The sequence below is a fragment of the Triticum urartu genome, chromosome 2 (assembly GCF_003073215.2).
Source record: "Triticum urartu cultivar G1812 chromosome 2, Tu2.1, whole genome shotgun sequence".
In the NCBI taxonomy this organism is placed as follows: domain Eukaryota; kingdom Viridiplantae; phylum Streptophyta; class Magnoliopsida; order Poales; family Poaceae; genus Triticum; species Triticum urartu.
In genome coordinates this window covers 205290252-205347992 of record NC_053023.1, presented here as the reverse complement: position 1 = coordinate 205347992, position 57741 = coordinate 205290252, and the positions used below count along the sequence as shown (strand labels likewise).

At 46.6% G+C, this 57741-nt stretch overlaps 1 protein-coding gene and 2 pseudogenes across 1 annotated transcript; 1 reads left to right on the top strand and 2 right to left on the bottom strand.

Moving 5' to 3' along the window:
* Positions 1-16663: 16663 nt before the first annotated feature.
* On the bottom strand, positions 16664-18151 carry LOC125541411 (aspartic proteinase nepenthesin-1-like). Its single transcript, XM_048704831.1, has one exon. It carries the CDS (start codon positions 18127-18129, stop codon positions 16822-16824), a length of 1308 nt encoding a protein of 435 aa, XP_048560788.1. The 5' UTR covers positions 18130-18151; the 3' UTR covers positions 16664-16821.
* Positions 18137-18903, bottom strand: LOC125535762 (annotated as a pseudogene).
* A 115-nt stretch (positions 18904-19018) lies between these two features.
* Positions 19019-34957, top strand: LOC125535761 (annotated as a pseudogene).
* The last annotated feature ends 22784 nt before the right edge of the window (positions 34958-57741 follow it).

Below are 57741 nucleotides of genomic sequence, written 5' to 3'. Positions count from 1 at the left end.
AACATGAAGATGTTCACCGATGATGACTAGTCCGTCTCACGTGATGATCGGACACGGCCTAGTTGACTCGGATCATGTAATCACTTAGATGACTAGAGGGATGTCTATCTGAGTGGGAGTTCATAAGATGAACTTAATTATCCTGAACATAGTCAAAAGGTCTTCGCAAATTATGTCGTAGCTCGCGCTTCAGTTCTACTGTTTAGATATGTTCCTAGAGAAAATTTAGTTGAAAGTTGATAGTAGCAATTATGCGGACTAGGTCCGTAAACTGAGGATTGTCCTCATTGCTTCATAGAAGGCTTGTGTCCTTAATGCACCGCTCAGTGTGCTGAACCTCGAACGTCGTCTGTGGATGTTGCGAACATCCGACATACACATTTTGATAACTACGTGATAGTTCAGTTAAACGGTTTAGAATTGAGGCACCGAAGACGTTTTGAAACGTCACGAAACATATGAGATGTTTCGAGAGCTGAAATTGGGATTTCAGGCTCGTGCCCACGTCAAGAGGTATAAGACCTCCGATGATTTTCTTAGCCTGCAAACTAAGGAGAAAAGCTCAATTGTTGAGCTTGTGCTCAGATTGTCTGAGTACAACAATCATTTGAATCGAGTGGGAGTTGATCTTCCAGATGAGATAGTGATGTTTCTCCGAAGTCATTACCACCAAGCTGCTAGAGCTTCGTGATGAACTATAATATATCAGGGACATATATGATGATCCTTGAGATATTCGCGATATTTGACACCACAAAAGTAGAAATCAAGAAGGAGTATCAATTGTTGATGGTTGGTGAAACCACTAGTTTCAAGAAGGACAAGGGCAAGAAGGGATACTTCATGAAATGGCAAATCAGCTGCTGCTCTAGTGAAGAAACCCAAGGTTGAACCCAAACCCGAGACTAAGTGCTTCTGTAATAAGGGGAACAACCACTGGAGCAGAATTACCCTAGATACTTGGTAGATGAGAAGGCTGGCAAGGACGATAGGAGTATATTGGATATACATTGTGTTAATGTGTACTTTACTAGTACTCCTAGTAACACCATGGTATTAGATACCGGTTCGGTTGCTAAGTGTTAGTAACTCGAAATAAAAGCTACGGAATAAACGGAGACTAGCTAAAGGTGAGCTGACGATATGTGTTGGAAGTATTTCCAAGGTTGATCAAATATCGTACGCTCCCTCTACCATCGAGATTGGTATTAAAACCTAAATAATTTTTATTTGGTGTTTGTGTTGAGCATAGACATGATTGGATTACGTCTATCGCAATACGGTTATTCATTTAAGGAGAATAATGGTTACTCTGTTTATTTGAATAATACCTTCAATGGTCTTACACCTAAAATGAATGGTTTATTGAATCTCGATCGTAGTGATACACATGTTCATGCCAAAAGGTATAAGATAGTAATGATAGTACCACCTACTTGTGGCACTGCCACTTAAGTCATATCGGTATAAAACGCATGAAGAGGCTCCATGTTGATGGATCTTTGGGCTCACTCGTTTTGAAAAGTTTGAGACATGCGAACCATGTCTATTGGTGTATATGCATGAAGAAACTCCATGCAAATGGACCGTTTTGACTCACTTGATTTTGAATCACTTGAGACATGCAAATCATACCACATGGGCAAGATGACTGAAAGCCTCATTTTCAGTAAAATGAAACTAGAAAGCAACTTGTTGGAAGTAATACATTTTGATGTGTGCAGTCCAATGAGTGCTGAGGCGTGTAGTGGATATCGTTATGTTCTTACTTCACAGATGATTTGAGTAGATGTTGAGTATATTTACTTGATGAATCACGAGTCTGAATTATTGAAAGGTTCAAGTAATTTCAGGGTGAAGTTGAAAGATCGTCGTGACAAGAGGATAAAAGATCTATGATATGATCATAGAGATGAATATCTCAATTACGAGTTTGGCACAGAATTAAGACATTGTGGAAATTGTTTCACAACTAATACAGCCTGGAACACCATAGTGTGATGGTGTGTCCGAACATCATAACTGCACCCTATTGGATATGATGCATACCATGATGTCTCTTATCGAATTACCACGATAGTTTATGGCTAAGGCATTAAAGACAACCACATTCACTTTAAATGGGGCACCACGTAATTCCGATGAGATGACACCGTATGAACTATGGTTTAGAGAAACCTAAGCTGTCATTTCTTAAAAGTTTGGGGCTGCGACGCTTATGTGAAAAATTTTCAGGCTGATAAGCTCAAACCCAAAGCGGATAAATGCATCTTCATAGGACACCCAAAACAGTTGGGTATACCTCCTGTCTCAGATTCGAAAGCAATGAGGGTTTGTTTCTAGAATCGGGTCCTTTCTCGAGGAAAAGTTTCTCTCGAAAGAATTGAGTGGGAGGATGGTGGAGACTTGATGAGGTTGTTGAACCATCTCTTAAACTAGTGTGTGGCAGAGCACAGGAAGTTGTTCCTGTGGCACCTACAATAAATTGAAGTGGAAGCTTATGACAGTGATCATGAAACATCAGATCAAGTCACTACCAAACCTCGTGGGATGACAAGGATGCGTGCTACTTCAGAGTGGTACGTAATCCTGTCTTGGAAGTCATGTTGCTAGACAACAATGAACCTACGAGCTATGGAGAAGCGATGGTGGGCCTAGATTCCAAAATGGCTCGAGGCCATATAATCCGAGAGAGGATCCATATATGAAAAGAAAGTGTAGACTTTGGGAGAACTACTTGATGGTCGTAAGGCCGTTAGGTACATATGGATTTTAAAAGGAAGACAGACAATGATGGTAAGTGTCACCATTAAGAAAGCTCGACTTGTCATTAAGATGTTTTCCGACAAGTTCAAGGAGTTGACTACGATGAGACTGTCTCACTCGTAGCGATGCTAAGAGTCTATTGGAATTATATTAGCAATTACTGCATTATTTATGAAATCTTGCAGATAGGATGTCAAAACATTGTTTCCTCGACGATTTTGAGGAAAGGTTGTATGTGATACAACCGGAAGGTTTTGTCAATCCTGAAAGATTCTAATAAGTATGCAAAGCTCCAGCAATCCTTCTAAGGACTGGAGTAAGCATCTCGGAGTTGGAATGTATGCTTTGATGATCAAAGATTTTGGGTGTATACAAAGTTTATGAGAAACTTGTGTTTCCAAAGAAGTGAGTGGGAGCACTATAGAATTTCTGATGAATATATGTTGTTGACATATTGTTGATCAGAAATGACGTAGAATTTCTGGAAAGCATATAGGGTTATTTGGAAAGTATTTTTCAATGGAAAGCCTGGATTAAGCTACTTGAACACTGAGCATCAAGATCTATAAGGATAGATCAAAACGCTTAATGGTACTTTGAAATGAGCACATACCTTGACATGATCTTGAAGGTGTTCAAGATGGATCAGTCAAAGAAGGAGTTCTTGCCTAAGTTGTAAGGTATGAAGTTAAGACTTAAAGCTCGACCATGGCAGAATAGAGAGAAAGGACGAAGGTCGTCCCCTATGCTTAAAGACATAGGCTCTACAGTATGCTATGCTGTGTACCGCACCTGAAATGTGCCTTGCCATGAGTCAGTCAAGGGGTACAAGAGTGATCCAAGAATGGATCACAAGACAGCGGTCAAAGTTATCCTTAGTAACTAGTGGACTAAGGAATTTTCTCGATTATGTAGGTGGTAAAAGAGTTCGTCGTAAAGGGTTACGCCGATGCAAACTTTGACACTAATCCAGATTATTCTAAGTAGTAAACTGGATTCGTATAGTAGAACAGTTATTTGGAATAGCTCCAAATGTAGCATAGTAGTTGCATCTACAAGATGCCATAAGAAATTTGCGAAGTACATACGGATCTGAAAGATTCAGACCCGTTGACTATAACATCTCTCACAAGCATAACATGATCAAACCCAGAACTCATCGAGTGTTAATCACATGGTAATGTGAACTAGATTATTGACTCTAGTAAACTCTTTGGGTGTTAGTCACATGGGGATGTGACCTTGAGTGTTAGTCACATAGCGATGTGAACTGGATTATTGACTCTAGTGCAAGTGGTAGACTGTTGGAAATATGCCCTAGAGGCAATAATAAATTGGTTATAATTATATTTCCTTGTTCATGATAATCGATTATTATCCATGCTAGAATTGTATTGATAGGAAACTCAGATACATGTGTGGATACATAGACAACACCATGTCCCTAGTAAGCCTCTAGTTGACTAGCTCGTTGATCAACAGATGGTTACGGTTTCCTGACCATGGACATTGGATGTCATTGATAACGGGATCACATCATTAGGAGAATGATGTGATGGACAAGACCCAATCCTAAGCCTAGCACAAGATCTTGTAGTTCGTACGCTAAAGCTTTTCTAATGTCAAGTATCATTTCCTTAGACCATGAGATTGTGCAACTCCCGGATACCGTAGGAGTGCTTTGGGTGTGCCAAACGTCACAACGTAACTGGGTGACTATAAAGGTGCACTACGGGTATCTCCGAAAGTGTCTGTTGGGTTGGCACGAATCGAGACTGGGATTTGTCACTTCGTGTGACGGAGAGGTATCTCTGGGCCCACTTGGTAGGACATCATCATAATGTGCACAATGTGATCAAGGATTTGATCACGGGATGATGTGTTACGGAACGAGTAAAGAGACTTGCCGGTAACGAGATTGAACAAGGTATCGGGATACCGACGATCGAATCTCGGGCAAGTATCGTACCGCTAGACAAAGGGAATTGTATACGGGATTGATTAAGTCCTTGACATCGTGGTTCATCCGATGAGATCATCGTGGAACATGTGGGAGCTAACATGGGTATCCAGATCCCGGTGTTGGTTATTGACCGGAGAGCGATCTCGGTCATGTCTACATGTCTCCCGAACCCGTAGGGTCTACACACTTAAGGTACGGTGACCCTAGGGTTGTAGGGATATGTATATGCAGTAACCTGAATGTTGTTCGGAGTCCCGGATGAGATCCTGGACGTCACGAGGAGTTCCGGAATGGTCCGGAGGTAAAGAATTATATATAGGAAGTGCTATTTCGGCCATCGGGACAAGTTTCGGGGTCACCGGTATTGTACCGGGACCACCGGAAGGGTCCCGGGGGTCCACCGGGTGGGGCCACCTATCCCGGAGGGCCCCATGGGCTGACGTGGGAAGGGATCCAGCCCAAAGTGGGCTGGGGCGCCACTTCCCCCTAGGGCCCATGCGCCTAAGGGTGGGGGGAACCCTAAGGAAGTGTCCTAAGAGGGGAAGGCACCTCCTAGGTGCCTTGGGGAGGAGGGATTCCTCCCTTGGCCGCCGCCCCCCTAGGAGATTGGATCTCCTAGGGCCGGCGCCCCCCCTAGGCCCCCCTATATATAGTGGGGGAGCTGGAGGACTTCTGACCTTGGCCTTTGGTGCCTCCCTCTCCCTCTCCAACACCTCCTCCTCCATAGAGCTTGGCGAAGCCCTGCCGGAGTACTGCAGCTCCACCACCACCACGCCGTCATGCTGTTGCTGGAGCCATCTTCCTCAACCTCTCCACCCCCCTTGCTGGATCAAGAAGGAGGAGACGTCGCTGCTCCGTACATGTGTTGAATGCGGAGGTGTCGTCCGTTCGGCGCTAGGATCATCGGTGATTTGGATCACGACGAGTACGACTCCATCAACCCCGTTCTCTTGAACGCTTCCGCGTGCGATCTACAAGGGTATGTAGATCCACTCCTCCCTCGTTGCTAGATGACTCCATAGATAGATCTTGGTGACACGTAGGAAAATTTTGAATTTATGCTACGTTCCCCAACATGTTGATCTTCCGAGGCCGGGCATGACCCAGGAAAGTGTGTCCGGACAAAGGGGATCGAGCGTGTTGGGAAATGTGGTGCACCCCTGCAGGGAAGTTCATCTATTCGAATAGCCGTGATCTTCGGTAACAGGACGACTAGGAGTTGTACCTTGACCTTATGACAACTAGAACCGGATACTTAATAAAACACACCCTTCCAAGTGTCGGATACAACCGGTGATCGCTCTCTCACGGGGCGACGAGGGGAGGATCATCGGTTAGGATTATGCTACACGATGCTACTTGGTGAACTTACCTTCTGTTCGCTTCTACATGCTGTAAGATGGAGGTGGCCAGAAGCGTAGTCTTCGATAGGACTAGCTATCCCCCTCGTATTCCGGCATTCTGCAGTTCAGTCCACATATGATACCCTTATTCCATTTGATACCAATGCATACATATGTAGTGTAGCTCCTTGCTTGCGAGTACTTTGGATGAGTACTCAAGGTTGCTTTGCTCCCTCTTTTCCCCCCTTTCTATACCCGATTGCTGCGACCAGACGATGGAGTCCGGGAACCAGACGACACTGTTGATGACGACTACTACTACTCGGGAGGTGCCTACTACTACGTGCAGCCCGTTGGCGACGACCAGGAGTAGTTTAGGAGGATCCCAGGCAGGAGGCCTGCGCCTCTTTCGATCTGTATCCCAGTTTGTGCTAGCCTTCTTAAGGCAAACTTGTTTAACTTATGTCTGTACTCAGATATTGTTGCTTCCGCTGACTCGTCTATGATCGAGCTCTTGTATTCGAGCCCTCGAGGCCCCTGGCTTGTAATATGATGCTTGTATGACTTATTTTATTTGTAGAGTTGTGTTATGATATCTTCCCGTGAGTCCCTGATCTTGATCGTACATGTTTGTGTGTATGATTAGTGTACGGTTGAAACGGGGGCGTCACAACCGTGCAGGGCCATCCCTTGGCAACTTGGGTTACGTCGGCTCCTGTACGCTTAGCTTATCCGGTGTGCCCTGGGAATAAGATATGTGCAGCTCCTATCGGGATTTCTCGGCACAACGGGTGGTCTTGCTGGTCTTGTTTTCCCATTGTCGAGATGTCTTGTAACCGGGATTCCGAGTCTGATCGGGTCTTCCTGGGGGAAGGAATATCCTTCGTTGACCGTGAGAGCTTGTGATGGGCTAAGTTGGGACACCCCTGCAGGGTTTTGAACTTTCGAAAGCCGTGCCCACGGTTATGGGCAGATGGGAATTTGTTAATGTCCGGTTGTAGAGAACTTGACACTTAACTTAATTAAAATGCATCAACCACGTGTGTAGCCGTGATGGTCTCTTTCCGGCGGAGTCCGGGAAGTGAACATGGTTTTGGAGTTATGTTTGTGCGTAAGTAGTTTCAGGATCACTTCTAGTTCACGACCGTGCTTTGCTTCTCTTCTCGCTCTCATTTGCGTAAGTTAGCCACCATATATGCTAGTGCTTGCTGCAGCTCCACCTCACTACCTTTTTCCTACCCATAAGCTTAAATAGTCTTGATCTCACGGGTGTGAGATTGCTGAGTCCCCGTTACTCATAGATTACTTCAAACAGTTGCAGGTGCCGATGATAACTGTGCAGGTGACGCAACCGAGCTCAAGGAGGAGCTCGATGAAGACCGTGTTCGTTGTGTTGTTTCGTTTCCAGTTAATCAGTAGTGGAGCCTAGTCGGGGCGATTGGGGACCTAGCAATAGGGGTTGTCTTTCTTTATTTGGTTCCGTAGTCGGACCTTGATTGTATCTGGATGATGTAATGCTATATTTATGTATTGTGTGAAGTGGCGATTGTAAGCCAACTCTTTATCCCTTTCTTATTCAGTACATGGGATGTGTAAAGATTACCCCTCTTGCGACATGCCTACTATGCGGTTATGCCTCTAAGTCATGCTCCGTCACGTGGGATATATAGCCGCATCATGGGTGTGACAGTCCCTTAGTGGAATCACGGCATCTTGCATTGTGCGAGGGCGTGAGGAGATTACGGTGGCCCTAGTGGCTTCTTGGGGAGCATTGTGCCTCCACACTGCTCCAAACGGAGATTAGCATCCGCAAGGGTGTGAACTTCGGAATACATCGTCGTCTCCGCGTGCCTCGGTTATCTCTTACCCGAGGCCTTTACTTATGCACTTTACTTTGTGATAGCCATATTGTTTCTTGTCATATATCTTGATATCACCTAGTAGTTTATATTGCTTAGCATAAGTTGTTGGTGCACATAGGTGGGCCTAGTTGTTGTAGGTTTGGTGCTTGACAAATTAACCACTAGGTTTATTCCGCATTTGTTCAAGCTTAAACCGTAATTATTTTAAAGCGCCAATTCATCTCCCCTCTAGTCGACATCCACGATCTTTCAGCGCCGACCTCATAAGTCTCCACTAGCCTGCCCCAACCTCACAACTCGTCGCGATGATCTGCGGCAACTTCCTCATCACCCACATGCCGGAAGACTGCGTCATCGACGGCTTCACCTTTGACGACAGCACCGACTAGGTTGACGTCGTGTTGATCTCAGACAACGAGAGCAGCAACTATGAGTTGATATCCCTCATCGATGATGACGAACACGCGGGGCTGCTACTATTCTAGAAGCCACAGACTTGCTCTTGGAGTCATCCGAAGGAACTGGGGACATCCAGCCGAACTCTAGGGAGGCCTCCCAGACTAAGGCCCGCAGGCAGTATCGCAAGAAGTAATAATGACTGAAATAGTGGGCACAACCACGGGCTCGACGGGCCAGGTACCACCCGCAGCGACCTCAACAATAACAAGCACGGGGCTCGTCGCCCCACATCTCCCAGTCTCCGAGCCGCAGGCCGCTAGAACAAATAGATATACGACACTGATAGTCACCACACAGCAACTGGGCTACATGGCTGCGTCAGGATTCACACCTCCAAGAACAATGAAAATAATAAAGTTTTGTAAGAAACAATGAATTAGTGGCATTGATATTACCTTCTAAGAACAAAGAAAATTATATAAAAAAACTTGCACACGATTTCGCTGAAATTCCACTTTTAAAGTATGATGAGGGCACGACCTCGAATGCGCCGCTGATTTGGCCCGATCTTTCACGATGCAACAACCTCGAGCAAATTCCACCGACGAAAGCTCCCAATTACGTGAGCGATACACGCAACCTGAAGCTGTGGTAACAACAACTGACAAGCAATACCTCGGTTGACAAGGCACCTCCCGTCGGAGTAGAAGTAACCGACACGTAATCCGTCATCGCCGACGGACCTCAAGCCAATAGCTAGCAAATCCTCGATCACGAGAATCCTCTCGCCAAAATGTAATCTTCTTAGGGCCCATTCAGAAGCTGTCTCGCTTCCCAAGTGGCCAGCTTCTTGGCCAACCAGCTTCTCACGGGAAGCTATATGCGTTCGGCAGCAGCGGCAGCTTCCCATCCGTCAATGTGGGCCAGAAAGAAGAGGACCCCACAGGGCGAGGACGCTGGTTCGCTCCTCTCATATCGAATCGTTATGCATGCCACTTCAGAAGGGCATTGAGATGTAATAAAGTGCAACTTCTGCTCCTGGTTTTCGCGAAGCTAGGCTGGAGTAGCTCCTGAAAATTGCACTGCGGCCAGAATTGCTCCGCGGAGCAGGCTTCTCAAAGCTGCGGCGTTCGGCCAGCTTCCCGCCCGCTTCCGGAGAAGCGCGGAGACGGAGCGCTTTAGAACGGGCCCTTAATAACCGAAAATTTCACACAGATAAACAAGACGAACGGCCAGAAGGCCGCTTCATAGTCGATACACGACGTTGTCTAAACTCTAGAAAATAGTCTAATCCCTAAAAGTCTCAATAGTAAATAATATATATAGCCTAGGATACAAGCCGACTCTTATTGGTCGGCCAAAAAAAGGCACGCAGGCCATATTACGTAATTAAGTTAACCTCTGTTGCGTGATTTGTTACACCGCAGCTGATCTCCTTGGCGTGTACGTTCTAATCTTCTATTTTTATTTTCCTTTTCCAAACGTACATAGTTGGTTGACTTTTTTTTGAATCAAGAGCTTCATTGATTTAAGTAGCGGGAGTACATTCCTTCATCACACAAGCCGTGAGGAAGGCTGGAACATAATTTATCCAAAGACATCGTATCCTAGAGGAATTACAGAATTTAGCGCAAAGATGTGCTAATTCATTCGCCTCTCTCGGAATAAAAGTTAAGCGAAACTCCTCAAAACTCCGGCAAAGCTCTTGAATTTCTTTCATTGTGGTCGCAATCTCCGAACGATCAATATCTGGAGAATTCCACAACTTCACCAAACTCTGGGCATCAGTTTCAATTATCACCTTTCTGTACCCAAGGTCCAAAGCAAGCTGGGTACCATCTCGAATTGCAAATGATTCCATTGCCATAGCAGAGAGACCATGCTCATACCATATTGCCTGAGCTCGTACTAGTTTTCCTTCATGGTCCCGGATGCATAATCCAGTGCCTCCTTGATGTGTATCAACATCAAATGCTGCGTCAACGTTTATTTTCAGGTAAGACTGGTCTGGTGGCTTCCATTTGTGTTTCTCTTTTGGAATTACTGTCAACTGCTGCTTTCCAGTCTCTGTTAGTTCATAAGCAACATCAGTAGCCCATTTCACTGACTGCATCAGTGATCTTGAGCTCTCTCTGTGCGTACGTGCATTTCTCTCCGTCAATACGGCCCATGCACCGCAAAGAATAACACATGCTTCAGTTTTCTGTACTTTGATTCCCTCCACCAAATCCATAGCCCAGGTTTCACGGTGTAGCTCTGGTACTTTGATGGACATATTGTTCTTTATTTCTAGCCAGAATAGCTTAGCCCATGTGCACTCAAAGAGGGCGTGCCTAATACTCTCTTCTTGCCCACATGCTTGACAGAAACCAATATGTTCAATATGCCTAGAACGTAAGACAGAACGTAAGACAACTCGCCACCAGAAGTTTCTAATGTTCGGTGGAACTTGGAGGCTCCATAATTTCTTCCAGAGTAGCTTGTCCGGTCTGCTTGCACTTGATGCTGCTTCCACATCTCGTCGCCGTTCAATCATCAATTTATAGCAGGATCGTACTGAGAAGTTTCCAAATCTGTCCAGAAACCATGACCAGAAATCTTCCTCTGCTCTGCCCATTGGGATCCTGGCTATCATCGATACATCTGGTTCTACAAAATTAGCTTCTAACTTCTGCATATCCCAGCCACCATTATCTTGATTAACTAGTTCTTCCACCAGGGTCACAGTTGTAGTTGGGAGTTTAACCAATGGGTGTTTATCATGGCTCTCAGGCACCCAAGGGTCCTCCCAGATCCTAATAGTGTTGCCGTCCCCCACTCTTTTGATCAGCCCTTTCTTTAATGCTTCTCGACCATGCAAGGTGGCCCGCCAAGTATGTGAAGCATTTCTTTTATTTCTAGCTTCCATAAAATCACAATCATGAAAATATTTGCCTTTTAGTAACCTTGCACAAAGTGAATCAAGGTTTGTGAGAAGCCTGCACCCCTGCTTAGCGAGCATAGCTTGGTTAAAAATTTGAATGTCTCTAAATCCCATGCCTCCTTCACTCTTCGGGATGGCTATGTCAATCCACTTCTTCCAATGCATTTTCCTCTTCTTTTCATCTCCTCCCCACCAGTACCGAGCTAATATGCTAGTTATCTTCTTGCACATGTTCTTTGATAAAGGGAAACAACTCATCAAGAAAGTCGGGATCGCTTGACCAACAGATTTAACAAGTACCTCTCGACCAGCACTATTAAGCAATTGTGGAGTCCATCCTTTACACAGCTTTTTAAGTGATGAGACAATTCCTTCAAATTGTTCATCCGTGGACCTACCAAGAGCAGTAGGTAATCCAAGGTATTTTTCCATTAATGCTTCAGGAGCAATACCAGATCCTTCATGCATCCTTGCCTTCATATCATCATCACAGTTTGTACTGAAAATTTTTGCAGATTTTGTTCGGTTAACAAGTTGGCCCGACCCTCGTCTATATATCTCAAAAATATCATGAATTCTTCTTGCTCCTGCATGTGATGCCTGTGTGAAGATGAGGCAATCATCTGCAAATAGTAGGTGAGTAATCCATGGGGCGTGGATACCCACCCTTATGCCTCTTCTCAAGTGCCCTGTACCAACAGATTTAAGTAGGCTTTTAGTCCTTCAGAGCAAAGTAAGAATAAATAGGGTGAAATGGGATCCCCTTGGCGAAAGCTCCTTGTACGTTTGAAAATCTGAGAGAATTTCCCATTCACCCGAACTGAGAAGGACACTGATTCCACACAGGCCATTATCCTGTCAATCCACATTTGTGCAAAACCCAATTTATGCATTATAGCCCTCAAGTAGCTCCACTGTACCCTGTCATATGCTTTCGCCATATCTAGCTTGACTGCACAATCTCCAGTCTTACCCTTTTTCCTCCTCAAATAATGTATGCACTCGTAGGCCGTTAGAACATTATCCGAGATGAGCCCAAAAGCGCTCTATTCCTCGGATATTATTTCATCTAAGATTGGACGGAGCCGGAGCGCTAGAACCTTGGAAGCTAACTTGTATAGCACATTACATAACGAAATAGGGCGAAACTGAGTTAAGTTCTGCGAGTTTTTAACCTTTGGAATAAGGACCAGTACAGTGCTGTTAACCACCTCGGGCATAACCCCCGTTTCAAAAAACTGTCGAATAGCATTACAGACCTAGTTCTTCAAAATATGCCAATGTTTTATATAGAACCCAACCGTGAAACCATCAGGACCCGGTGACTTGTTCGGATGCATCATAAACAAAGCTCGCTCCACTTCAGTGTTAGTTATGGGTGTGCACAGTCTCTCATTCATCGCATCACTCACCTTTTGTTCAACATATGCAGTGATCTCCTCCAGATGAGTATCTAACTCGACCGTAAAGAGGGACTGATAAAACTCACTTGCTGCACCCTCCAACTCTGCCTGGGCCATAATTGTTCTGCCATCATTTAACTGAAGTGACTTGATTTTATTAACTCGTGCCCGCTCTCTTGTCTGTGCATGGAAAAAACTTGTATTTCGGTCGCCCTCAGCAAGCCAGGTCACCCTCGAGCGTTGTTTCTCCATCGCCTCTTCTCTTGATAGCAATTCAGAAATTCTCCTAACTAACCTTCTTTCCTCTGTAGTCGGACCTTGCCACAGTGAATTTTCTCTCAGGTATTCTAGCCTTTGGCGCATAGATTTTAGTTTTTTTTCACGGAGCCAAATTCTTCTCTGCTCCAGCTTCTCAGCCTATCTCTCACTCCTCCCAATGCATCTGAGACTTCTTGCAGGCTACCACTCGTCGGTACCCAGGCATCTTCCACTGTTTGGATATAATTTACATGTTTGGTCCATGCATTCTCAAACCTGAACGGCCTATTTCCTCCTTCAGCTTGTGCCCAGTCTGATTTGCTAATAGAAATTATCAACGCACAGTGGTCTGACTCCGTGGTCTGTACATGGGTGATCGAAGAATTATCAAACAACTCCATGAATTGATCATCTCCCAAACCCCGATCCAACCTGACTTTGATGTTCCTGTTGCCATCTTGTCTATTGTCCCAAGTGTATGGAAGGCCTGAAAAGCCCAGGTCAGTAAAGCAACAATAATTAACTGCATCACGAAACCCCTCCATTTTTCATTCTTCCCTTTGTACACCTCCAAACTGTTCATTTTCATCCAGCACCTCGTTGAAGTCTCTGGCACACAACCATGGCTGATCATACTCATTTCTAAGGAACGTTAACAGTTCCCAGCTCCTTTTCCTCCTTGATCTCATCGGATCCCCATAGAATCCTGTGAATCGCCACTCCCTACTTCCCGTGGCATCGTTCTGAACAAAAACATCGATGTGTATCCTACTATAGGATTTTAGGGAGACCGCTGAATCGCTATTCCAAAATAATACCAGGCCTCCGCTCAATCCCTCACTACTGACGCCAAAACCATGCCTGAAACCCAATCGGAATCTCATCTCCTACGCTCTCGTAGCAGACAATTTGGTCTCCGAGAGAAAAAACCAAACCGGGGCGATGCAACTGTACCAAGTTGCAGATTTCTTGAACTGTCTCGGACCGCCCGCAGCCCTGACAGATCAGTCTTAAAATATTCATTGCGCCCGGCGGTCACTCACGAAGAGTGCCGCCGATCTTGCATTATCATTATCCGAGTTTTCACTTCCATTTACTCCATCATCCTCCCCTTTATGTTTCTTTCTGTTTGCATTTTTCTGGGGTGTAGAGGATGGCCCCTTCTCATTGCTGCCATCAAACATCTCAACCATGTTGGAAACCTTAGATTTTGGGTCTACCACAACCATAGATCGTTGGGGGCTTGGCATCCCTCCTGACACAGAATCAGCTGCCAACCTCTTCCTTACACTGTGCTCCTTCTCAACCATATCCACTTCCAGGCCTAATGAAGCAGTGTCCTGCTGCACGGATATCTTATCTGTAGGTTCCCCCTGAACCCCATATGATGCATTCCATCTCCAGCTAGTATGGCCATCATAACTCGTGTTTGCTCCATTTGAGCGCGACCACTCAGGATCATTTCCATCTTTACCTGCAAACCCTCTGCCGAAAGGAGCTCTCCCTCGGCCTCGACCTCTTCCTGCTCCGGCACCGCGGCTAGATCTATGTTGCTTCCATTCATCGGCCATCATAAAGTCTCCCCACTCAAACTTGGACACGTCATGTTCACCCGTCCCACATTCCTCATACCAATGCCCGATCAATCCACAGTAGTTGCAGAAGATCGGCATCTTCTCATAATGGACTTGATACCAATCTTTCTTGCCCCCCTTGGTAATTGAGACAAAACGCTCCAGCCTCTTATGCACATTAAGGTTCGCCTTTATCCTTACAAACTTGCCGACATAACCCGCCGGTAATTGTATCTGCACCTCCAGGATTTCTCCTATCTTTCTGCACATTCCTTTTATCACAGCTTCATGAAGATAGTTGTCCGACAATTTCAAGATTCTTGCCCATACTGCAACCCTGTCCAGACTGATTGATTTGGGATTCGTAAATCTATCGTACTCCTTCAAGATCACTGCTTGATTCCTGAAAAGCCACGGTCCATTAATCATCGCCATGTTCCAATCTCCGAGGCATCCAAACTGTACTGTAAACAAATTATTCTCAATCATCCTCCAACGCACACCTTTTGCCGGATTCCACGCAGACCTCATATCCGCGTAAAGGGCCGACGGACTAAACCCCTTAGTAGTATGAACCCTAGCAATAGCTAGCCACTTTGCTTGGATCTTTGGGACCTCCGGATCATCTTCCCACACGAAGTCATCTCCATCATCTTCATGCAAGTCAAGTCTCGCTAGTAGATCGTCTACATCCTCAACTTCCTTTCCCTTCCCTCTGTCACTTGCTTCCGCTGCCATGTCGTAGATCTGGGACCCTCTGCTCCCCACTGCCCTTGTACGTGAATACTGCTCCTCTTCCTATTTTTCCTTCATGGTTTTCACGTCCCATTATTTCTTCAAAGACATCCATGATATTCTTTTGCATGTTGGTCAGGAAACAAACTACTCTTTCCTACTTTTGTGCATGCATACACGTGCATGGACTCCTTTAAACTAGCAACGCTCTCACATTTAACATGCACTCTTTCTTTTTGTATAATTGGCATAAATCCTGGACCACATAGAATACGCAAGGTTTCATCTTTTTCTTTGCTAAGATGTGTCATCTCCTTCATAATTTGTTCATCCTCGTTTCTATAAACTTTCTTTCCGACATCTGCCTCATCCACATGCATTGTAGCCGCCTCATCCATAATATCCTCTGTTTGCACCCCTTTGTCGACGACTGCCGAAGTCGCGTGCAACCCCTTGTCATTGACCGACGTACTCACCATGACCTCCTAGTGTACTAGTCATATTTGCGGTAGGGCATGCCACAGCAAAGTATCCAAAGAATAATAATATAATAGTACAATTTTTGCATATATTTTAATGTTTTATAGTATATGTGTGTATACATTTACACTCATCCAACATCCAAAAAATACGCACAAAAGGAAAAAAACCGACTAATAAAGTAAAACCAAAAAAAGCTGAAACCGAAAAGAGCAAAGGGGGAGAGGGAGGGTTTGGTCGCACAGGAATTAACTAACCCAAATATGTGGTCATTAAAAAAACTCAGCCCAAAACACATCACATAACAGAACAGAAAAAAGAGCAAACATCTCATAACAGAAATCAACGGAAAAAATCGACTGTCCGAAAATAACTTTTTAGGCCACTGGTAGCTAAAGTGATGCCAAAAATGCGCATGGCAAAAATACCAATGTAAAGAAAGAAAACTCGACTAAATAATATAACGAAAAGCAAAAGCAGAAACACCTACAAATAAAAAAACATGCAATGAGTAACAAGCTTCAAGCCCAATAGAAATGCAAAATAAAAAATTCAGCCTAAGGAAAATAGACTTATCAAAACAGGGGCATGTCAAAATGAATTCTAAGGAAAATTTCACTCACCCGAGCAAGTCAAAATCAGCTTAAAAAGCTGTGAAACAACACAAGAAAACAAAACAACACAAATCTTAACAAAGGAATCAACCGTCAGAGAATAGATTTACCCAAATTTGAAAATCATGTGACTTGCATATAGCTAAAATGGTTGAGAAAACCAGCTATTTCTATGTTTACTGAAACTTTCTAAAGTCCCCATTGACTACTGACTGAGATTAGTATCAGTTGATGAGATTTTAAGAATCTTAGTCGATTTTGAATTAGCAAAACCATTTTTGCGAGTTCTGTTTTGTAAGAGGCATAAAGGTGAGTGGGATTAATATCTGGCTAGGTCGGAGGATACGCTGAAGGTTCTAAATTTAATAAATCTTAAGCATACAGTTTACTTTCTGAACTCAACCGAAAAAAAGAATGAATAAAGAATCGAAACTATACAAAACTATGAAAAACACCTACGAAGTCAGACATGCATGTACACACGTATTTGTACATTTGTCTTCAGAGCGTGCTGCATTTGGCGGGAGCGAACGACAGCGTCTCCTTGTGGATGTCGTAGAGTAGGTGAACGTTCTGCTGCTGGTAGTTGCCGAGCGTGCTCATCGCGCCAACGGTCTGGTTCCGCATTGCCAGGCACCACACCCCGGACCCCAAGATCATGTAGTTGTCCACCGGCAGCACCATGTCCGCGCCGTCGAAGTGCAACGTCATGCTCGGCATGGTCGGCGGCGTCGACGTCTCGGACGTCAGCGCGAAGCACAGGTCCAGCCCCGTGGAGTCCGACCCGTCGGCCACCGGCAGCGTCACTAGGGACTCAATCGCGGCGCGGACCTGCTGGTATGCCGCGTCGACAAGCGACGTGATCGTCGTGCCGGAGTCGATGATGAGCCCGCCGGTGCCGTCGGCCCGCAGGGCGAACGCGTTGGGATGGATGGCCAGCGCCGTCGTGCCGATCGATATGCCCGTCAGGTTCAGGTAGTAGTACGTGCTCATGGGCGCCTTCGATGGGCTGGCCACAAACGGCGTCGTACGGACCCCGGTGGCGTTGAGCGCCGCCGACGGCCCGAGGAGGAGCGTGCTGGTGCTGTTGGCGTCCTGGAATGGCGTGAGGCAGTAGGAGAACATGCCGGCGCCGAGCTGCGAGACGAGCGACATGCTTCCCCTGCCCAGCCCGACGAGGCCGGCTGAGCCGTTCCAGTCGTCGCTGCTGGCGTTGCTGCAGCCGAAGGCGATGCCGGGGACGCGGGTCTGGTCCGCGGGCGTCGAACCGAACGTGAACGTCTCCACGCTCTGGATGCCCGCCGTCCACCCCGTGCCGTACGTCTGGTTGTACATGCAGGAGCAGCCAGGCGGCGGGCTCGGCCCGGCCAGCGCGGCGCACATGCTCACCGAGCTGTCGCAGGGGAGCACGCCGAACGTGGTGGAGCTCGACGGGTTGTACAGCTGCCCGGCCTGCTTGAAGCACTGGCTGCCGCAGGGCGCGCACTGCGTCCAGATGAGGTCGCTGCCCGTGTCGGCGATGGCAGGGTAGGACAGCGGCGGCGTGCCGATGGACAGCGTCATGATGTACTCCCCGCCGTTCGGCAGGTCCTTCCGGGTTGGCGCGGCGACGGTGCGGCCGCCCGACGACGCGAGCTCCCGGGCGAACCGGGCGTGCCGATGCATGTCCCGGCGCAGGGCGCCACGCACGAACTCGGTGGCGGAGACATCGGGGTTGGAGTGGACGCGCGTCAGCCCGACGCGGACGGCGGCGGCATTGGAGGCCCGAGCTGCAGAAAGGATCAGGAGGAGCACAGCGAGCGACGCCATGTGCGCACACGATGTCTCGAGCTAGACGGCTCGGCGGCGCAGCCAGCCTGACCATCACCGGGCCATCGAGGAAGGAGTACGTCTCGTATCGGTAGCTGCACCTGACCCCAAGAGACCTCCCTCCAACGTGGTCGGTGAACCGCCTCGGCATTCCGGCAATGAGTCCGGCGAGGCAGGCACAACACCGTGCCGGCGTCAGGTTCCGGCGTGCACTGCGCCCAGCCATACACCCTGGGGAACTGGCCGCCGAGGTTGGCCTCCCTGGACGCGTACCACCGCGTGGAGTTGTACGCCGCGTAGTCGGCGGTGGCGCTCACGAGCGCGACCACCTGGCGGTTGAACCGGCCGGGGTCGGACGTGACGTTCTGGTTGTTGATGCGGTTCGTCCTCCCGACGTTGTCCATGGAGGAGAGGGAGCTGGCGTTGGCGGAGTAGTAGAGCGCGCAGGGGTCGTAGTAGATGGCGGCGTCCTTGTCGTAGGCGCACTGGTTCTGCACATCCTGGAAGGCCATCGCGACGCAGCCGGAGCAGGCCGTGGCGTTGGCGTCGCCCCGGCAGAGCACGAGCGCCCAGACCTGGTCTGGGGCGGCGCCGACCACGGCGGTGGCGAAGAGGTCCGGGGACGAGGAGATGTTCTTGGGCAGCGCCGCGGCGAGGAGGCCCAGGTTGGCCTGGTACGTGCTGTTGGCTGTGAAGTTGGCCGCCGTGCCGCACACCTGCCACAGATACGCCGCTGCGCACCGCGCCAGCAGCACGACGGTGAGGGATGCCACGGCGAGGTGGCTCATTGTGTTCCGTGTCTGTGTGTATGGCATTGGCAATCTCGGAGGCCAGAGCTGTTGTTGACTGTGCAGCCAACTCGTGCTTTCTGCCACTTCCAGAGACAACCATGCTCGGCGGCTACCTCCTTCTCGTGGCCGTGCTACTGCCGCTGGCCGCACCCTAGGCGACGCAGCGGCAGTCCACGACATGCGCCAGCGGCGCCTACGCGGCCAACAACACCTACCAGACCAACCTGGACCTGCTCGCCGCGGTGCTACCGGCCAACGTCTCGGCCTCGCCGGCCGGCTTCGCCACGGCCACCATGGGCGTGGTGCTGGACCTCATCTCCGCGCTGACGCTCTGTCGTGGCGACACCAACTCGTCGCGGCGGGCTTCTGATGTCTACTACACAACCTTCTTCTTGTAGACATTGTTGGGCCTCCAAGTGCAGAGGTTTGTAGGACAGTAGCAAATTTCCCTCAAGTGGATGACCTAAAGTTTATCAATCCATGGGAGGCGTAGGATGAAGATGGTCTCTCTCAAGCAACCCTGCAACCAAATAACAAAGAGTCTCTTGTGTCCCCAACACACCCAATACAATGGTAAATTGTATAGGTGCACTAGTTCGGCGAAGAGATGGTGATACAAGTGGTGTATGGATAGTAGATAAAGGTATTTGTAATCTGAAATTATAAAAACAGCAAGGTAACTAATGATAAAAGTGAGCGTAAATGGTATTGCAATGCGTTGAAACAAGGCCTAGGGTTCATACTTTCGCTAGTGCAAGTTCCCTCAACAATACTAACATAATTGGATCACATAACTATCCCTCAACATGCAACAAAGAGTCACTCCAAAGTCACTAATAGCGGAGAACGGACGAAGAGATTATGGTAGGGTGCTAAACCACCTCAAAGTTATTCTTTCCAATCAATCCGTTGGGCTATTCCTATAAGTGTCACAAACAGCCCTAGAGTTCGTACTAGAATAACACCTTAAGACACAAATCAACCAAAACCCTAATGTCACCTCAAGTATCCGTGGGTATGATTATACGATATGCATCACACAATCTCAGATTCATCTATTCAACCTACACATAGAACCTCAAAGAGTGCCCCAAAGTTTCTACCGGAGAATCATGACGAAAACGTGTGCCAACCCCTATGCATAGGTTCATGGGCGGAACCCACAAGTTGATCACCAAAACATACATCAAGTGAATCACGTGGTATCCCATTGTCACCACAGATACGCACGGCAAGACATACATCAAGTGTTCTCAAATCTATAAAGACTCAATCCGATAAGATAACTTCAAAGGGAAAACTCAATCCATTACAAGAGAGTAGAGGGGGAGGAGAAACATAAGATCCAACTATAATAGCAAAGCTCGCGATACATCAAGATCGTATCACCTCAAGAACACGAGAGAGAGAGAGAGAGATCAAACACATAGCTACTGGTACATACCCTCTGCCCCGAGGGAGAACTACTCCCTCCTCATCATGGAGAGCACCGGGATGATGAAGATGGCCACCGGAGAAGGATTCCCCGTCCGGCAGGGTGCCGGAGCGGGTCTAGATTGGCTTTCGGTGGCTACGGAGGCTTCTGGCAGCGGAACTCCCGATCTATTGTGCTCCCTGGTGTTTTTAGGGTATATGGAGATATATAGGCGGAAGAAGTACATCAGGGGGGCCACGAGGGGCCCACGAGGGTGGAGGGCGCGCCCCCTACCTCGTGGCCTCCTCGCAGATCCCTCGACATGCACTCCAAGTATTCTGGGCTTCTTTCCTTCCATAAATGAGTTCCGTGAAGTTTTAGGTCAATTGGACTCCGTTTGATTTTCCTTTTCTTCGAAACCCTAAAACAGGGTAAAAACAGAAACTGGCACTGGGCTCTGGGTTAATAGGTTAGTCCCAAAAATGATATAAAATGTATAATAAAGCCCATAAACATTCAAAACAGTAGATAATATAGCATGGAGCAATCAAAAATTATAGATACGTTGGAGATGTATCAGCATCCCCAAGCTTAATTCCTGCTCGTCCTCGAGTAGGTAAATGATAAAAATAGAATTTTTGATGCGGAGTGCTACTTGGTATAATTTCAATGTAATTCTTCTTAATTGTGGCATGAATATTCAGATCCATAAGATTCAAGACAAAAGTTCATATTGAAATAGAAATAATAATACTTCAAGCATACTAACAAAGCAATCATGTCTTCTCAAAATAACATGGCCAAGGAAAGCTATCCATACAAAATCATATAGTCTGGCTATGCTCCATCTTCACCATACAAAATATTTAAATCATGCACAACCCCGATGACAAGCCAAGCAATTGTTTCATACTTTTGATGTTCTCAAACTTTTTCAATCTTCACGCAATACATGAGCATGAGCCATGGATATAGCACTATAGGTGGAATAGAGTGGTGGTTGTGGAGAAGACAAAAAGGAGAAGATAGTCTCACATCAACTAGGCATATCAACGGGCTATGGAGATGCCCATCAATAGATATCAATGTGAGTGAGTAGGGATTGCCATGCAACGGATGCACTAGAGCTATAAATGTATGAAAGCTCAACAAAAGAAACTAGTGGGTGTGCATCCAACTTGCTTGCTCATGAAGACCTAGGGCATTTTGAGGAAGCCCATCATTGGAATATACAAGCCAAGTTCTATAATGAAATATTTCCACTAGTATATGAAAGTGACAACATAGGAGACTCTCTATCATGAAGATCATGGTGCTACTTTGAAGCACAAGTGTGGTAAAAAGGATAGTAGCATTGCCCCTTCTCTCTTTTTCTCTCATTTTTTATTTTTTTATTTGGGCCTTCTCTTTTTTATGGCCTCTTTTCTCTCTTTTTTTATTTGGGCTTCTTTGGCTTCTTTTATTTTTTTATTTTCGTTCGGAGTCTCATCCCGACTTGTGGGGGAATTATAGTCTCCATCATCCTTTCCTCACTGGGACAATGCTCTAATAATGATGATCATCACATTTTTATTTACTTACAACTCAAGAATTACAACTCGATACTTAGAACAAGATATGACTCTATATGAGTGCCTCCGGCGGTGTACCGGGATGTGCAATGACTCATGAGTGACATGTATGAAAGAATTATGAATGATGGCTTTGCCACGAATACGATGTCAACTACATGATCATGCTAAGCAATATGACAATGATGGACTGTATCATAATAAACGGAACGGTGGAAAGTTGCATGGCAATATATCTCGAAATGGCTATAGAAATGCCATAATAGGTAGGTATGGTGGCTGTTTTGAGGAAGGTATATGGTGGGTTTATGGTACCGGCGAAAGTTGCGCGGTACTAGAGAGGCTAGCAATGGTGGAAGGGTGAGAGTGCGTATAATCCATGGACTCAACATTAGTCATAAAGAACTCACATACTTATTGCAAAAATCTATTAATTATCGAAACAAAGTACTACGCGCATGCTCCTAGGGGGGATAGATTGGTAGGAAAAGACCATCGCTCGTCCCCGACCGCCACTCATAAGCAGGACAATCAATAAATAAATCATGCTCCGACTTCATCACATAACGGTTCACTATACGTGCATGCTACGGGAATCACAAACTTCAACACAAGTATTTCTCAAATTCACAACTACTCAACTAGCATGACTCTAATATCACCATCTCCATATCTCAAAACAATCATCAAGCATCAAACTTCTCTTAGTATTCAATACTCTATATGAAAGTTTTTACTATTCTTGGATGCCTAGCATATTAGGATTATTTAAGGAAATTACCATGCTATTTAAATACTCTCAAAATAATATAAGTGAAGCATGAGATTTCATCTATTTCTTCAAAATAAAACCACCACCGTGCTCTAAAAGATATAAGTGAAGCACCAGAGCAACAACAAACTACTCCGAAGGATATAAGTGAAGATCAATGAGTAGTCGAATAATTATGCAACTATGTGAAGACTCTCTAACATTTAACAATTTAAGATCTTGATACTTTATTCAAACAGCAAGCAAAACAAAATAAAATGATATCTAAGAATATAAAACATCATGTGAAGAAGAAAAAACTTAGGATCAACCAAAACTAACCGATAGTTGTTGAAGAAGAAAGGTGGGATGCCAACCGGGGCATCCCCAAGCTTAGATGCTTGAAACTTCTTGAAATATTATCTCGGGATTCCTTCGGCATCCCCAAGCTTGAGCTTTTGTGTCTCCTTAATTCCTCTCATATCACGGTCTCCTTAAATCTCAAAAGCTTCATCCACACAAAACTCAACAAGGACTCGTGAGATAAGTTAGTATAAACCATTGCAAAACCTTATCATACTCTACTGTAGAAAATCACCAAAATTATTATTCAACATTGCATACTAAATGCCTCTGCATATTTAATAGTCCTATCCTCAAATAGAATCATTAAAGAAGCAAACATATGGAAACAATGCAAACATAACAGCAATTTGCCTAAACAGGATAGTCTGTAAAGAATGCTGCAACATCCATACTTACCTAGCTCCAAAAATTATGAAATAAAATTCCCACTGTAGTAAATTTATCAGAGCTTAATATTCAAAAGGTTTCAACATTTTATAACATCCTGACTTTTCTAGGGAATTATTGCAACAGCGGTAAACTTTCTGTTTTCAAACAGCAACATGTATACTTGTAACATAGGCATAGTAAAGGCTATCAATGCCACTTTTATTGAAATAAAAGATGCAAAACATTGTTCTAAATAACAGCAAGCAAATACTAAAAAAATAAATTGACGCTCCAAGCAAAACACATATCATGTGGTAAATAAAAATATAGCTCCAAGTAAAGTTACCGATGGACGAAGACGAAAGAGGGGATGCCTTCCGGGGCATCCCCAAGCTTAGGTTCTTGGCTATCCTTGAATATTACCTTGGGGTTCCTTGGTCATCCCCAAGTTTAGGCTCTTGCCACTCCTTATTCCATATTCCATCGAATCCTTACCCAAAACTTGAAAACTTCACAACACAAAACTTAACAGAAAACTCGTAAGCTCCATTAGTATAAGAAAATAAATCACCACTTCAAGGTACTGTAATGAACTCATTATTTATTTATATTGGTTTTAAACCTACTGTATTCCAACTTCTCTATGGTTTATAAACTATTTTACTAGCCATAGATTCATCAAAAATAAGTAAACAACACATGAAAAACAGAATCTGTCAAAAACAGAACAGTCTGTAGTAATATGGATCAAACGTATACTTCTGGAACTCATAAAATTCTCAAATAAATTTCTGGACCTGAGGAATTTATCTATTAATCATCTGCAAAAATAATTAACTAAATATCACTCTCCAAATAAAAATGGCAGCAATTCTCGTGAGCACTAAAGTTTCTGTTTTTTACAGCATGATCATAAAGACTTCACCCAAGTCTTCCCAAAGGTTCTACTTGGCACAAACACTAATTAAACAACTAAAACCACATCTAGACAGAGGCTAGATGAATTATTTATTACTAAACAAGAACAAAAACAAGTAATAAAAATAAAGTTGGGTTGCCTCCCAACAAGCGCTATCGTTTAACGCCCCTAGCTAGGCATGATGATTTCAATGATGCTCACATAAAAGATAAGAATTGTAACATAAAGAGAGCATCATGAAGAATATGACTAGCACATTTAATTCTAACCCTCTTCCTATGCATAAGGATTTTGTGAGCAAACAACTTGTGGGAACAATAATCAACTTGCATAGGAAGGCAAAACAAACATAACTTTAGAATTTTAAGCACATAGAGAGGAAACTTGATAATATTGCAATTCCTACAAGCATATGTTCCTCCCTCATAATAATTTTCAGTAGCATCATGAATGAATTCAACAATATAACCAGCACCTAAAGCATTCTTTTCATGATCTACAAGCATAGAAAATTTACTACTCTCCACACAAGCAAAATTCTTCTCATGAATAATAGTGGGAGTATCATAAGAGACTCGAATACTATAAATTGTTTCCACATTAAAAGAGTAATGTTCAGAGAAGGGGTAATCATAATCATGACAAGTTTTATAAATATAATCACTACTTTTTATAGCATAAGTATCATCACAATAATCATCATAAGTAGGAGGCATGCTATCATAACTATAAACTTGCATATCAAAACTTGGGAGACTAAAAATATCATCTTCATTAATCATAGCTTCCCCAAGCTTGGGACAAACATTAATTACAGCAAATATATTATCAAAAACATCATCTTCATCAAACATAGCATCCCCAAGCTTGGGCCTTTTCATATCATAAGCATAATCACTCTCATCATTAATAGTATAGATAACACCAATAGTATAGCAATGATCATATTCTTCCAAGTAAGTGCCAAAAAGATTTTCAAGATCATAAGAAGTATCATTATCTTCCACAATTATATTTTCATGAGGCACAATAGTAATAGGAGCAGCATTATTTGGGAGAGATATCTTTTTACCTCTCTTCCTTTTTCTTTTCTTCTTCTTCTTCTTCTTCTTCTTATTCTTCTTCACCACATCATGTGTGGGTTCAATCCTCTTTTTGGAGCTCCTTATTAATGAGATTGGTTGAATAGGAGGCTCCTCCTCATTACCTGATTCATCATAAGAAATAATAGGAGGATATTGGGAAGTCTCTTCCCTTTCGTTAGTATTCTCTTCATCCTCTATTTGTTTTCTTTTATTTATGTAATTGGCAATATAAGGATTTTCAATACAATTCACCGCACAATACATATAAATTTCTTCTAGATCAAAATCAAGAACTCTATCAAGATTAAACTTTGGAATACCCTCAGTTATACGTTTCATTTCTTCATAACCCAAAAGAAGACTAAGCTCTTTATGTTGCTCAAAGGTAATCAAATTATCACAATTTTTGGATACGATTCGGTCATGAAAGAAATTTGCATTGGAGATTTAAATGACCATGTTCATTGCAAAGTTCACAAGGGGCACGAGAAATATTGAATCTTTCAGCACATTCATCTAGCTCTTCTTGCAACAATTTAGTTTCTAAGTACTTATGCCTCTTGCAATATCTATCTTCCCTATTTGGTGTGTACGTACAAACCCAATGCACTCCACAAAAATTGACATGTTTATAGGAGACATTTTCATCATAACTAGTGCAATCATCATTAGCATCATGGATATTCAAAGAATTCGTAATAACAACATTGCAATCATGCTCATCATTCAAATATTTAGTGCCAAACATTTTATAGATTTCTTTTTCTAGCACTTGAGCACAATTATCCTTTCCATCATACTCACGAAAGATATTAAAAATGTGAAGCGTATGAGACAAACTCAATTCTATTTTTTATAGTTTGCTTTTATAAACTAAACTAGTGATAAAACAAGAAACTAAAAGACTCGATTGCAAGATCTAAATATATACCTTCAAGCGCTAACCTCCCTGGCAACGGCGCCAGAAAAGAGCTTGATGTCTACTACACAACCTTCTTCTTGTAGACGTTGTTGGGCCTCCAAGTGCAGAGGTTTGTAGGACAGTAGCAAATTTCCCTCAAGTGGATGACCTAAGGTTTATCAATCTGTGGGAGGCGTAGGATGAAGATGGTCTCTCTCAAGCAACCCTGCAACCAAATAACAAAGAGTCTCTTGTGTCCCCAACACACCCAATACAATGGTAAATTGTATAGGTGCACTAGTTCGGCGAAGAGATGGTGATACAAGTGGTGTATGGATAGTAGATAAAGGTATTTGTAATCTGAAATTATAAAAACAGCAAGGTAACTAATGATAAAAGTGAGCGTAAATGGTATTGCAATGCGTTGAAACAAGGCCTAGGGTTCATACTTTCGCTAGTGCAAGTTCCCTCAACAATACTAACATAATTGGATCACATAACTATCCCTCAACATGCAACAAAGAGTCACTCCAAAGTCACTAATAGTGGAGAACGAACGAAGAGATTATGGTAGGGTACGAAACCACCTCAAAGTTATTCTTTCCAATCAATCCGTTGGGCTATTCCTATAAGTGTCACAAACAGCCCTAGAGTTCATACTAGAATAACACCTTAAGACACAAATCAACCAAAACCCTAATGTCACCTAGATACTCCAATGTCACCTCAAGTATCCATGGGTATGATTATACGATATGCATCACACAATCTCAGATTCATCTATTCAACCTACACATAGAACCTCAAAGAGTGCCCCAAAGTTTCTACCGGAGAATCACGACGAAAACGTGTGCCAACCCCTATGCATAGGTTCATGGGCGGAACCCACAAGTTGATCACCAAAACATACATCAAGTGAATCACGTGGTATCCCATTGTCACCACAGATACGCACGGCAAGACATACATCAAGTGTTCTCAAATCTATAAAGACTCAATCCGATAAGATAACTTCAAAGGGAAAACTCAATCCATTACAAGAGAGTAGAGGGGGAGGAGAAACATAAGATCCAACTATAATAGCAAAGCTCGCGATACATCAAGATCGTATCACCTCAAGAACACGAGAGAGAGAGAGAGACCAAACACATAGCTACTGGTACATACCCTCTGCCCCGAGGGAGAACTACTCCCTCCTTGTCATGGAGAGCACCGAGATGATGAAGATGGCCACCGGAGAAGGATTCCCCCTCCGGCAGGGTGCCGAAGCGGGTCTAGATTGGCTTTCGGTGGCTACGGAGGCTTCTGGCAGCGGAACTCCCAATCTATTGTGCTCCCTGATGTTTTAGGGTATATGGAGATATATAGGCGGAAGAAGTATGTCAGGGGGGCCACGAGGGGCCCACGAGGGTGGAGGGCGCGCCCCTGCCTCGTGGCCTCCTCGCAGATCCCCCGACGTGCACTCCAAGTCTTCTGGGCTTTTTTCCTTCCAAAAATGAGTTCCGTGAAGTTTCAGGTCAATTGGACTCCGTTTGATTTTCCTTTTCTTCGAAACCCTAAAACAGGGTAAAAACAGAAACTGGCACTGGGCTCTGGGTTAATAGGTTAGTCCCAAAAATGATATAAAATGTATAATAAAGCCCATAAACATTCAAAACAGTAGATAATATAGCATGGAGCAATCAAAAATTATAGATACGTTGGAGACGTATCAGCTTCCAGGACGTCGCCATCTACCAGGACGCCCCAACAACAAGGACGTCGCCATCTACCAGGACGACTGCGTCCTCCGCTTCTCCGACCAGCGCTTCCTGGACTTCATAGGCGTGGAATCACCCGCCGGTACCTACTCCTCGGACGTGGAGAACCTCGCAGCCCCGGCGGCCTGGTTCAACGCCGCCGCCCTCGCGCTCGTCAACGCGACGGTTGACCAGGCCGTGGTTGCGCGCGGCGACCCCGCCAAGAAGTACTTCGCCACGGGCGAGGGGAGCTTCGACGCGACCTACTACCTGAAGATTTATGGGCTGGCGCTGTGCGTGCCGGAGGTGACGGCCGCGCAGTGCCGAGGCTGCCTCGCTGGCTTCATCAGAGCCGCGCCGTGGTTCTTGTTCCAGAACGGGAAGTCCGGCGGCCGAGCTCTTGGGGTTTGGTGCAACCTGAGGTACAGCGTGAACCCGTTCTACACGGGCGGTGCCATGGTGAAGCTCTCGGCGCCGCCGGCGCCAGCACCCGCAGCCGTGCCTTCTATTGCTATAGCAGAGACGCCAACAGGTCGGCTCTGGTTCACGGTTTCCCTATCCCGCGCAAATTTCAAGTCATCTTGAGATCTCCATTTGATGTATCCGATGTTGATTTCATTGCAGGGAGGAAAGGGAGAGTGGCAGGGATCTCTACAGGCGTCGCTTGTTTCGCTGTCCTGATGTTGATTCTTGCAGTCTCTGCTTTCATTCGATACAAGAGAAGAAAGGCTAAGAAGCATGACGACTGTGAGTAACTAGTCAATTGCTCAAAGCACTGGATCTTACTACAAGGGTATTTATTCATGTCTTTTACGTGTGTTGTTAGAACTTATGTTTATCTCTACTTTGTAATCTCAACCAACATATTTTCTCTCTTTCCTGTAGCTATCCAGGAGATCTCCTTGTAACGACCTGATCACATGCGATCGGTCTCCTCCAACTTGTAAACCAAGGCATGGCTGTTTGCCTCATATCAATATAAACCAAATGCGGCTCCTCATGACGAATAGGAATGCTTCCCAATCTAACATGGTATCAGAGCCACCTCTTCCCTACACATCTAGACACAACAAAGCCACAAACCACAAACCACAACTGCCGCCGCCGTCGTCATGTCTTCCTCGTCGTCCGTCGCCCTCAACCTCGGGTCACCGCCGACTGAGAAGCTTGCAAGAGGAAACTTCATCCTCTGGAAGGCACAAGTCCTACCAGCCCCGCGAGGCGCGCAGGTGACTGGTTTGTTGGACAACAACGACGAAGCTCCGCCCAAGACGATGGAGGCCACGCAGGCGGACAAGACCACGACCATGGTGCCGAACCCACTGGATGCGGCCTGGATCGTCAATGATCAACAAGTGCTCTCATATCTACTGAACTCCATGACTCTAGAAATAGTTGCGCGGGTCATCGGGAAGGATTCCACCTTCCAGTTGTGGACAACAGTGACAACCATCTTTGCCTCCCAATCGCAGTCTCGGATTACAAATCTGAGGATTGCGATCACCAACACCAAGAAGGGCATCATGTCAAGCTCTGCCTTTATGGCCAAGATGAAGAGTCTCGGCGACGAGCTAGCAGCCGCTGGCCGTCCGATTTCTGACCCGGAGATGGTGGGCTACATCTTGGCGGGGCTGGACCGTGACTACGATCCTGTGGTCGCGGCGATCAGTGCCATCAAGAACACGATCACCGCCGACGATCTCTTTGCCCAAATCTCTGCTTTCGACCAGAGAATGGAGATGTTGGACGATGCTTCTTCTGGTGGCTTCCACACGTTGGCAAACGCAGCCTACAGAGGCCGTGGCCAAGGTCGCGGGAAACCCTACCGTGGGCGTGGCACAAGGGGGCGCGACCGTGGAGATTGGCAGCCCTCTCCTGCTCGCGGCGGAAACGACTACAGAGGGCGCCAGCGACAAAATCAACCGCAATAGGCGCGTGATCAGCAGCAGCGCGACAATCCTGAGTGCCAAATATGCCTCAAATATCATCCAGGGGGCGCGGCTCTGCTGGTGGTGCTATGAAGATGGAGAACCAGAAGAGAAGGCGACACATGCAGCCACCTACGGTGTGGATACCAACTGGTATGCCGACACGGGAGCCACCAATCACATAACAGGAGAACTTGATCAGCTAACGATGCGGGAGAAGTACAACGGAGGCGATCAAATCCACACGACAAGCGGTTCTAGTATGGCAATAACACATATTGGCAGTTCAATTGTTAAAAACCCCATCAAAAATTTGCATCTGAAAAATATTCTACATGTTCCTGAAGCAGCAAAAAGTCTTCTTTCTATTCATCGATTCACTCATGATAATCATGTTCTCATAGAGTTTCATCCCTATTTTTTCTTGGTTAAGGATCTGGTCACACGGAGAATCATTCTTAGAGGATGGTGTGTGGGAGGTCTCTACCCACTCATATCATCAGCAGCATCAGCATCAAATAAACAAGTGTATCTCGTCACCAAGCCATCTTCAGCAAAGTGGCATAGTCGTTTGGGTCATCCGTCCTCAGTAATTGTTAGACATGTCCTTAGCAAGAATAAGCTCTCCTATGAGCCTAGTGTTGAGTCAGTTTGTGATCCGTGTCAACAAGCAAAAAGTTATCAATTACCTTACCCTATCTCTACCAGTGTGTCCACTGCACCATTACAACTCATATTTTCAGATGTATGGGGGCCAGCCCCTACTTCCGTTGGAAGATTTTCCTATTATGTAAGCTTCATTGATGACTATAGTAAATTTACTTGGATTTACTTGTTAAAGAAATGATCTGATGTATTCCGAGTTTTCATCAACTTCCAAAATCTTGTTGAACGCAAACTAAACTCCAATATTATTGCTACGCAAACAGACTGGGGAGGTGAGTATGAGGAACTCAACTCATTCTTTCAAAAACTTGGCATTTCTCATCATGTTTATTGCCGTCATGCTCACCAACAAAACGGATCTGCTGAAAGAAAGCACCGTCACATTGTTGATATAGGGCTTGCATTACTAGCTAATGCATCCATGCCACTTAAGTTCTGGGATGAAGCTTTCTTAACTGCTACATACCTTATCAACTTGCTTCCTAGTAAGGTCATCAAACTTGAAACACCCATCACACGACTCCTTGGTATAACACCAGATTACACATCACTTCGCATTTTTGGTTGTGCATGTTGGCCGAACCTTCGGCCCTACAATACACGTAAAACTTGCATTTCGTTCAAAGAGATGCGTGTTCTTAGGATATAGTCCCATGCATAAAGGAGTCAAGTGCTTGGATGTCCCTACAGGAAGAGTCTATATATCCAGAGATGGTGTATTCGATGAGTCCATCTTTCTGTTTGCATCTCTACATCCCAACACCGGTGCCCTCCTTCGAAAAGAAATTCTTCTCCTTCCTGAACATCTTCGGAATTTTGAGCAAGGGGGAGACAATTGCACTGACCAAAATGTTGATAATATTGCAAGAACCAGTTCTGCTCTTGTCCCTGTGCAGGTTGGCAACAAAAACGGTGCTCAAAATGATGTTCAAAATGATCAAAACGAAGGGATATTTCATGTGTCGCAAGAAGACGAAAACAACACTGAAAACGGAGCTGATCCGGCGCCGCCAGCAACTCCTGTGCGGCCGTTGGCCCCGGATCGCGGGACGTAATCGTCCTCGGATCACAGACTCAGCAGGCGTGGGCGCGCTCCCTCGACCAGCCAGCCCCGCGCCTCCACGTCACCAGCAGGCTGGGCCGCATCCTCCTCGTGCTTCACGCCGCGGTCCTGCGCCTCATCCAGCCAGCCCCGCGCCTCCACATCATCGGCAGGTGGAGCCGCATCCCCCTTGTGCTCTGGTCGCTGTCCCCATGCATGCATGCACTAGGCGAGGCGGGATCCCCTGCATCTGTAGATCCTATGGACACCAGGATGATTGGTGGAGACGGGGCCACACCAGACTCCACCGGATCTTCTGCGCCAACGCCAGCGGGGTCGACTGGATCTTCTGCAGCCGACTCTCCTGTGCAACGTGTACATTCAGCAGCTTCTACATGAGTCATGACACGTCTACAGAAAGGTATAAAGAATCCAGAAATGCGTACTGATTGCACTATACCATATGGCATGTTGTGTATCTCAGGTGAACCAACAACATTGAATGAGGTACTTGATGATGATCCAAGGTGGAAGAAAGCCATGGATGAAGAATACTATGCACTCATGAAAAATAAAACCTGGCATCTCGTGCCAGATCAGAGAGGTAAAAATATTATTGATTGCAAATGGGTGTACAGGGTTAAAAAGAAGGCAGATGGAACTATTGACAGGTATAAGGCATGATTGGTTGCAAAGGGTTTTAAACAACACTATGGTATAGATTATGAAGATACCTTTAGTCCTGTTGTGAAAGCTGCCACAATAAGACTTGTTCTAGCTATTGATGTGTCCAGGGGGTGGAGTTTGCGTCAGCTGGATGTACAGAACGCGTTTTTGCATGGTTTTTTGGAAGAGGAAGTTTACATGAGACAACCACCTGGGTATGTGAGTTAGAAAACACCACATTATATATGCAAGCTTGACAAGTCACTTTATGGGTTAAAACAGGCACCTAGAGCATGGTACTCTAGGTTGAGCACTCAGTTAAGATGTCTTGGCTTCTTTGCATCAAGGGCTAATACATCATTGTTCATTTACAACAAGGCAAGAGTAGTCATTTTTGTGCTTATCTATGTTGATGATATTATTGTTGCAAGTTCATCACAAGATGCTACTAATGCTCTTCTACATGACTTGAGCTCAGAGTTTGCCTTGAAGGATCTAGGAGATCTACACTTCTTTCTAGGTATTGAGGTTAAGAAAACTCAGGATGGTATAGTATTAAATCAAGAGAAATATGCCAATGAGCTTCAGAAAGACTCTCAGCTTATGAAGGGGAGCCTCTTCAAGAGGTAGAAAGTATGAGGTACAGAAGCATTGTTGGAGCATTACAGTACTTGACACTTACATGTCCAGATATCTCATTTGCTGTTAACAAAGTTTGTCAGTATTTGCATACTCCTACCACTGCACACTGGTCAGCTGACAAGAGGATTGTGAGATATGTAAAACACACCGTGAGCTTGGGCCTTAATTTCAAACATTCTAATTCTACACTTTTCAGTGCATTTTCTGATGCTGATTGGGCAGGTTGTAGTGATGACAGAAAATCAACTGGAGGCTTTGCAGTCTTTTTTGGATCCAATCTCATTTCTTGGTGTGCAAGAAAGCAGACAACAGTATCAAGTTCAAGTACAGAGGCTGAGTATAAATCCTTGGCAAATGCCACTACAGAAACTATTTGGTTAGAGTCACTACTTGAGGAACTAGGAGTTAAGTTAAATCGTATCTCATGTCTTTGGTGTGACAACTTGGGTGCAACATACTTATCTGCAAATCATGTATTTCATGCCAGAACAAAACATATTGAAATTGACTTTCACTTTGTACATGAAAGAGTTGCAGACAAGAAACTTGAGATATGGTTCATCCCTTCCAAAGATCAAGTAGCTGATGGATTTACCAAGGCACTGCCAGCAAAACCATTTGAAGAATTCAAGAGGAATCTGAACCTAGGATAGTTGATATTAAGGGAGGGTGTTAGAATTTATGTTTATCTCTACTTTGTAATCTCAACCAACATATCTTCTCTCTCTCTCTCTCTCTCGTAGCTATCCAGGAGATCTCCTTGTAACGACCTGATCACATGCGATCGGTCCTGATCACATGCGATCGGTCTCCTCCAACTTGTAAGCCAAGGCATGGCTGTTTGCCTCATATCAATATAAACCAAATGCAACTCCTCATCGAGGAGTAGGAACGCTTCCCAATCTAACATGTGTGCATTGTTCAACAGCATTTAACAAAACGGCGAGAGGGAAGTGCACTATCTACGATTTTCTGACGCTGCAAGAGGCAACCGAAAACTTCTCAGAGAAGCATAAGCTTGGAGAAGGCGGTTTACCGAAAGAGAGTTCCCCCCCGCTTTGTATTCCAAAGCAACCAGCCAACATAGTACACAACTCGACGCTGGGGCGAAACACAACAAGCCCAAAGACAAAGAAGAAGAAGAAACATAATGCCAAAAACGACAGCTCGACAAAGCGCGGAAGGCCCGCCACCGCCGCGCCCTCTGGAAACACCCCACCATAGCTCGAGGCTCCGAGTGCCGCATACCAAGCAACACCTCCAAGAAGGTATGCGACGCCGACGACGCTGCTGCCCGGGCAAGTCCTAGGGTTTCCCCCGATATGCGGAGGAAAGTAGGGGATGGCTACCACCGACGCCCTTCAAGAAGGAATGGTGGCACCCACCGGTGTCACCGCATCGGCGCCGGACGAACCGGCAAGGATTTCTCCCGCTCACCAAACACCACCGCCCATCCGAAGCCAACCATCCAAACAACCACCCAATGCGCCACCGCGGTTGCGCCACCGCCCACGCCGTCTCACTACGAGCACCACCACGAGGCGGATTTTTATACAAGGTAAATAGAAAAGATTTGGAGAATGCAGGGTAAAACTATTTGCCGCACTCTGTTCTTCTACTGAAAAAAGAACCTACTTCTTGAGGGAAACCTCCCGGACGGACAAGAAATAGTAGTGAAGAAACTTATAGATGGTGCTGGTGCTGGACATGGACTGGATTAGATACGCAATGAAGTGCTGGTGTTGGCAAAACTCCAGCACAAGAACCTTGTTAGGTTGCTGGGGTTTTGCTTCCATCAGAAGGAGATGCTACTTGTTTATGAATAAATCAGGAACGGGAGCCTCGACAACTTCCTCTTTGGTATTTCCTTGCGTCCTCTTCACTCACATCTCCATGTACTGAAAACTGTTTTAATCTTCTTCTGCGTTCCTTTTTGGTATTTCCCTGCATCCTTTCCACTCACATCTCCATATACTAAAATCTCTTTTAATGTTCCTTTATGGCTGTCTGCATCGTTCTGATGTAGAGGATGGGGAGTCCCCCCTTTTCGAAAAAAATCATGTCTCATGAAAAATTAGCCATTGGTTGTGATAAAAAATTGTCCACCAAAATATGCCGAGAACAGAGGAATCATGAAGTGAGTATTGTTGTTTGGAAATACCTTCTTTACTAGTCATTCATACTCACTGTAGCATTTCTGGAAAGGAAGTTGCTACAGGTCCATAGCATAGACAGTTAGATAGTGCAAAGTACATTCTGTTAGTGTAAGGAATTACTGAAGTTTCCATTAGCAAAGTTACTACATAGAATGGCTCTCTACTGTTAGAAGGGAGAGAGAGGATTGGTGGAATATGATGGATGTATTATTGAGCCTCGAGGGCGAGTATATATTGAGTACAAGACTTGGAGGGCAAGACGCCTCTCCTAGAGATAAGGTAGGAGACGGACTACAAATCCTAGACTACCAAATACAAGTATCCCAAATATATCTCTAACATATACTCTCTGTTATCTTTCATCAATGCAGCTTCTGATAAAACTTGGACAATACGTTGTAGTAGATGCTAGTCGAAGAAATACACTAAACTGGGATGAAGAGTACAACATCATTCTCGGAATTGCCAAGGGCATAATGTATCTTCACGAGGACTCGAGCGTAAGGATCATCCACCGAGACCTGAAAGCTAACAACATTCTGATTGATGATGCCATGAATCCGAAGATTGCGGACTTCGGGTTAGCTAGGCTGCAAGTAGGAGGCCATACTCAAACCATGACAACTAGAGTTGTTGGAACATGGTAAGCAACTTCACACAAAAGTTTTTTAGTATATTGCAGATGTCAAGATGTTTGCTTCTATGCCTAACTGATAATCATCTGCAATGGGTATATGGCGCTAGAGTATGCAATACATGGAAACATGTCGCCAAAGATCGATATTTTCAGCTTTGGTGTCTTGGTGCTTGAAATTGTAACCAAGAGGAGGAACTGCGGCTCCGATGATTGCGAGACGGACACGGTGAATCTCCTAAGTGATGTAAGCGGATCTGTATATCGCAGCAAGCTGGAAACCTTATTATCATGGATGAAACATAATTTTTTCCGACAAGTTTCAAGTAGTAACAAACTGATGGGAACAGGTATGGACTTGTTGGAGAAAAGGGATGATATCACAGATGATTGATGAATCACTCGAAGGACACCCCCGAATCCAGGCGCTAAGATGTATCCACATTGGGTTGCTGTGCGTCCAAGCAGACCCTGACGACAGGCCTGACATCCCATCCATCATTTTCATGTTGAACAGGGAGGACATGGAGCTTCAGCCACCAGCACAGCCTGCATTCTTCTTCGGGGAAGACTCAAACTCACCTTCTCTGCCATGCTAGCAGGGCACCTACGTGTACAACCGGTCTGAGGTGATCTTTGAAAATATCTCTCTGAATGGGCTCACAATTACCGATGCATATCGTAGATAATTTCTTTTATAGATTGTATCTTAGATAAGCGAAAGACAAAGAAGAGTGGTTTGGAATACCATCTGGGCTCGGTTCTTGGATAAAAAAGGCACTTTGAAATACCCAAACAACAAAATAAAGTTTATTAAGCAACTAACTCGATGACCGAACGCACAGAAATGAAGCCAGGGAGATGCTAAGTTCTGGCATACAAAGGTCTCATACATTCCGGGTGTGTTTGGTAGCATGTATGGACCTAGCCTAGTTGTTCTTCTCTCATCCATGCTGAATGTAGACATGCTGAGTCCATGCAGTTGCCCTTATTTGCCAGTGATCTACGCGTCGAAACATGTTGAGTTGAGAGTCTGTTTGGCAGCCTGCATATACATGCTGAACATTCTTTTAAAAATTTGAAATTCTGAACATTTTTTTAAAGATTTTGAATATATTTGAAATTCTTGATTTTTTGAAAATTTGATCAAAATTTGAATATTTTATAATTTTTTAAAAAAAATTTGAAATTCTGAACATTTTTTTGAAAATTTAAACTTTTTTAGAACTCTGAACATTTTTTAATATTTTTTGAAATTCTAAACATTTTTTGAAAATTTAAACAAAATTTGAAATTCTGGATTTTTTTTGAAAAGTTAAACAATTTTGAAATTCTAAACTTTTTCAAAAATTTAAACAAATTCTAAAATTTTGATTTTTTTTGAAAATTTAAACAAATTTTGAAATTCTGAACTTTTTTGAAAATTTAAACAAATTTCAAAATTATGAACATTTTTAAAAAAATTAAACATATCTGGACGTGGTCTGGTGGGTCGGGACGAGGGTCAGGGCCAGCATGACTGCCTCCATGCACCCTGGGCATGGTGAGGACCCTTTTATGCATCAGATGGGCATAGCTCAGGTGAGCCTAGTCCTGGCCATCTCCGGCCCGACCCTGTCGACCCACCCAGGCCCGACCCTAAAATCCAGGGCCTAGGCTCGATGGGCTTGCCCGTGGGCCGGGCTTGGGCCTGAGTTTTGAGTCCACCAGCAGGGCCTGGACGGGCTTGGGCTTGGCATATTGGCATTTTAAGGAAGAGGTCCGGCCCACAGCCCTAAGCCCTAAGGGCTTTTTAGGGCCTTTTACCAGATGGGCCGGGCTTGGGCTTGAAAAGTAGGCCCAAGGGCCTTGGAGGGCCCGGGCCTCATTTTTCCGCCATGGGCTTTTTAGGCCCGGCCCAAGCCCGGCCCGGCCCATGGCCAGGTATAGGTAGGCCCATGCAAGCTATCAAACAAGAGAAAGTTGGTCAGATTGAAAATTTTTGCCCTCATGCACCCTGCCAAACACACCCTCAAGGGCAGAGCTTGCTTGGGGCCAAACCAGGCCATGGCCCGCCCAGGATTTCTGATGTTTTTTCTATACTTAGAGCAACTCTAGCAGACCCCGCAAAAATTTGACCCGCAAAACGCGTTTGCGTGTCAAAAACTAGCGCGGCCGAATAGAACCCATATCTAAACCTGCATAATTTGAAAAAACACTTTCGCAGGAGAAATTGCACAAACATAGTTCATCACATACTACATAGTTCATCACATGATCAACAAACTACAAGCATAGTTTGAAGGAAATATGCCCTAGAGGCAATAATAAAGTTATTATTTATTTCCTTATTTCAGGATAAATGTGTATTATTCATGCTAAAATTGTATTAACCGGAAACATAATACATGTGTGAATACATAGACAAACATAGTGTCACTAGTATGCCTCTACTTGACTAGCTCATTGATCAAAGATGGTTAAGTTTCCTAGCCATAGACATGAGTTGTTATTTGATCAACGGGATCACATCATTAGGAGAATGATGTGATTGACTTGACCCATTTCGTTAGCTTAGCACTTGATCGTTTAAGTTTATTGCTATTGCTTTCTTCATGACTTATACATGTTCCTATGACTATGAAATTATGCAACTCCCGAATACCGGAGGAACACTTTGTGTGCTACCAAACGTCACAACATAACTGGGTGATTATAAAGGTGCTCTACAAGTGTCTCCGATGGTGTTCGTGGAGTTGGCATAGATCAAGAATAGGATTTGTCACTCCGATTGTCGGAGAGGTATCTCTGGGCCCTCTCGGTAATGCACATCACTATAAGCCTTGCAAGCAATATGGCTAATGAGTTAGTTGCGGGATGTTGCATTACGGAACGAGTAAAGAGACTTGCCGGTAACGAGATTGAACTAGGTATTGAGATACCGACGATCGAATCTCGGGCAAGTAACATGTCGATGACAAAGGGAACAACACATGTTGTTATGCGGTTTAACCGATAAAGATCTTTGTAGAATATGTAGAAACCAATATGAGCATCCAGGTTCCGCTATTGGTTATTGACCAGAGACGTGTCTCGGTCATGTCTACATAGTTCTCGAAACCGTAGGGTCCGCACGCTTAAAGTTCTGTGACGATCGGTATTATGAGTTTTTGTGTTTTGATGTACCAAAGGTAGTTCAGAGCCCCAGATATGATCATGGACATGACGAGGAGTCTCGAAATGGTCGAGACGTAAAGATCGATATATTGGATGACTATGTTCGGATACCGGAAAGGTTTCGGGAGGTTTCGAACATTTACCAGAGTACCGGGGGGTTACCGGAACCCCCGGGGAGTATATTGGGCCTAATGGGCCTTAGTGGGAGAAGAGGAGGGTGAAAGAACATGCAGTGCCCCCATGTTTGGTTTTGGTAATTGATGACAATCTCTATGGACTAATGGTTACCTTGAGTTATATTTGAAGGTTTTGTCCATAGGCTTTTCTTGGAGTACATGCGTTGGTTTCAAGGAGAGTTTGCGTCGACCAAGGTGCTATTCAAGGAATTATCCAAAGATTGGTCATGTGAGTGTTGAGCTTATTGCAAGCATGTCTTGAAGAAGAAGATTGTGTGATCATTCATGTCTACCTTCAAAACATCATCCAAATGAAGAGAATTGGAAAGATTCAAGGTTGATCAAGATTAAGTCAAGAATGAATCAAGTTGATCAACTCACAAAGCGCAAAAGATGTACCGAGAGGGATCAAGTGATCCCATGGTATGGTAAGCATTGTCAATTTCGCTTTGTGTACTAACCCATGGTCTTCGTGAGAGTTCTTTGTGGGGTTAGGTTGCGATGTGCAAGTTCAAGTGGAGCATCACGAAGAGATCAAATACTTGAAGCTTGCCGTCCATTATGGTAACAATGGATTTATGAAGATGTGCCGAAGAGTGGCTCACCCATAGTGGAGTATGGGGGAGCAATCAACTAGTCTTCATCGAGCCAACACAATCAAGAAAGGTGGTCCAACTTGAGGAAGTCAAGATCGTCATCATCTAGCTCAAGTGGACTATGTGCAAGACAAAGGTTTGCCCTTGATAGGTTTTCTACTTTACCGGTCTCATAGTGGTGGTTGGGAGACCGTGTTATAGGATCGATTGCCGTACTATCAAGGGGGGCTCTCGATGAGTAACTTGAACGTATCGTTCGTAGAGAGCTCAAAACTTTGCATCCTTGCATCATCTTTATTGGTTCTTGTTTGGTTCTTCTCTTTGTAAGTTTTGGAGCTTATGGTCATCTTGGTGACAAGCTCGAGTTCATCGAAAACGGAGTTCACTTGCATCTTCTATGATGTTTTCGATGTTGAAGGTTTTGCCGGTTCTTCTCGGTTGGAGGTTTCACTCCTCTATTTGTTAGGCATACCTCCCCTGCCTCTTCTTACTATAGCCAGTCGCTGTTTTGATGCATGCTACTCGTCGTCTTGTTTCCAACAATCTTGAGTTTGCTAAATTCGGAGCTCATATGCAAACGTTATGGCAGTTCTGGTTTTCCATGGAGTACTTGCTTTCGTGGAAGTGGCATAAGGATGGTGCCAGCGGTAGTACCGCTGGGCCGGAGTGGCAGTACCGTTTATCGCCACAAACGGTAGTACCGCTGTCCCACAGCGGTAGTACCGCCCATGGCCATAAGCGGTAGTACGGCTCCGGTTCCGCACTGGTACCGCCTCAACTCGAGGCGTTGTTTTCTCGTGTCGGGTTCAGCGGCAGTAGGAGCGGCAGTACCGCTCATGTGCGGTAGTACTGCGGCTACCACCGCCCCTAGTGCCGCTCAATGGCCCTCCTCCCTGTTCCTTCTCCCTGTGCTCGTGGTAGGCGATGTGCGCGGTCCCAGCGGTAGTACCGCTGGGCCAAGCGGCAGTACCGCTTCGGCCAACGGTAGTACCGCTGGCTCCAGCGGTACTGCCGCTCATATGGCTCCGCCTCGCACTCTGTTTCGCTCCGCTCTCCGTGTTCTACCGCCCAGGCGGTACTACCGCTCCCCTGAGCGGTAGTACCGCTCGTGCGCGGACTGAGCACATAATGGTTGGATTCAGGAGCTCCTATAAAAGGGGGTCTTCTTCCCCATTCAACCTTATCCTTTGAGCTCGTGTTCTTCCCCCATTGTTGACCTTCTTCGAGCTTGCTAACTCTCAATCCCTCCATGGATTCTTGCTAGTTTTTGAGGGAAAAGAGAGAGGATATCTAGATCCACATTTCCACCAATCACTTTCTCCTCTATGTGAGGGGAACCCCTTGGATCTAGATCTTGAAGTTCTTCGTGTTCTCTTCTTCGTTCTTCCTCTCATTTTCCTCCCTAGCATTTGTTGCTTCGGTGGGATTTGGGAGAGAAGGACTTGGGCACTCTGTGTGCCCTTGCCATTGCATTTGGTGCATCAGTTTGATTTCTCCACGGTGATACGTGGAAGTTACAAGTTGAGAAGCTTATTACTCTTGGGTGCTTGGTACCCTTGAGCTTGTTCCTCTTGGGTGCTTGGGCACCCTAGACAGTTGAGGTCACCTCGAAGCCGTATTCCATTGTGGTGAACCTTCATGGTGTCGTTGGGGAGTTAACCCCAACCTTGGTGGTGTTCGGAGCTCAATCATTATGGTGTAAATCTCCGGGCAAGCGTCGGGGTCTCCAATTAGGTTGTGGAGATCGCCCCGAGCAATTTGACGGGTACCGTTGACCGCCCCAAGGGTTGCCAAAGTGTACGTGTTCGGTGACCGCCCCCAAGGGTTGCCATTTGTACGGGTTCGGTGACCTCCCTCAAGGGTCCCTTAGTGGAATCACGGCATCTTGCATTGTGCGAGGGCGTGAGGAGATTACGGTGGCCCTAGTGGCTTCTTGGAGAGCATTGTGCCTCCACACCTCTCCAAATGGAGATTAGCATCCGCAAGGGTGTGAACTTCGGGATACATCGTCGTCTCCGCATGCCTCAGTTATCTCTTACCCGAGCCCTTTACTTATGCACTTTACTTTGTAATAGCCATATTGTTCTTTGTCATATATCTTGCTATCACATAGTTGCTTATCTTGCTTAGCTTAAGTTGTTGGTGCACATAGGTGAGCCTAGTTGTTTTAGGTTTTGTGCTTGACAAATTAACCGCTAGGTTTATTCCGCATTTGTTCAAGCCTATACCGTAATTATTTTAAAACGCCTATTCACCCCCCTCTAAGCGACATCCATGATCTTTCAAAGGGGCGGCCAAGGGCAGTCGCGCGCCCCCTCCCCCTCTAGTCTGAATTGGACAAGGAGGGGGGCGGCGCCCCCCTTTCCTTCTCTCTTCTCTCCCTTCCTTTTCCTCTCCTACTCCAACTAGGAAAAGAGGGAGTCCTACTCCCGGTGGGAGTAGGACTCCCCCCTTGGCGCGCCCTCCTCCTTGGCCGGCCTCCTCCCCCTAGCTCCTTTATATACGGGGGCATGGGCACCCATAGACACAACAATTGATCTCTTGATCTCTTAGCCATGTGTGGTGCCTCCTTCCACCATAATCCACCTTGGTTATATCATAGCGGTGCTTAGGCGAAGCCCTGTGACGGTAGCTTCATCAACATTGTCACCACGCCATCGTGCTGACGAAACTCTTCCACGAGCTCTACTGGATCGTGAGTTCGCGGGATGTCACCGAGCTGAACGTGTGCTGAACGCGGAGGTGCCGTACGTTCGGTACTGAGGATCGGTCGATCATGAAGACGTACGACTACATCAACCGCATTGTCATAACGCTTCCGCTTAACGGTCTACGAGGGTACGTGGACGACACTCTCCCCTCTCATTGCTATGCATCACCATGATCTCGCGTGTGCGTAGACTCTTTTTTGAAATTACTACGTTCACCAACATAGTTATACTACATACTACGTTAAACTAGTACTAGAGGGGTCGGATCTGACGGCGGCGAGGTCGCGGCAAATGGACGACGCTGTGGAGGAGCCGGACGCTCAATCCTCCTCGCCGGAGCTGCACAGGTTGACGTACTTCGCCGCCTGCTCCGCGCGGGTGCAGCGCCACTCCTCGGCCTTCTCCTTGGCGGCGAGGTTGGTAGCGACCGCCTCCCGCCACTGTAGGGCTTCGAGCTCCTCTGCGTGGCGCTGGCGCTCCGCCTCCTCGTGCACGCTCCGCTCGGCGATGGCGGACGCAACGGCGTCGACATCGGCGACGTAGTCTTCCGTCCCTATGACTCCGCAGCGGCCGAGCGGAGTGGGCTCCTCCTTCACGGGGACGAAGGCGAACGTGTCCGGCTCCTCCGGCTCCTCCTCGTCCTTCGACCACTCCCTTTTCACGGGGAGAAGGCCCGCGCCGGAGGAGGAGGAGCTCCCAGCGTACGAGGACCTCGCGGAGAAGAAGGACGCGCGCCGGCGGTCGTACTCCGCCGTCTCGCTCCGCTGGAAACTCGCCGGCGGCGACAGGCTGCGGTTGGTCCATTTCCGGGCCCTGCGCTTCCGCGTGCAGTCGGACCGGACGCGCCGCTCGCGCTCCGGGTCCCTTCCGCCACCGGATCTGCTACCGGAGCCGCGTCCGGAGCTCCACATTCGGCTCCACATGATGGCTGGAGGCGGGGCGGGTGGTCACCGGCGGCGAGAAATGTGGAGAGGGGGAAGGAAAATCGCGTGGCTCGGCGGCGGCGAGGGATAGGGTTTGGACCCGCAAACGAGTTGCGGAACCGCAGTTATAGCGATGAGGGCGTGCGGTTTGTGGGCCGAGTGAGTATGCGGGCTCTGTTCTGACTGAAAAAATGAGCCAAGCCAGCATACTCGTTGGAATTTTGCGGGTTTGCCTGTTTTGCGGGTTTTGCTAGAGTTACTCTTATGCTGCACTTCCTGGACCAGTCAGCCGAGTCAACCACATCGAGTGAGTATACATGATACAAGGTACGGTGACGATCGATCCAAGCCTCCAATCTCACACGAGTGCACACAGCAGGACGAGCCACACGCAGCCGCCCATGACTACCGCCGCCGCCGGCATCCCGCGCAGGCGTCGGCACGTCGCACAGCCAGCCCACCACTCACACACACGCGCAGATCGCACAACATCATCACGAACGCACGCACACACGGAAGATGGTGTTGCATTGGTTGTACTGAGCATAATTAAGGCATTTTATTAGTTATTCATATGTGGAAGTAGAAGACGATATTATTCCTTGGTGAATCAGCGGATGTTCGTACCTAATGCTTTATATTTTTTGTTAAATGCATTTGAGTGTATGAAGTTCATTGAAACATGGTAAAAGATGATATCGTGCCAGCGAGTAGCTTGCTGGTAACTGTTTGTTAAAACTAAATGAAAAACAAAAGGGACCGAGTAGTGACTAATCTCAAAAAATGTTGTGCTCTTTTTTTTTTTTGAGGAGCAAGAGTAACCACGTTACTCTTAAGCCAACACATAGTCGGCAGATAACACTGCATTCAGATCGTCCGAGATTGCCGCCCCTCTCTGCATGTCTTCCAGCCTTCTTGCACGCGCAGCGAGAGCATGGGCTAGCTTGTTTTGACATCGGCTAGCATGTATGACCTGGGATACGCTGAACCTCTGGAGTTCCTTTTTGATGTCGGAGAAAACTGAATGCCAGGAAGAACTGTTGCTGGCGCCCGGTTGAAGCTCATTCACAACGAAAATGCAGTCAGTTTCAACAATGATTGGCCCCCTGTACAGAGGTGACAGGGCCTGCAGGCCAGCAAGTAAGGCCTTCGCTTCGGCTTCCTCCACTGCAGAGCAACATCCAATTCCTTTGGACAGAGAGACAACGACGAGCCCCTCATGATCCCGCGCGACAGCGCCCACTTGCGATATCCCACTATCGACTAGAAAAGCAGCATCTGAGTTCAGTTTGACAGTTCCGGCCACTGGGGGACACCACTGATTTGCTGTATGGCCCTGGGAGGTCTCAAACTGCAAGCCTGTCGCCCCTGATAGAAAATCCATGGGTATTCTCCTGTCCAAAGCATGCCCTGCCCGTAGCTTCTTCTGTTTGATATTTGTGTCAGTTTCCAAAATAGCGTCGCTACACTTCAGCTCCTCCTCGTACTGCTCCAAGAAATGGGCCGACCGGCTGACAGACTCCTTCCCTGCGTTGTGCGTGCAGTCATCCCTGAGAAACCAACAACGCCATAGTAGTAGCAGTATCTTAACTCTTGTCTCTGGGTTGCAAGGGATGAGGAGGTTCTGTAACCAATCCACCCCAGTGTGTCTGAACTGGGATTCACTACGGAAGTTCTAGATTTCTCTCATCTCATGCCTCAGAGCCTTACTTTTAGTGCATGAAACTACAACATGAAATTCATCTTCCTCTTCAGTACCACAAATCTTACACACACTGTCCACTTCAAGAGTATGTTTCCATTTATTCTTCTTTGTGGGCAGGGTGTTCGTGGCAACTCTCCAGCCGAAGATCTTAATTTTCTCAGGAACTTTCGCTTTCCATATGATGTCCCAAATGCTTCGGTCGTCGGCGTCATTCGTAGAGCTCGAGGCTGGGTTTTTGGACTGATTTTGGAGGGAGACCGCTAACCTGTACGCACTTCGAACTGTGAAAACGCCGGATTTTTCAAAGTGCCAAGCGAGGGTGTCCTCAGTTTCAGTACTAGGAAGCCTTATACTGCATATAGCCTCCGCGTCAAAGTGGTAGAACAGTTGGTGCACCTTCTCCGTGTCCCACCCAGTACCGTCAGCCCTTAGCAACTGGTTTACCCATCTGAGCCTAGACCGGCGGATGAAGCTTGCTGGTTTGAGGCCCTCTTTACGTGGGATCCAATTGTCTCTCTGAATATTTACCTTCCTCCCGTTCCCGATTCTCCACACAAGACCGGCCTTGAGCAGTTCGAGTCCATACTCAATTCCACGCCAAACATGGGAGGCTTCCGATGCAAAAACCGTGTCTATTAGCTCCCCGTGCGGGTAGTATTTTGACTTTAGAATGCGTGCGCATAAACTGTCTGGCCTCTGAATCAATCTCCATGCTTGCCTGGCGAGCAGAGCTAGGTTGAACAGCTTCATGTCTCTAAAACCAATACCCCCTCCTCTCTTTGGTCTAGTCATTTGCTCCCAAGACATCCAGTGAACTTTCCTATGGCCCTTTTCCTCGCCCCACCAAAAATCCCGGATTAGTCTTTCATACTTATCACAGAAACCTTGTGTCATCTTGAAGACCCCCATGCAATATGTGGGAAGGGCTTGCAGGACCGATTTCACTAGGACCTCCTTAGCTGCATGAGACATGAATCTTTCTGACCAGTCTGAACATCTCTTTATAAATCTTTCCATGATAGGCTGAAACAAAGAATCCTTCATGCGTCCTTTTGGCGTGGGGAGCCCTAAATACTTGCTCTCAAATGTACAGGACGTGATCTGCAACTCCGTCATGACAACTTGTTGGGTCGCCTCTGGACACAGCTCACTGAAGAGAAATGAACACTTGCTATAACTCAGTAGTTGGCCTGAACCTTTCTGAAAATTGGCAAGTATTTGCATGATGCACTCTGCCTCCTCTTTGCACGCCTTGAAGAAGAGTAAGCTGTCGTCGGCAAACAGCAGGTTGGATATCCCGGGACTGCCTCTGGCAATCTTCAGGGGGTGATTTTTCCTTGACGAATCTCCTTGTCCAGCAGGCATGCTAGTCCTTCAGCCACAAAAAGGAAGAGATATGGGCTCAACGGGTCACCCTGCCGAAGCCCTATCGAGGGGATGAAAGGCTCGAGGAGCTCCCCATTGTATTTGACTGTGTATCTCACGGATTTTACACAGCTCATCACCCAGCCAACCCATTTTTGCTCAAACCCAAGCTTCAGGAGAGACTCTTCCATAAATCCCCAATCGACTCTATCATATGCCTTTGCCAAATCCAACTTGAAAGCACAGTGCGTATTAGCTGGCTGTTTGGAATGCTGGATTTTGTAGAAGCACTCGAAAGCAATCGTGGCGTTGTCTGCGATCAGGCGGCCGGGGATAAAGGCACTCTGAGTCTCAGAAATCAGATCATCCAGAAGGGGTCTCAAGCGATTCACCATGCACTTGGAGATCACTTTATATATCACGTTGCACAGACTTATTGGTCTGTAGTCTTTCAGGTGCTCTGGATTATTCTTCTTCGGGATGAGTACGATTACCGTGTCATTAATCCCCTCCGGCATGATACCCTCCTGGAAAAATTTCAGAACAGCATTCACCACGTCCCTCTTGACAGTACTCCAATTCCTCTGGAAAAACCTTGCTGGAAAGCCGTCGGGCCCCGGAGCTTTTGAAGGGCCAATTTGGAAGAGTGCGTCGCTGATTTCCTTTTCCGTGAAATCCTTAACCAACAACGCATTCATCTCTGCAGTAACTCTTTCATTCAGGCAGTCCACTATTACCTTAGGATCGACTCCTTCTTCTTTAGTGTACAATTGTTTGAAGAAGCTTGTGGTCATTTCATGTAACTTGTCCATTTCCTCCACCCAAACACCATCCTCATTTTTTAACTTACTGATTGTATTCTTTTTCCGTCTCCATGAGGCTTTCCGTTGGAAGTACTTTGTATTTTTATCTCCTTCTCTCAGCCATAACGCTCTAGATCGCTGGCTCCACATCATCTCCTCCCGGTGCAACACCTCGTCCAAGTTCCTAGATACAGCCTTAATCTCCCTGTCTCTGGCAGCCGACGCTTGTTTCTTCCACAGGCTCTCCAATTGCTTCCTGAGCGAAGCAGTCTGTTTTATAATTGAGCCGAAGTTGTTTTTTGCCCAAGTGTTTAGGGAGCGTTGCAGACCTGCAATTTTCTGTGATATATCAGATAGGTTCACAGCTGTCCCTCTCTCCTCCCATGAGTTCAAAATTGCATCTGTCAACGACTCCATTCTTTCCCACATATACTCATATCGGAATCCCTTATGCAGGGGTCTCCATTCTTTCCTCGGACCGAATCTAAGGAGCAGGGGAAGATGATCGGATCTAGATGAACAAATGTGCTCGATTGAAGCTTCAGGGAAGATAGAGCTCCACTGTTGGTCAGCAACCCCGCGATCGATTCTGGCCTTGACATTGTCCGCACCCTTCTGTTTATTATCAAAAGTCCATCTTGGACCGCTGAAACCGAGGTTGAACAACTTACAGTCGGCCAGAACTTCTCTGAAACTTTCCATGTTCTTCTCGTTTCGCGGTGTTCTAGAAAAGTGTTCATGTTGCCAAGCAGTTTCATTGAAATCACCCACCATGAGCCATGGTTCATTTGACATCGGCCTGATTCTGCGTAAGAGATCCCACATGTGATGCCTCTCACTAGCTTTTGGCTCTCCATAAACAAAGGTACCCCGCCATTGCCGGCCATGGGGATTTAGGCGTACCAACACATCGATGTAACGTGGGCCAATAGCGAGTTCTTTTATTTCAACTTGCTCATCATAGAAGAGAGCTATACCTGCACCCTTTCCCTTACCGACATGGGAGATGCAATGCTAGAGACCTAGTCTCCTACGTAGCTTATTAACATAATCCTCGCTTTTCCTAGTTTCAGAGATAAAGACCAGAGAAGGCCGGTAGGTGCGCACTAGGCACACCAACTCCTGAACTGTCCGGAGTTGCCCAAGGCCCCGACAGTTCCAGCTTATTATCGTCATGGCTCCTGGTGGGTGCCGTCCATCGCACCCACCAGTTGACCGAGAGCCCCTGGCTCGGTTGCTTCCTGTCCACCATCCTTGCCCTTTCTCCCCTGCCCTGTGCCCTTCTTTTTCTTGTTCTGGTCAGAGTCAGTACCCACCTCTTCAGTGCCTGCTCTCTCTGAATCATCCTGCCCACGAGTGTCTCTCTTGCCAAGGACCGATCCAGAGTGAGGTGTGCCCTTCCCGTTGCCCTTGATGCCAGCCAAGTCCCGCATAACTCTGTCTTTTTCTTCTGTAGCTACGTCCCCACCCTTGCCCAGACTCTCAATTGGTGCAGCCTCCACATGTCCTTCCTTCTGTACTGGATTTGCAAGCAGCTTCGTAGCTTCGTCCTCCTCGGAAACTTTCCCCTTGATTTCATCCTGGCTAGCAGTCTCCTGTGCACCAGTGGACAGAGCAGGGCTCGGCCTATGAGCATCGGTGACAGCCGGAATGGCCGTGCCTCCATAGAGCGGGGTGGGTCCAAAGCCTGGCGGGTAGCTGGGATCCACAGAGACCTCGGCCAAGACGCCCGCTGAACCGCCGCCGCTTCCAGCCGTGGGCAGAACCGGATCCATCACAACACCCTCACAGGACGCCGCCGTCTTGTCTGACTTGCGTGCATACCCTCGTGGAGTGCCCTCACCGACCCTGATGGCACTGGCGGCGGCGATGGCCTCCTGCACCCTGGGGTTAGCAAGCACATCCTTGGGGACTTCATTGTAGCACACCATAGCAAGCTTCTTTGGGACCCTCCTGGTCTCCTCATCGCTCTCCGAGCCGAAGTTGAGGAAGCGACGAGCTCCACCCGCATCGGGGAGAACGACCCCACTAACACTATTTCTTTTTTTGAAAGGAGAGGCTCGCATTGCTGCCGTGTACCTCATCATCTGGAGGTCCTCTGGCAGCTTACAATCGCGTTGGCCATGTCCTATACAACCACAATACGCACAAAAGCGTGGAGCTCTCTCATACTTCACCTCTAAGATGTGCAACTCATTTTCCTTATTGCCTATCATCCCTAGCTCTCTGGTTTTAATACTCCTAGAGAGTGGTACATCAACATCATGTTCAACTCTGACCCTAATGAACTCATTGCGGATTCTACCCATCCTATCTATATCAACTGCAATGACCTTACCAAGCAGGGAGCCCAGCTGTTCCCCAACCTCCTTGGACATGAACAATGGGGGAACGTCGAAGATCTGGGCTCAAATTGGCATGTGGGCGATCTCCACTTCGCCCGGTGCCTTTGTCCCGTCCACCGGAACCATCAGGAAGGCGTCACCGCGATGAGACCACGGCCCGTTGTCGAGGATGAAACGGAGGTCACCCTCCTTCTCGAACTCAAGGAGGTACCTGTTGTTCTTCAACTGCGTGTAGTGAAGCTTGCCACGCAAGCCCCACCTGTCCTTGAGCTCCCGGAAGAGGCCCATGGAGCTGAAGGCCTGCATCAAGAAAAACAGACCAACCGCGAGCCACCTGTTACGCATGGCCGCCCTCTCCCTTGAGAGGTCGAGCAGCACGACGTCGGGTGCTTGCGCATCCATGGTCACCCGTCCATTGGACCTGGACGAACTCCCCCTCAGCATCCTGCAGCTACCGCCATCCACGCGGTCACACGAGCCCACCTCCTAGAGCTCGTGCATCGCCGCCTTGTCCTTTCTCGCGCCCTGGCTCGCCATCGGTGACTTTGGTGTATGCTGGTGGGGAAGAGAGATCTGTGAAGAAGTTTGCCCTGAGCCGCCTGCTTTTAAAGAGATGGCCCGGCTCTCAAACTCGAACACAACAGGCTGAAGATTTGGGCTCTGAAGATCCTTTCCTTCCATTGTGATCTGATCTGTTATTTCCTGCTGAAAAACCTCTCTCCCTCGGTCCGGTGGTTCCTTCCTCTCCTGGATCGCCGGGATATCATGCTTCTGCGCGTTATCCATTCCAAAGGACGGCCTCTGTAGATCTTCGTGCATCTCTCTGATCCTGGTTGCTAGTCTTTCCAGGCATGCACTCCTTGGAGAAATCTGATTTCCTTCTAATATGATTCTGTTGTTCACAGACCGCGATCCCCTCTCTGCCAGATCTCGTACTGCCTTCCTTGTTCTCATCCAGGACTCTCGGAGGCCCAACGGATCGGGATAGGAGCCCGCATCCGATCTGATCTCCAAATCTCCTTTTACTCCCTCGAATCTCCTAATCTTGTGCGCCAGATCTTGGACGTCTTCCGCTGCGCCCAAACGCCGCTGAGTCGCCTCTCCCAGTGAGCGGAAATTTCGGAACTCATTTGGCCAGGTTTTGTTTTGTTTTGCTATGTTGTGCTCTTCTTTAGCCGCCCGCCTAACTTTTTCTTTGAAACTCCGCCACTGCATACATTGGAATTAAAATTAGAGTTTGATTATGGTACATCAAATCTATATGGGCTGTTAAATTGAGCGAACTTGAAGATCCAAATTCGCTTTACTACACATGATTTTGTATAGTACAAGGGGCATTTTCATCATTGCACAAACCACGCCCTTTATTCCCTCTCAAAAGTAGTCCAAGGGTAAAATGGGAAGATAAAAAAAATCATTTGAGTCAAAACGTTCTTCTTTGCTTGTGTGTCGTCCTACACTAGGCGGAGCTAGGGTTTGAGCCCTCACCGGCAGGATCGAGCCCTGCATGTGTCCCCACCTTGCAAGCGGTGCTTTGCCTCCTCTCCTCAGCCTACTCAAAGTATATGTTGGGCCCTAAATGGCCCCAATTCGGCATTGGCCTTTTAACATGCCGAAAAGGCACATCAGACTATAAATGGACCCAATAACACCATTGGCCGCTAATAGGCCACAAAAGCAGCTTGGTCCAAAAAATGGGCCCATAGACACGACGTGCCGTCAACATGCTAAAAGACACATCGAGTCATAAAAGAGCCCAATAAAACCGCAAGCCGTCAATACGACAAAAGACACTTGGCCGCAAATGGGCCCAAAGAAAATACCTGGCGCTAACAGGCTGAAAGACACATCAGCATGTAAATGGTCCAAAGTCAACACGGTTCGTCAATGGGCCGCAACTATCGACAGACCGTAATAATGTCGATTGTCCCACAGACTGTTGCTGGGATTAATTGATACAAGTCCTAATGGGGCATATGGATCCAGGCTTTAAGTGAGTCATCTGCAAGCATGCCATTAATGGGCCTTGAATCCTCCAGTCCGCTAACTTTTTGACTAAGTCACCTGGGACTTAAGCATGCCTTTGACTGGGTCGGTATTTTTAACTAAACGGGTGACTATTGGGCCATGCATGCCACATATCATCGCTTCGTAGGCGCATGCCGGCATTAGACGCGCAATACTTGTTCCAATGAATAGTTGACACATGGCTCCGTTGATGATTAAGAGGACGACACGTGGAGGATCAACAATGGTCAACGTCATTAACGGGTATCGAATCCAAACTCGCACCCGATAGTTCACCCTTGACGGTTACCCTTGACGAAGCACTTCCCATGATGCCATGACGCCATGACGCACCATTTTCTATCATGAAAGTGCACACTTTCATGATGAAAAAGTGATTATTATCATAGAACACATCTACGGCAACATATATATAACTGTCTTGATTTTGTCATAAAACCGTCACAGATGTATATGAGAGACAGAAAATATGACCTACTATGACAACTAAGTATCAATACAGATATGTCTTTTTTTATAGTGTTGTACGCCATGCGCTCACCGAGGCTGCCATGCCTTGCCAATGTGTGGGGGCCATCATGGTGATGCCTAACATCTCGGGCTTCATGATGAAGCTAAGGCTGATTCCTGGCACTGGCAGGATCTTAAACAATGATGCACGCATGACAAGTGTGGAGCTAAAAACACACACAATCCTTTCATACTTTCTTTTTTGCTCGTTTTCATTGCCATAATAGTGTTTTAACCCTGCATCTCCTGTTATAACTCATGGGCAATTTTCCTAGCCATTCTAGTTTAACAGAGGAATTATGTTAGGCCGCCACCAAAACGCTCGCTACACAGTCATACACGGCCTATGGCTTTCGAGTCCTTCGTAGAGAGAACGATATCAGGTTCTTATTATAAAGAATCAACATTGTCTTACTTGCATAAATTTTTCCCCATACCAAGACACCAAGGCACATGAACAAAATGATTCTTGTGAAAGGTTGTGGTATGTTGCAGTACAATAATCCTACACACACGAACCCATTATAAGCTTTTACTTAATTTCCTTTTAACTAATTTATCAGGCCCCTCCTGATTTTCAGTGGGGGTGGGGCCCATCCTCCTCTTGTATCCAATCCCAATCACCCACGCCAGCTAGTCCGTGCATCCCGTAATAGATCCCTCCGTGAGTGTAGCATTGCTTGTTGCAGTAGGGGGCATGGTGCTCTCGGCTCGCCGTGTGGCAGTTTGGTGAGGCCACCGGATTAGATAATGTGCATTGGTGTGAGGTCACGACACATCATAAAACTAGTAGGTGTAGTAACATAGGTCGTCACGAAGATGACTTTGGATTGATTCATGTATTTATTTTGTCAGACTCTGTTGAATAATATAATAAAAATTGTTGTGTGCATCGCTCAATGCAGAGGCCAGGGGTTATCCTCCTTTGTGGAAAAATAGTGTTACATTACAACAACCTTGCCTTGAACGACATCTCTCCATCTCACAGTGAAACCATCTTACAGAATGTGTATCACTTATGCAGGGTGACCTCTTTAAAAAAAATAGATTTCTTTACACATGCCCTCAGGCGTGAGGCATGAATTAATCTGCAACTGAACTTGTTAAATAGACACTCCAGGACCATCCTGCACGGACACAGTGTATTAGAGTATATATTCGGTTTGTATATTTAGTAGTTCAAATTGTAATCTATCTCTACTATCCTTGACCCCCAAGTTTTATATCTTATATAAACAGCCCTTTGAGGCCCTAATACATATTCAGAATTCAATAATCTTCATGGTATCCGTCACCTAGGTTATCTTCTTCACATGGCCTCTCCGCCGGCCCCTCCACCTCTTCCGGCGCGGCCTCTCTTTACCGCGGCCGAGTTCAACGCCGCCAGATCGCCATCTGCCTCTTCTTCCTCCTTCAACCCTAGTTCCCTTACCCACCACCAATATGCCCTTCCGCCACCACCAATCTCTCTAGCAGATACAATTGCCGATGTTGCGCCGTTCATACCCATCTCGCTTGACCTGGCTGCCCACAATTACTACCATTGGCGCCATCTCTTCCACATCCACCTTGGTCGCTGCGGTCTACGCCACCATATTCATCCATCCTCTGTGCCGCAGCCTGCCAATCCTCGTTGGGTGAAGGACGATCTCACGATCATCCAATGGATTTATACTCGGATCTCCACCGAGCTTTTCAATCTTGTCTCCAACGACGATGCCACTGCAGCCGATCTTTGGGCCGCCCTTCAACAGTTGTTTCAAGACAACTCCGACGCCCGCATCAACGCTCTCCACACCGAGCTCCGCACCATCACCCAAGGAGACTCCCCGGTCACCGTCTTCTGCCAGCGGATCAAGTCGATCGGTGATGAACTCCGGCAACTTGGTGATCACGTCGACGACCGCGTTCTTATAAACGCTCTTCTCATCGGTCTTGGTGAGCAGTTCGAGAAACAGGTGGCCTTCATCCCCATGTTGCGGCCCTACCCGTCCTTCGGCGAGGTCCGCTCTCTCCTTCAGCTCGAGGCTCACAATCAATCTCGCAAGGCCACTCGTCCACAAGTGTTTCACGCCACCACCAAGTCTTCGGCGCCAGCTCCATCCACTTCGTCGTCGGCCCCTGGCCAGCCGCCTCCAGGCTGGCGCCCGAGCCCTAACTACCGCGGCAAGAATCCCGTCTACCGGCCGCCCCAGCCTCGCTCCGCCAGCTCCTCGGCGTCATCATCATCATCGTCTACACCGGCATCTACTCCAACGGCATGGCACCAGCAGCAAGATCCCTGGACCGGGCTGGTTCAGGCGTGGCCCATGCCTTGGTCTGCTCCGTCTCCTTACGGCGCTCCTCCAGCATACACGGGCGCCTGGAGCCCGGGCCATCGTCCTGCCACCGGCTCCCCTGGTCTCCTCGGACCCCGACCGCCGGCTCACGTCTACACCGCCACTACTACACCGACCACGCCCGGCGCCCCCGTGCTTCCGCCCGGCTACGCCCTGGTTCCCTATGCGCCCGGTGCTCCTTCGGCTCCGTCACCGTACGCATACGGGCAGCATGCACCAATGAACATGCCTGCTCCCTCTCCTACGACCACATCGCCGAGCTGGGATCAGGCTGCTTTCATCACCGCCATGAACAATTTCACCCTCAACAACGAAGTTACAGATTGGATTTTCGATTCTGGTGCATCTACACATATGTCTTCAACTATGATTTTTTTGTCAGCTTGTTTCCCTTCTTCTTTTTCTTCCATTACCATCGGTGATGGTTCTACTATTCCTGTCTCTTGCACCGGTGATTCTTACATCCCCTATTCTTCTAACAATTTTCTTTTACGCAATATTCTTGTAGTCCCATCCTTAATTACTAATCTTATCTCCGTTCGTCAGTTTACCATCGATAATCAAGTTATTGTGGCCTTTGACCCCTTTGGTTTATCTGTGAAGGATCTGACAACGGGGGAGGTTCTAGCTCGGTACAATAGCACCGGCGATCTTTATCCTCTTCATGGCGCCCCCACTTCCACTCCTCGCGCCATGCTTGCATCAGTTCATCTATGGCATCGTCGGCTTGGTCATCCTAATAAAGCTACACTATCATCATTGTTACAGGAATTTTGTATCCCTAGTTCTAGTGTCCGTCATGATTCCTCTCTTTGTAATGCCTGTCAATGTGGCAAACATGTTAGACTACCTTTTGGTACATCCTCTACTATTAGTACTTTTCCTTTTGAATTGCTCCATTGTGATCTATGGACCTCTCCAATTCCTAGTGTTTCTGGTTACAAATACTATCTTGTAATTCTTGATGATTATTCCCATTATGTTTGGACCTTTCCTCTCCGAGCCAAGTCCGATGTACACTCAATTTTTCTCAATTTTCGTCAATATGTTCTAACCCACTTTGGTCTTCCAATACGCTTTATTCAATGTGACAATGGATGAGAATTTGATAATACTCGCAATCGCACTTTCTTTCTTTCTCACGGCATACTTCTTCGTTTTTCTTGTCCCTATACATCTCCTCAAAATGGCAAAGCAGAACGCTCTCTTCGTTCCATCAATGATATTCTTCGCACCTTGCTTATTCAAGCTTCTCTTCCTCCCCGTTTTTGGGTTGAAGCATTACGCACTGCCACACTTCTTCTCAATATTAGACCAACCAGAACATGTCCTCCCTACACTCCCTTTCAATCCCTCTTTCTTTCCCATCCCGACTATCTTTCCCTTCGCGTTTTTGGTTGTCTCTGTTTTCCCAACATCACTTCTACCACTTCTCATAAACTAGAACCTCGCTCTTTACCCTGCATTTATCTTGGTCTCTCCGATGATCATAAGGGCTCTCGCTGCTTTGATCCCTCATCCGGCCGTGTCATTATTTCCCGTCACGTCGTCTTTGACGAATATACCTTTCCCTACGCTGCCACACAAACATCATCCACAACCCAACCTTCCTCTGTTCGTTCTTCATCTCCTCTCCTCCCTCGTCTAGCTCCTACCTCTATTGTTCCGGAGCAACAACCACCACCGCATCAGTCTTCCATGCCTCCACAGCAGCCTTCTGCACCGCCCACTTCTCCTTCATCACAGCCTTCTGCGCCCCCCACTCCTCCCTTGACAGCAGCTTCCTCTCCTCCCACGCCCATCTCCCCTATTGTTGCTTCTCCTTCTTCCTCTTCTTCCTCCACACCGCCTCTTCCATCTAATGTCGTTCCTATAATACCTCCGGCCAATGATCATGTCATGTGCACTCGTGGTAAGCGTGGCTTTCACCTCCCTACACGACGTCTTAACCTCACGGCCGTTCCCACTATCTCCCCTATTCCTACATCTTATAAACGTGCTCTTCTCGATCCTCTTTGGCACTCTGCTATGCGTGATGAGTTTCATGCTCTTCAGCAAAATAACACCTGGACTCTCGTTCCCAAACCACCCGGTGTCAATGTTGTTTCCGGCAAATGGGTTTTCCGTCACAAATTTCATGCTGATGGTACTCTTGCTCGTTATAAAGCTCGTTGGGTTTGTCGTGGGTTTTCTCAGCAACACGGTGTTGATTTTGATGAGACTTTTTCTCCAGTTGTAAAACCTAGTACCATTCGTGTTGTTCTCAGTCTCGCTATCTCCTCCTCTTGGCCGATCCATCAGTTAGATGTTAAAAATGCCTTCCTCCATGGCACTCTCAATGAAACTGTCTATTGTCAACAACCTTCGGGTTTTGAGAATTCCTCTTCTCCTGATTTTGTTTGTCTTCTTCACAAATCTCTGTACGGTCTTAAACAAGCTCCTCGTGCTTGGTTTCATCGCTTCACCACCTTTATTCACACAATAGGTTTTACCGCGTCTAAATCTGATTCATCTCTCTTCATTTTTCGTTCCTCCTCCCATACTGCCTATCTTCTCTTATATGTTGATGACATAATTCTCACTGCCTCTTTTGATTCCTTTTTACAACACATTATATCTTCTCTTAATCGTGAATTTTCCATGACTGATCTCGGTCCTCTTCATCACTTTCTTGGGATCACTGTCTCCCGCACTTCATCTACACTCTTTCTCTCTCAATGCTAGTACATTCTTGACTTGCTCTCTCGTGCAGGGATGACTGACTGTCAACCATGTCGTACGCCGGTCGACGTTGGTACCAAGTTGTTGGCCGACGGTGAACCTTTTTCTGATCCTACTCTATGTCGCAGTATCACTGGTGCTCTCCAATATGCCACACTCACTCGTCCTGATATATCTTATTCTGTTCAACAAGCGTGCTTATATATGCATGATCCTCGTGTTCCTCATTATTCTCATGTCAAGAGAATACTTCGGTATCTCAAAGGCACTATTGATCATGGTCTTCTCCTTAATTCTTCCTCTCCAACAAGCTTGACAGTTTATTCTGATGCAGACTGGGCGGGTTATCCAGATACTCGACGATCTACATCCGGCTTTTGTGTTTATTTGGGTGACAATCTTGTTTCTTGGTCTTCTAAAAGGCAGGTTACAGTTTCCAGATCGTCTGCAGAAGCTGAATACAGGTCTGTTGCTCATTCTGTGGCCGAGGCGGTGTGGCTCCGTCAGCTTTTGGTTGAGCTCCATCGACCAATCGAGCGTGCAACTATTGTTTATTGCGACAATATTTCTGCAGTCTACATGGCGTCCAATCCT

Excerpts from the sequence above, each read along its gene's own strand:
- LOC125541411 (XM_048704831.1), bottom strand. The coding sequence starts at position 18,129 with ATGGCGTCGCTCGCTGTGCTCCTCCTGATCCTTTCTGCAGCTCGGGCC.